Here is a 67,309-nt window from a genome sequence, read left to right as displayed (position 1 = left end):
GCCTTTCTGCAGCCAGCCCTCAAAGCAGCAGCAGCAGCCAGTAGCCACCTGGCTGGGCTGTGCCCACTGGCTCATCACCTCTGAGGGCCCAGACTCAGCACCAACCTCATCTTCTAAGTCTTAACCCCCATTTAGGCTCCTTGCCCATCCACCTCTAACAGCATTCTGCTGCTGATGGCCAGATGGAAGTGGTTTGAGTTTATACCTGCAAGGGAAGGGATACAAAACCTTCTTAGAGGCAACTGTGGAGTGGTGTCCCCATTGGAAACATCATCTCTCTTCCCTCTGGGGCAGTCCACAGCTGGCTCAAGGCACCAGGGTTAATGTCCTTTGTGAATACTTCTCCAGCCTAACAGATCTGGGCATGTTGCTATCACTCACACATACTTCAAACCCTTCCTCTTCATCCTGACAAGCTCTTGCCCTTAATAACTTCAGTGGGACTTTTGCCAGAGTAAAGGCTGTCAAGTCAGATTCTCACCTAAGTGAAAAGCAAAGCAGGGAGGGAAGTTCAAGGTGAAGGCTTTTTTCCTTGCTGCTTTTTATGGATGTTCAGAGCTGGAAACTGGGTTTTTTTTCCCCTTCTGATTATCTAAATGATGGATGAGTCAAATATCCTGAGAAATAGTTCCAGATCCAGACACAAATGACAGAGGATGAACTGAGCAAAGCCATCAGGGGCTGGGGAGAGGCAGAAAGAAGACTCAGAGAGCTGACAGGGGAAAAAGAGACTCTGGGAAGGAAGGAAGAGATTTCAGGGGCAAGCAGGGCTTGTGTACTTGATGCAGTTTACACAGAGTCTCTCCATGCTTTAATTAATGGCTATTTCAGCTCATTGCAATGACCTGAAGCTACCTCAGCCAACAGGTTGGTTGTGACCACAGTGCATTTGCTGGTAGTTCTTTAAGTTCTTTGCAAAAGCTCTTGCAGTGCCCAGTCTCCTGGGACACAGATGACCTCAGCCTTCTGTGAAAATGAGAGGGACATTTGCACACTCTCCCCATGGCACACAGCCTAGAAAACACAGGGCTGAGAGCCACAAAGCAAATAGAGATCCAGTTCGTGTTCTGAGACGTTCTCTGATTGCTGGAGACACTCCTGCTCTGGGGAGGGAAGAGGCTTGATGGATGGTTTGCAGGGTTTAGGGCAAGTGAAGCTGATAAGAAGCTCTTGTCAGGAGCCACAGGAGACAATGAGCAGCAGCAGCAGAAGATTTGAGCTGCTCTTAGCAACAGTTTTCCTGCCCCTTTTAAAAGTAGGCACAAGGTGCCATGGGATCCTCCCAGGCACAGCAACAGATCAGCCCTGGCCAGCTCAGCACCATGACAAGTTTGGCAGCTTAATACCTTCCTGAGGACTGGGGAATCTCTCCAGGCTCAACCTAACCTTGAGCCATTTGTTTTCTCCCAGTGTGCAGAGATTCTCCCTTTCCCCTGAGGAAAGAAGCGATGCCACCACCTGAAAACCTGCAGCACCTCTGGGCAGGTCCCTGAGCCTGTGGCCACAGCAGGGGCTGACTGCAGCAGCCAGAGGTTTGCCAATCAAAACAGCATCTCACCTGGTTTTGGAAGTGGGTGCAACCTGGATTTACTTCCCACAAGGCTGCAAAGGTGTTGCTTCCATTGGAAACTGTGTGATGCTGGTAAACACGAGGTGAGCCTGACTGAGATGCTGATTACACCTGAAACAAGCCCATAAATCCAACATCTCCCTTTGTTTGGTTTTGCAAATGCAGCCAAAGTTCTGTTATTATTTATTTAGATGCATCTGGGAGCTTGTAAATTTGCAACCATTTGCCAGCACAAATATTGTTCAAAAGCAGAGTTTCTTCCCTAGTCTGTAAATACCCTGCCTCTGGCCTTTGTGGGAGGGAAGAAAAAGAGATGTTTGGGCCAAAATGGGGAAGAATAAAAATCTATCAGCATTTTATAGAACTCGTCAAATACCATTTGAGTCTCGTTCTACAGAGCAACAGGACTTTCTGTTCTCCTCAGCAGCTGTGGGAAGGTCAATATCTCTCCTATAAAACCTTCAGCAGCAAGGGGTGTTTTGTTAATGGGTATTTCCACTTTCCATGGAAAGTCAATAGATACCCTCAGAGCAGTTCCTGAACAGAAAAAGGGAGTAAAAGGGAATTTTTGGGAGGCTAATCTTGCTTGCAGGATCACAGAGTGGTGGGGGCTGAAAGGGCCCTGCAGAGCTGCTCCAGCCCCAGCCCCTGCTCCAGCAGCTTCCCCTGGCTCAGGGGCACAGGAACGTGTCCAGGGGGGTTGGAAACCTCCTGAGAAGGAGCCTCCACACCCTCCCTGACACCCACCAGTGAGATATTTGTAGCTGTTAATGAGCTCTCCCCTCAGTCTCCTCCAGACTGAACAGCCCCAGGTCCCGCAGCCTTTCCTCACATGAAAGATGCTCCAGTGCCCTGATCATCTTGGTGGCCCTGCACTGGCCTCTCTCCAGCACTTCCCTGTCCCTCTGGAGCTGAGGAGCCCAGCACTGGCCACAGGACTCCAGATGAGGCCTCAGCAGGGCAGAGCAGAGGGGGAGCAGAACCTCCCTGGCCCTGCTGCCCACACTCTCTTGCTGCCCCCAGGCTGCCATTGGCTCTTGCCCACGAGGGCACGTTGCTGCTCATGGGCAGTTTATTATCACCCAGCAGTGCCAGGTCTCTCTCTGCAGAGCTGATCCCCAGCCTGAGGTTGTTCCTTTCTCCTTGTGTTTCAGTGGAACTGTTTGTGTTCCAGCTGATGTCCATCACCCCTTGTCCTGTCACTTCAGACAACAAAGTGTTGCCCCATCCTCTTTGCACACCCACCTCTTAAATACTTGTGCTAATGAGATTCTCCTCAGTCTTCTCTCTCTAGGCTTGGATGAACTGAAGCAGTCTAATTCCTTAAAGGCTGGATTCAGAAAGGTACAGAACCACTTCAGCAGCAGCAGGATCTGACCTTCCCTGGGAGACAGACAGAGCATGGAGCAGCCCCAGCTGCCTCACACAGGCCACAGCCAGCTCCTCACCCAGCCTCTGTTCTTGATGCTGACAGTCCCTGGGAGGAAAGAGAAATTCCTCCTCTTGGACAGTGTGGGAGCCTTGGCTCAGCAGCACTACTTAACACCTCACAGTCCCTCATGCCAGCTTGCCTCAGTTTCTTGGGCATCCCTGGAAAGAGGTGATGGAAGTGCCATGGAGACGTGCCAGCAAGCAGAGCCCTGTGCTCACAGCATCACCATCCAGGGCTCTTCAGGCAGAGCAGAGCTGGCATCATCTGGCACCTCCCTCTCCCCAGCTCCATGTCAAGAGCACGAAGATATCCCCATGCTGCACTTTTCTTATCAGGTCTGGAGGGAAAACCAACCCAGTCACATCCACAAGTGTGAGCCCCAGCAGTCCTGTACCCCCCAGCACCAGCACCAGCCTGGTCATGGGGGCAGATTAAACTGCCTCAACCAAGCTGCTTGATGCTGGAAACACCAGAGGGAAGAGTTTGCTTCCTCCCCACCAGCCCTTTAAGGTTTCACTGCTGCCACTGGGCTGGGTAATTTGCTTTAATAGTCTGGTTACACATGAGATTGCAAAGGAAGCACGTGAGTCAGGGCTTGGAGTCACATTCTCATTTTCCCCTCCTGGGCCTCTAATAAACTACAAAGAGACATGAAGAAAACACTGAGAGCTCTTTATCTGCTGTGATTGCAGCACTGGCACAGGGAGAGGCAGGAATGGATCCTGTGTGTCTGCAATACAAGGAACAAGGCAGCAGGGATGCTGAAGAGCTCAGGACATGGACAGCCTGGGTTGGGTGGTCACCAGTGGGCAGAAAGCAGCGTCTGAGGGTGGGTGAACACACCTTCTCCTGCTTCTCAGGAGACTTGCAGCCATGCCCATGCCTCATTCCCTGGGGAACCCAAGGGAGTTGTCATCTGTGCTTTGAGACCTCTCTCTCCATCACCCCTCAACACGTTCTGCTTCACTTGGGCCAGGTTAAATCTCAACATGCAGATGGAAGAGAAAAGGATCCAGGTCCTACCTCTGCCTACAAGGTCTCTGACTCTAACACCAGCTCAGCAGACAACTGCAGGGAAGGGCAAAAGCAAGCCTAGGGAACCACCAGGCAAATGTCCCCCCAAGGCAAAGAAATCAATGCAAAAACCAAGCAGAGGTTAAAAACACTCACATAAAGCTAATTACAGAAAGAGAGCTGAGCCTGGGGTGGATGAGAGCCCTTGGTGGAGGAAATGGCTCCACCAGGTAAATGGAGCAGTTGGCCTCAATGCTTTGGGTTATTTTTTCTCTCCATGTAGGTCAGATGCCTTCCCCAGGGGGTTTCTCTCAACCTCCCTCTCAGGGTCTCAATTACACACTCAGCACAGATTAACAGCAACAACACAGAATAGAATAGTTAGAGCAAAAGAAACCTCAGAGGAAGACACAGTGCACTTAGACCAGAACAAACAGCAAAGGGTTCATGGGCAAAGGAAAATCAATGTGGCTGGTATTTATGACACTTTATGCAGGGAGATGGGACTCAGCCAGAGCCCATTCAGAGTTCTGTTCCACTTGGGTTTTGCCATAAACAAAAATGAGTGCAGCTCTTCATTAGAGTTTTGTGCCCAGCACATTTGAAATGTGGTTAGGAAAATAGGGGGGGGAAAAAAAACCCCAAAGATACATAAAAGAAGTGAGAGAAATCTCCAGCTAATTGATAATTTCCTATCAGTTCTGTTCAGGCTTCTGCTGGATCTTCCAAAAGCAACCTCCCCTTTCATTTGGAATGGAGAGCTGCTGTTCAAACAGCCTTTTGATGCCACACATGAAGAGAAAACAACCAACCACGGGCAGAGAGGGGAAAGAGGAAGAAAAGAGAAGGCAAACAATGCAAGGATGTCAGAATCTAACACAACACAGCATCTCACACCAGGAGGCAAAGAGCAGCGGTGGCAACTGGCCCTCAGCACCAGTGGGAACCAGGCAGCAAAAGAAAGGGCAGAGGAAAAGCACATGGTGAGCAATCAGATCCTCCTGGCTTTCACCCACTTGCCCCCCAGCATCCTCACATGCCCAGGGATGCTCCTCACGTGTGCTCACATCCACTTGCAGGGACACAACCATGAGCCCCACGAGGCTCTGTGTGGCCCTTGAGCCTGTGCTGTGCTGCCTGGTGGGAAACACTTTCTCCCTTCATCTGCCTCATCCTGGCTTGCAGGCTCACTAGCACCTCTGGGGGGTGTGTTGGTGGCTGCAGTGACCCACAGAGCGTGTTCTCCCTGCTTAATCCCTCCTGCTGGGCTGCTGACTGTGTTTGGATGTGGTGGAGACCAGGTGCTTTGAGCTAGAGGCTCACATGTCTTTGCAAATGGAGACGTGGGGAGGCTTCAAAGCTCAATTAAGGTTCATGAGCCTCACTTCTAGGAGAGAGTTTTTCCAGCCCAGACCACGTGTTGCACAAGCCCAGCACCAAGTGAATCTGAGCTGTCTCCTCAAGCTCTTGGCTGTGTTCATCACTTGCTTCCAAGGGTGGATGAGATGACTTCTGACCTGGAGGAGACCTGAAGACAGGGCCCTGCTCTGCTTGCTCTCAGCTCTGCTGTGTCACCTTGAGCAATCACTATGGCCAGACACGTCCTTCTTCATATCAGATGTCTCATACAGGTGTCCTCATTAACCTCATTAACTAATGAGCCAAACTGATCACACATGTCTGCTGATGAGACTGACTCCCTTTGAGTCTTGGAGTGCAGCTATTGCTTCATCAGCCCCCAGTAATCCATCCAACAGGATCAAAAGCCTCTTTCCACCAGTTGCCAGCACAGAGGGGTAAAAGGAGACTGAGCTGGGCTCAGTGCTTGGGAAACTGCAAGGTGAGGTGCTGCAGGTGAGTTCAAAGCAACTATTCTCTGTCCTATGAAATTAGTGCCTTTCAGAGAGTGGGCACAGGCAGTTCTGGAGCATCCTTGCTTGGCCTCTTTCCCTGCTGCTGCAGTCACTTTGGGCTACTCTGGAGGAGCTGAGCCCTGATCCCTGGCAGACACAAAGCACAGCCAGGCAGAAATCTCCTGGTTTGGGGAAGAGGGAAACCTGTGGCTCAAGCTGTGGCTCTGCAGGAGCTGGAGAAAGCTGCAGCTTTCTGCAGCCACCTGGAGCTTAATTGCCACTTAAAGGAATTATCTTGTGCCTTTATCCCTAAGAAAAACAACTGTTTGTGCAGACAGACAGACAGACAGGGAAGCACATGGGAAAGTGCTGTGTGGATCTGCTTCCCCCCCTTTCCCTGTGCTCAAACTGAAAGCAAATAGAAACACGATTCAGAGCACAGCAGCAGGAGGGAGAAGAGCAGAGTGTGAGCCTCCAGAAGCTGCCCTGGGAGAGAACAGACACTTCCAAGCATCCCCTGGTCTTGTGTCCCTTCCCCAAGGCACACAGCCCTGATGGACTGGCCCTGTGTGTCCCCAAGGGCACCCTCCTTCTGCCATCTCCCAGGGGAGCTTTTGCTGCTTCTGTGATCAATGTTTGCAGGGGGTTCTCCCAGCATTTGTTAGCCCAATGCCTTCACTGGGATTCCATCAGGGAGACTATTTCTTCTCTCTCTTGTAAAGGAGGAAGAAAAAGAAGCAGCTCTTTTCTCTTTCATGTGTACCAGGAATAAGTCCTTGCTGGAATGAGCTGCTCACTGTGGGAGGAAGGCACTGCACTGGCAGGCTTCAAATCTGACAACTTACTATTCAACTACAAAGAAGTCACCTCCCCAGTGATGGTGGAGCCTTAGCAGCAGGAGACTCTTTTCTTCAACCATCCTTTCGCTGTGCTAAAAGCTTCAGAGGAAGTTGTAAGAAACCAGAACTGGGCAGATCTGGCCTCATGTACCCAGAGCTTAAACTAGCCCTGGCTTAAGCTCTGAATTGGGAGGGTTTTTTCAACCCACTTCATTGTCATGCAGTCCTGCCTCATAACACCATGCCCAGACTCCCTTCTGAACATCTCTCTGGCATTCAGGCCTCTACCACACTGCAGCAATCTGGAAGGATGCTCCACAGTAAGAACAGACTTCAGTGCTTAGGGCTAGACCAAGGCTCCAGTTACTCAGATTCCTTCTTCTCCTCCTCTTTTTCCTACTGTTAGTGTCTCATTAGTCTGTCAGTAGTTGTCCTTACTCACAGCTCCATCCCACATCTCCCTTCATGTCCCTGTGTCTCCTCCTTCACTCAAGCACCTCTATACACACCAATCCCTGCACATCACCTGATGCATTCTCAGTGTATGGCTTTCAAGCCCTTGCTTTTAGAAGCACTGAAATCCCCTAAAATACCTCCAGACTCTCTCCCATAGCACCAGATTCTACAGCTCACAATCAGGAGCTGTTGCCAAAGGCTTTGTATTTCACACCCTTGTGGTGCCTTTTTTCACAGTGGGATGTTTCAGCTCCAACCATCCAGCACTGGGAGGCAGAGGAGGCAGCTGCAGCCCCCCAGACTGTCAGCACACAAAGGGATTGACTGAAGGACTGGATCAGTGAGACATGTTCCAGACACTCAGATCCCAAATAGGTGGGATTGTTATTTTGGAAGAATCCAGGGGGTTTTAGGCAGTAACACATTTCCTGGAGTAACCAATTCCCTGGTCAAAGAACTTCTTACCTAAGAGTTCCTTCCTTTCATTTTCTTGACCCTCAGCTCATGTGTATCAGCATCTCTGCACAGAAGTCAGCAGAGATACATCTGTTCACTGTGAGCTGAAGGTCTGGTCCAAGCTTCAGTCTGCATCACAAACAAGTTTCAAAGAGGCTCCTGGCAAATGAAGAAGTCTTTTTGTGCTCTGAAATTTCCCAGGAATAAAACAAATGCACAGTCAAAACTATTCAAATGCCATTCCAGATCAGTCAGAGAATCTATTCATGCACTTCTTCAAGAGAAGGAGTTTGCTAATTGACTTTGGGCTGACAGGCTAACCTGTTCTAGTGCCTGATTTCTGACATGACTCAGGTCTGTGCTCACAAGAGACTCCATGCTCAAATGGGCAGGATTCTGCCCAACAGAGACAGGCTTTAATTGGAAGAGTGGCTTAATAAGAGTCTCATCAAGGTTGCCTCATCCCTTGAAGCCAGGTAACAGTCATACTCCAGTAAGTCAGGCACATACCCACCAAAAACCCCTCCAGTTTTCAGAATCCAAGCCCAGAATCAGGTGCAGGGTCTCACATCTAAACTGGCACAAAGCCATTCACTGGGGAAAGCTGCTCTGCAGTCACTCACTGGAGCTCTGCACAGCACAGGCCAGTCCCCAGCATTTATAGCTAAAGGCTGTAGCTACAAGCTCGGTTCTGATTCCCCACTGCACAGGCTGAACAGTAAATCACAATTATTCCCACTTTTCAGGTCCTGGCCTAAAGAGTTTTATTCCTATAAAAGCAAATAACTTCCCCCCTCCCCATCTCCTTGTACTGCTGGAGCAGAAAATGTCTCTGCAATTGCCATTCTCTCCTGACTCTCTGTTTGGTTGTCCTATTATACCCACCTCAATATAAGTTTTATTCTCCTGTGCATTAGGATCATTTCCAGGCAGTGAGTAAAAAGCAGAGCTGAGCCTCTCCAAGGAGCCTGGCAAATTGACTCCAGCTGGTTCCCTAGGATGACACATCCTCTGCAGTCCAGTGCAGCCCATGAGTGGGATTGGAACCCACTTGTCCTTTTGGCTTTCTCTTTGTTTCCAAGTTTGCACAGGCCAGCTTCACCCCCAGGGATGAAACAAGCCTGTGGTACGTGGCAAACAGTTACAGAGGCTGTGAGCAATGGGTAAGATGGAGCTTTTGTTTGGGTATCAGCAATGCAACTGTCAGGTGCATCCTAGCTGCAGGCATTCATTCCAGGTGATGCTGAAGAGAACAGAGGCAAGAGAGCAAGACATTGCCTGCCACATAGAGGCTGCAGGGCCAGCAATGGGAAAGCTCTCACAGGTTAAACACAGCTGACCTGCAGGAATAAGCCCAAGCAGGAGTAAGCCATAATAATCCCAGCTCTTTGAAAGCCTGTGTTTCATTAGAGACACTTCAATAGCTTTATCAAATCAGGGAAGTATTTATTATAACGATTTACAGATGGGAACATAAAGAGCCTGAGAGGTGGTGGCTGGCACCTGCAGGAGCTGGGGGAGATCCACGTGTGCTTTGTTGCCAGCCAGCAGCAAAGGGTGGTTGTGCACATCTCAGGCTGAGTCTCCACACATCAAACCAACCAGAGGGGCCAGCTGTGGAAATCTTGCCCAGTTAACTTCCTTGAGGATCCCACAGGAAAGCAGTGGTAGAGAAGTAGAAGCAGGGCTTGCTGACCACACCACTTCTCCCAGGAGCCTGCCTGTGGTACTCAGCTGCCAGGCTCCAGGCAGTCCCTTGGCAGAAGAGTGTGCAGCCAGCCAGTGATCCAGCTGCCAGAAAGCTCTCCACCTTTGAAACACTCTCCAGAGCTGTTCTTACCACGTTTGCCTGGTTAGCAACAAGGCTTGTATTTGAATGATGGCTTTGCCCCTCCCTGCATCCCATTGACTTGGGGCTTTAGTTTGTGTGTGTGTGTGTGTCTTCTCCTCCTCTTGTTTTCATTAAGATGCATTTTACTAAATACCCAGAGAGAAACATGAACACAGATGAAAATCTGAGTGGTGTGAAGAAGCTGGGGTAACAGATTCACAGGAAGGAGCTGACATGGGATGTGCATTGAGCTGTTCCAGTGGCTTTCACCCAGGGAGACAAAGTTGCTGCCCAGAGTGCCCACAAAGAGTGCCCCAGGAGCAAGGGGCTCCCACAGAGAAATAAAGAGGAGCAGGAGCAGTAACTGGCCTGGGGGCACAGAGCATGACATGCTTTCATGTTGGATCCATTAGGGAGGGTTATGGCTCTGCTCTGACCCCCTGACTGAGCACAGCAAGAGTGGATGTGTGATACTTTTGCTTATCTACTGAAAGGTCTCCAGTGCATCCTAGGAAATAGCTGGCCCTGACCACTGCTGGGAAGGCAAGGAATTGGGCAGACTTTGGGGAAATCAGAGTAGTTGTTGCTGAGGTTTGTCCTCCTGTGAGCTCAGACCTACTGCTCCAGGTTGTGAACACAGAGGGACAGAAGCAAGTTTAAGCGGTTCCAAAACAAAGCTGAGCACTTGAGGTTCATCATTTAGATGCTGGAAGTGCTAGGGAAGGCAGGGCTCATTTGTTGATGCCTGTTTGCAGGGGCTTATTTGTTTGAAAAGGCTCATCAGCTATGAGGATGCAGAGGCAATTGCTTAAAGGTAAAGAAAAAGGAAGAAATGGTTCAAAGCCATTCAGATGAGGTAGCCTGGCTGGTGTTTTGATGTCAGTATGCAGCCAACTGACAAATGCTGAGCCACAGTCTGGTGTAAATCCAGATGAATTCCATTAGGACCAACAGACTTGCTTCCAATTCACTCTGGTGTAACACAGAGCATGATATTTCCCTTTAGATTTCCATTAGATTTGTTTCCTGTTTTCCATAACTCAGCCCATTCCCATTGTGTACAGAGGCAGCCTGGGCCAGAGCTTGATCTCATTTGCATTGGATGAAAACAGTTGTTTCCAATGGAGCCACACTGGGTTTTTAATTGCATAAATGAGCAGCATCTATTCTGTTCCAAGTGAGACTTTCCCAGGGCAGTGCTATGTGAGAACACCCTTCCTGTGGTGATCAGGTGCTTTGCCATCCATTTCCATGGAGAATTTGCTTCTAAAGCCTGGGCTGGAGCCCTGAGCTTGGCAGCTGCTGCTTTGTCCCTCTTTCCTTCAGAAGGTGAGCTGACAAGCCAACACCTCCACCATCCCATGACCTGACAGACAAACACCATTCATTGGCTGAGAAAGAAGTCAGGAACAGAAACAGCTCAGCTTTGCCAACACAAGTCTTCCTCAAAAGATGTATTGGCCCTGATCTGTGCTCATTTATCACACACAATAAATAACCCAAGTTCTCCACCTTGCCTTTTGCTTCCTACAGACCTTCCTCCTTTGAGGCCCTTCCCAGTCCCCTTGTTCAGTGCAATGGGAAGGGTGAGGAGCAATGCAATGGTTCCCTGGCTGCCTTGGTGGCCACACTGCCAGTGATAGATTGGGTTATTACTAATAACTAATAAGAGAGTTATTCCCAGCAACATGTGTAATCAAATGGATTTACTCCTCCCCATTGAAGCTGTTTATTTCACTGCTAGTGGGAAAATAAGGCCATTTAAAGTCATTTATTGTAGTTGCAAAGGCTTTTCTGAGTAGATATACAAGCTGTGTTGCCATAGCTTCTAGGGAGGGCTTTGAACTCAGCTCATCCATCTGACTTCACAACCTCTCGTTCCTGTTCCTCGCTGGCCTCTAGAAACCATCAATTGCATGGGCTCTGAGCAGACATTGCTCTTCCTCTGGATCTCCCAGGCACTGCATGAGCTCAGGTAACCCTTAACTGGCCTCCTGCCTGCCAGCTGTAAGGCTGCAAGCGTGGCAATTCCACCTCAGCTCTCCAAGATGAGTTTTGCTAGGGAAAAAAAATGCAGCTTGAATCTTTGTTCCCCAGAGGCTGGGGAAATGCAGAGCTGCCAGGCAGCAAAAGCAGCCACAGCAGCAGCACATCCCCTTGTGCCAGTCTGGCTTTCCACTTGAAATGAAGACATACCTCTGCCATTTGCATTTGCAGGACTCCTTCGTGTTTAATTCCACAGGAGCTTCGGTTTCCTTCACAAACTGAAGCATTTGGCTTCATTGACAACATTTAGCAGCGAACATGGGAAGGCAAAGATGACAAGAACCACCCCAAGGCCCCCAGTGCCACCACCACCAGCCTCACAGAGCTGTCAGCATTAGCAGCAGTTGTGTGGCAGATTGAAACTGCAGCATCTCTCAGCACATCAGCTCAGGCCTGGGAGGAGAGAGCCTGGGAACTCCCCCATGGCTTTGGCCTGCAGCAGAGAAAACAGAGGCTTGACAACAAAAAACCCAACAAGGCAATCATCACATTTGCAGTGTAGGTGGCAATCTGTGAGGTTTGTACACACACACACACACACACACACCATCCAGGCCCAGGAGTGCCTGAAGGCAGCCTTCCACTGAGCAGCTCAGCATCTCCTGCCTACAGAACACAAAGGCACACCAGGTTCTCTTCTGTCTGATGCTTCTCAGCCAGCAGCAGCTGAGCAGGACCCATCCTGAGGTAACAAAGGCTGACACAAGTACTGGTGTGTGATTTTGTTCCCCCCACCATGCAATTTGCATGACAACACGATCCTAATTGTCCCTTTTAGCAGGCAAACAGCAATCTGATACAGATTAGGATGCTGAGGTAAAGCAGCAATGCCACAGAAGAGGTGCTGCCAGCCAAGGACAGCCTTTCTGTCTCCTGGGGGCTTGACACCAGCTGACTGAGCAACTGGGCAGCACTGCCTGCAGTTAATGGGAGCTCAAAGCCAGGGCAGGGGGAGTCTACTTCACCAAAGTGCCATAAAGCCTTTTGTGGGGCTTCCTGACAGCCCTGGGTCAATGTCATCCTAAAAGCACCTTTGAGGTGACACCATGCCACTGTCCCTGCTGCAGGGACACAGCACAGGGCCAGTATGGCACTGAGGGCACTGAGAGGGAGCATGGGCACAGCTGCCAGGAGGAAGGAGCCTCTGGGAAGCACCACTGGTCCCACCATGCTGCTGGGAGGCAAGGAGGCACATTGGGCTCCAGCAGCACAGCTGAGGCAGCACACCAGAGCCACCACTGGGACACAGCCCCAGAAAGCAGCCTCTGGCCCTGAAAACAAATCCATGTGGCTGAAAACCAGCAACACCTGGAAGGAAGGAAGGAAACTCCACGAGGGAATGCCACAGAGCCCACCTGAGTCAGAGAAGCCAAGGTGGCCCAGCTGCCCTGTGCCAATGGGCCCCTGCAAGGAGATGTGCAGCTGCCAGGGACTGGAGAGCAAGTGCAAGTGCTTCTGGGGGAGGGAAGTCCACAATGAAGCAGCTCAGAGGAGATGTGACACAGCAGCCTGCTCAGGACCCTGAGAGCTCAGCCAGCACAGCCATGGTGTTGCATTCTCCTGTAGATGAAGGAACCAGCAGTGTATTCCCAGGGCTGCTGGTGCAGATTCATTGGTTAGAAGGCAGGGCAGGAACCTCAATGAGGCAGGTGAATGAAAGCCAGACTTCCCAGGCTGCATCTGTTCCTCTGTTCCTCCATTCCCTCTGGGTACAACACTGAGGTAACTTTAAAAAGTAAATGTAGTGATGAAGAAAGCTGCCAGGCTGAAGGTCCTTAACTGAAGCACTTGATGCATCCACCACCCAGGAGAGACACAGAGGAGCTGCTGAAACGTGCCCCAGCCTGAGCTGCTCACTGAAGCCCAGAAGCTGGCAGAGGTGACCTGCCTGGGCTTGTCTTCTGCTCATGAAGCTCAGGATCAAGGAGCTGGCTGGGAAGGCCTGGCTGTGGCTCTGAGGGGAATGCAGCAGGGAACAGCAGTGCTTTTGGTGATGCTGTCTGTGATGCCCCAGGATTGCACAGGTACAGATCCCACCCCTGGTGCAGAATGTGCCATTGCAAAGGTCTCCACCTTGCCATATGCCCAGGCTGGCACACAGACGGGTGCTTCACACCTTCCAGCTTTGGTGCTTGGTCTTGTCCACACCTGTGTTCACAGAGAACAAAGGAAACACCCATGTCAGAGCAGCTCTTCCCTGGTATTTGGACACAGCCTCATACTCTGCAGCCTGGCTGGTTTGTGAGGAAGGAGAGACAGGACATTGCAAACAAGAGACCTCTGCCCATCTGGACCCCTGAACTCCTTCTTGAGCAGACTCAGGTAAAGCCCAAATGTCTAAACTACAATGTAAAAAGTAGCTGTCACCTCCTGTGTGAGCAGCTGGGTGGTGTGATCCCAGCACTTAGCAAGCATCAAGGGTGCCTGACACCTGAGGAAGAGGCAGCGTGGGGAGGACGGACAGGAGAAGAGTAGAAGAGGTTGTCCCACTGCTTTCCCAGCCACCTCAGCACTGGAGGGCTGCAGAGTCCTGTCTGCCAAGCACTGAAAAAAATCTCATGCAGGAGAACAACAAACAACATAAAGAGAGAAAGCACTCAGCTCTTGCTCCTCAGAGCATTGTCTCTTTTCTCATGTGTCTTCCATTGGATTGTGGCAGAGAGGGGAGAAAACAGAAATACCTCAAACAGATCCAGTTAGTTTCATGTCCTTTGATGCTGGACCTGTGGCTCTTTCCAGGTGCTTTGCTGCCTTTTCTTTTCCTTCCCTTCATTTTTCCATGTGACAGGATTCATCCCTTGAAGGACAGCAACCAAAGCAGCTCCCCCTGCTCTGGAGAAAGTGCCCCTGCACTTCGAATAAAAGATTGTCAGGCAGATTTAAAGTGTCAGTCAAAGCCTATCTCTGAAAATAAACCCCCCCCCCATTAGCCCAGGCAGCTCCCCACACCACCACAGCTGATTTACTCGTTCCAGAGATCCCCCTGAGCTGCACAAACCCTTCCAGAGATGATCAGAGCTGCCAGCTACAGGCACGAGGTGTCAGATACTGCACTTAACTCAGGTCAGCTTGCCTTTTGCAGAACAAAAGACACTGGTTATTAGGTCCAGAGAAGTAAATACAGAGCTACCAGGATGTGTGAGGCAAACAGGAGCTTATAGCAGGAGAGGGACATAGATTTAGGACTCTATTGCAGAGTGTGTCCCACCCTCAGTGGACACCTCCACTCTGATATTAGCATCACTTCAGTGGTCATTCATGGCTGCACCCAGCACTGGGTGAGGTACCTTCCAAGCACTCAGGAAAGTACTGGCCCTGCTCCAAGAAACTCATTCTTCCAGGCCAGGCAGATGTGCAGAGGCACTGTGTGGTCAAGGGGCAGAAATTCTGAGCCAACAGCAGCAGCACACTGCCCTGTGCACCCAGCTCCCTGGCACAGGCACATTCCTCCTTCCCATGCTCAGTCCCATCCCACTCTTTGTCCATCTCAGTGGCTTGGACTGAAGGATCTTCAGCTGTGACCATGTTCATGCCTTTTGTCTGGCTTGGAATCTCTTTCTGCACAAAGCCCAAGGAAGTAGCTGGGGAAGTGTTTTTGTTCCCAGAGGGGAAAAAACAACCCATGGGAAATGAGAAACTGCTCCTCACAGCATTTCTTGGGGAAAAGGAGAATGCAGTGTTTCCTCCTTGCCACTGAAGTGTTCAGAAAGGCCCATTTTTCACTTGAAAAACAGCAAATGCAGGTTTGGGGGGTTTGGTGAGTTTGCAGTCATTGACATTTTCTGGGGAAAGTACTGTGGTGGTCAAAGAAAGCTCCTGAAAAGAAGCTTGAACCTAAGAAATCAAGTTGCTCTGTGGGCAGGGGAACTGGGGAAACCTGTTCTCCTTCTCATTTGAGTATTACAGCTGCTTTTTTGTGTTGCCTTTCTGGGTGCTCCCAGCTCACTGTAATATCCCCAGGGCATCCTTACCCCCTCCAGACCTCTCCAGCACAGTCCTCAGCTCTCCCAGCAGCTTCTTGCTTTGCAGACAAGGGGCAGCAAGTGCAGGAGGTGGTTTGAAGCTAGGCAGGGACTGATTGACCAGCCAGGATCTAAATGCCAGCTGGTTACCTGGCTGCTGCATCTCAAAATAGAGAGCAAGAGGTGTAATTACCCTTTCTTCAGTGGGATATTAACTGAAATGTCTCTCTTCTACCCAGCTGCTGGTTTTCATGAAAATTGCAGGGATCTTGGGGCTGTGAGACCTCTCTCTTTCCATCAAACTGGGCTGAATCAGGTCAGCTGGTTCAGATGTTACTGGAGAGGGGGGACCAGCACACAAATGGATGAACAGCACAAGGAGGCTCATTGCCTTAAAAACCCTGCCTCAAAAACCAGGCAGTTTTGGTGTAACAATGGATCCCTGATGTCAGGTGAGGTAGCCTCTGTAACAATAGCCAACCAGCTTCTGTCCTTGGGATATATAAAGGCTGTCAAGCTCCAGGACTGTCTGTGCTGCACTCACTGCTCCCTTGCTGTACAGAGCCTTCAACCTAGAAATCAGAGCCCTGCTGTACAGGAGCTGCTCAGGAGTCCAGACAGTCCCTGAGTCACAGCTGGATGGACAAAGAGTGGGGAAAAAGGGGAGAATCGATTATCTCAGACTTACAGGTAGGAAAACAAAGGCCAAGATCAGCAACTTACTGAGGAATCCTGTCAGATGCAGGCTCAGATGTCCAAGGTGCCCAGCTCAGGCCCTCAGCAAAGTCCCTCTCAGCTCCTTCTCAGCTCCCCAGCCCAGCAGAAGTCCCCTGTTCGTGGGCATTTCGCTCTGATTCACTGTCCTCAGGAGCTGAGTCAGTGTCAGCCACACTTCTCCTCTGGCAGCTGAGACCACATGGCACTGTGCTGATGAGGAAACCTTATTTGTTGTTTTGTTTGGGTTAATTATTCATGGGCACCGTGCTGAAAACACTCAGAGCTGCTTTCTGAACGGTCCTTGAGCTGGCAGGCAGGGAGGGACTTACCCAAGGCTGGTGGCTGGGTTGCTGTTCCACAGCCAGGCTCTTTGCCATCTGCTTCCCTTCAGCCCTTGTCACACTCCCCATCTCTCATGGCTTTGGCTGTGCTCTTTGGCATTACCTGAATAAGAAAGAGGCAAAGACTTGGAGCACTGTACACATACAGTCACAAATGGCATTTGACCAAGGAGGCACTGACCCTGGAGTGGAGAGAATATAAACCTGGTGCTCTGACTGGTTTTCTTCAGCCACACTCCATGGCTGAGGATAAGCCACTTGCAAGGGGTTACATCTGTTTATCCTTCTGCAAAAGATCCCTCCACACTCCTTCAGATGACCTGCAGCTGTCTGGAAGCCTTTTGCCCATAAGCAAGGCTCTCCCTCTCTAGTGCTCCTGGAAATCAATTCTTCACCTTGGAACAAGGGCAGCCTGTAGCTTCAGGACCACTTTGAGGATGTTTGCAGTGAGACAAGGCTTGGATTACTCTAAACACACTCCCATGAATTAGCACTTAGCAGTGAAGTGGCTTTCTGGGGTTATGGTTCCACGAACACTTTCTGAGTGGTACAGACCCCAGACAGAAGAAGACTTAAGCTTAGCACAAGTAGAATTCCTTTCTTAGCTGCTTTTCTGAAGACCCTGGGTCCCCAGAAGTGAGGGGTACTTCTCCAGGGCCAGCATGTGCTTAGAGAGCTCATTGTCACACCTTGGACTGCAACCAAGATACTCATGGCCCTTAGGCAGCAGCTCTGCCAGGCAGCCACCCCACCCAGCCCAGCCACCAAGTGCAGGGCTGAGGCTTTTGACTCCTGTAAATTGCTTTTGCAATTATATGCAGCCAAGGAACTGAGTCTGTGCTGCAAACACTTCATCAGGACCTAAAGAAGTTCAAAGCTGATGGGTTGGGTTTTTGTGGTGGGTCCCAGCAAAGGGACATGACAGGTGGATTTGGGCTGGTTGAAGAGGGTTCATGTTCCAGCACTTGCTTCCTCACCTGACATTTCAGGGGACTCTAATAGCCAGGGATTTGCCTTTAGCCCAGGCTGTAGCACATCTGCCCCATGAAACACTGGGACACAGGAGAGGGTATTTATCCCAACTGGGCAAAATCCTCACCTGGTATCAACCAGCACAGCTCCAGGGAAGTGCAGGAACCTGTGCCACATCCCACCAGAAAAGAACCTAGTTTAGACTAGACTTTCATTAACTCTTTGTCTAAAGCCAAGACAGACACCCCCATGGGACACAGCAGCTCAGTTCATCTACTGCAATCCCATGCAGCTGCACAGGGGAGGAACTCAGCTCTTGTGGCTCATGTGCTCCCTCTGCTTTTGTTCACTGAGTGTCTTAAGTAACTGAGCTAAATCCAGGGTCATTTTCTGGCCTGTACACTGTAAGAAGTCAGCAGAGGAAGCCACATCAATGCTTCTGGAACTTAAAACCTATTTAACTGATTTGGAGGAGTTTACACCAGCAGAGAGCTCGGGCCATGAGTAACAGCCACAAACACCTTCAGCTGAGAGATGGACAAGTCAGTCCCCTACCTGGCTGTTGCCTCAGTAACACATCTCTGAGAAGATGTTTTTTAAGCCACTGCTATTTATCCAGTAGATGGAAGCAGGCCTGGGAAGGCCATACCAGGTTAACATATGTCTAAGCATGTGCTGAAGAACTTAATTAGTTCTCCCTGAGAAGAGAGACTCCCAGTGCTATGTAAAGGATCATTATCCCACCCTGAGATGCCTTGGAGCCTGCTGCTAGGCCTAAGCTTAACAGGGCAAGACTGTAGTAGCTGGATGAGAGCAAAAAGTCCCCCCTCCATGCTGAGGAGTAATTGCTGAGCAACCCCAGGAGCTGGAAGGTCAGCACAAGGAGCAGTCATCACAAAATCAGGCTGGAACCCAGCGTAGGGGGTGTAGTGCACGTCTGGGCTTAGTCTCAGCTTCCCATGCAGGGTCAAACTGTGCAGATCCCATTCTTTTTCTGGTTTCTGTTTCTAGAGATCCAACACCATCTGCTGTGCTTGCTGGCTGCTTCTCAGGCAGTTCCAGTGAGAAGGGGTGACAGGATCGTGGAGGAATGTGAGTCTGGAGTGAGCCACTGCTGAGTGTCTACGTGGAGCATCCTTCCTTGTGCCGTCACAGGAGGCAAATGTAGGCAGGAGTTTCTCAGCATCTCCTAAACTGGACCTTCTGCAAGTGGCTCAGTCATAGTTTTCTTGCCAAGATTCAGTCATAGTTTTCATTTATGAGGCAAAAAAAAAAAGATCAGAGACTGTAAACTGAATGCCAGTAAGAGAATGAGGCAGGTTCCCCAGAGGTGGGTGGTTTTGTTCTTCTGCCAGGAGGCAGCTCCTTGAGTGGGATGAACCTTTGGAAAATGGGCTGAACAGCTTCTGAAGGATGAAACAGGGTCCCAAGCATGCTCAGCACTGGCACTCACCAGGATGGACTGCAGATGAGGGACAATCTTGGACATACTTCTTTTGACCTAAGTGGCTTACATACCATGTGGGACCTTGGTCTGCACTTTGAGCTGTCAGGAGTTGTTCCTAGATGAGTTGTTATGGTAACTGAGCTAATGCCCTGAGATAAATGTCTTCAGGTGGCTGCAGGCCAGCAAATCAACACCAATAGATTCCAGATAATAGACTTTTTGCTAAACTCAATGCCAGCATCTACTTTATTTAACCTATTCACCAATGACTTACTGACCTCCATTCTCCAGGCAGGCTACATGTGATGACAACAGCTGCTTGGCCTCAGTGAACCTTGCCTTCCAGAAGACTGAGGGGATCCCATATGCTGTGTCTGAGTCTCTGACAGTGAATTAAATGTGCCTGGGACTTTCTTCTGCACTGGGAGGACAACTGGCAATTTGTAGCCTCCAAACCTGTGTGGTCACATGCAGACAGTCCCTGGCCCGTGCCACCTCCTGAAATGCATCTGGACGAGGCCAAAACTGCAGTGCAATGCTCCCAATGTTGTATAAAAGCAGTCCAGGCACTGTTGTTTGTCAGTACAGACCTTGTCTGACTGACTTCTAGAGGTGCCTGCATAGGAAAGGAGCCTGAAACCAAGTGCAAGTTCTAGAGCAATGTGCTTGTGCTTATACCGAGTCCTGATCCAGCTGCAGCTGCACACCCTTGGGAATGGTCAGGGACAGGCACCCAGCACATCCAGGAATCACCCACTCCTATCTTCTGTTTGAAATAGCTCATGAGTTAAGTGGTGAATTCACCAGTTTAAAACAATATCCCTCCACCTAACACACACAGCCAGCAGCTCAGCAGCGAGGAGCAGTGAATGCCACGGGCCCCCTCTCACTGCACCCTGAGACGCCTCTTTGGCTGGTGCTGCACAACACGCAGCAGGCAGAGCATCTGGGCAGCTTCCCCCAGCAGACAAGCACCCAGTAAGAGTCCTGCCAGTTTCAGGAACTCCCACATAACCACCAGACCAGCTGAGCAGCTCCCTGGCTCTGGGGCCCTGCACCGCCTCCAGAGCCAGCCCAACAGGTTCTGCCATGGCGTGGTCCACGGTGCCAGGACTGAGGAGGCCTGGGGCGTGTGGGACAGCCTCTGCGTGCCTGTGTGGATGCTCTGGCATCTGTGCTGCGTGGCTGCACTTCTCATGTCGAGGCTCCTTGGTGGTCTCATGTTGGGCACCAATGGTTTGAACACCCCAGGCTGGCCCAAGGCCACCGAGCTGGGGTAGGGGGGGAGGTTTCCTCTGTCTTCATTCCCATTTCAAGCCTTGCTTTGCTTGTTTTACCCACTTGCAAACCATGTGGTTGTGATGTGTAGCTCTCTAGGGCAGAAAGTGGTTTTCAGCACGTTCTCTGCTGAGCTTCTACTGCAACAGGATTGCAATCCCAGGCAGTGCAGCAGTGATGTGACGAGCAAGCTCTGCACAAGGGAGAACTGTATCCTCAGGGGATGTGATAGTGCCAGCTCTGGCCTGTCCCTGTGTGTTCCCAGGGTGAGAGCTCATGTTGACTGAGCTCCAAAATGACCTGTCTCAAACTTTGCAACACTAAGGTCCAAATAAGAGTTGAGCATTAGCTGGGATGCTGAATCTCTTTCCTGCCAAGCAGCAGCCTTAAGTGAATTTTTATGACTAAGTTATAAACCCCAGAAAACACGAGCAAGGAGTGGAAATGCTGACTTGGCCTTTGCTAAATGCCAATTATCTACAAAGGCATTAAGGGGGGGGAGTGGGGTGGGGGGTGAAAAATAGGGTCATTTTCATGTTTTCTCTGGTTCAAAGTAAACTGTCCCATGAGCCCCTGGTAGGAACACACAGCATACAGAGTGACCATTAATATTTATAGGCACGACACTGTGCTGCAGACCTTGGCAATCACAGCAGCTCCACTTCTGGAATTAATACAGATCTGCTTGGCTGGCATCTCAATACCAAAGAGTAAGCAGGAGACACCCAAGATTTTCAGGGAGAACTGAAGAAGCAGATGCTGACCTTTGATGGAGAGGGTCCATACTTCATAGAGTCGGTGAAGTACTAAAACCAACTCTTAAATCCTCAGGGCAGCTGGCCAAACCCAGCACCAATTCTCTATTCCTCTCCACTCCTGTGTCTCCTGGACAGTCCCAGCACTGCATAAGCAACTCTCCTTTTATTCCTCAAGGTTGCACACTGTTGTCCAGCTGATACAGACCAGCACATCTCCACAGACACTGCTGCAGGAATGTGGATTTATAATGCCTAAACATCTGGCTGAAACACCTTCAGGCTCAAAATGGTGCTGTAATGCAGCACCCACCTTCTCCCATGCAGCATTTCCTACCTCTCAGCTCAAGTGATAGAGCCCTCTGAAAACCAGCCCTCTGCCTGCTGAGGATCTGGCAAGGTGCTGAGTCACAGAGGCTGCCCTCAGCCCAGGACTATGTACCAAGCAGGGTGATGAATGCCAAGCCACACACAGGCATGTCTCAGGAATATCTATGGGGACCAAGCTACAATGATAGCTCAGTCACCCTCGTGAGCCTTTGGAGAAGAGTATCCCCAGCATCTTGGCACTTGCCACTCATGCCACACAGAATGCTTTGGAAGTGGCTGAGGTTGACTCAACCCAATAATCCTTCATGTCCAAGAAGTCAAGGAGAGCCCAACCAGCCCCCACAATGCACCCAGCCCTGGGAAAGGGCAAGAAAGATTAGCCAGCAGTGCTTGTTTAGGAGCCTGGAAGCTTTTGATGACATTCCAGGAGAAAAGTATTAGAAATCCCATTAGAAATGTCCCTTTTTCATGTACTCACTGAAACTGAGACCTGGAGCAACAGGGCCTACATGCTCAGAGATGGCTAATGCCTTCAGGTGGGCACCCTGAGCTCAGCACAGCAGGGACAGGATCTCCTGGTGACATTTGCATTGCTGCAGTGCCACCCTGGCTTTTGCAGCCTGTGGGAAGGTGCAGAGCAAGTTGTGCAAATCAGGCATCTGTCAAAGGAGTGTCAGTGTGTGCACTCCATCCACTGAGACCCTCCAAATCCTTTTTCACTCTTGAAAACTCAGGCTGTACACTTTAGGAAAATAAACACTGGAAACAACAAGGAACAGAAATGCTCCTGCCATTAAAACAAGGTGAAGAGGAGGAGCTGAGCCAAGTTAATCAGAGAGCTGAAATGAGATGTAGGAGAAAGGGGCTGTAGGTGACTTGGGCTTTGCTGTTAGCTGAGTGATGTGAAATCTCTTGTGTCTGGCTGAGCTCTGAAAGGAAATGCTTTATTAAATCTTCTTTGTGAGATATTTCAAGCTGCCTCTGGACTGGAAAATGGGACCATTCCAGTATGTGGCACATAGGCACTGAAGCCTTTAGTGCAGGTTTTTCTGCACTAAAACTCTGATCAGCATAGACACATAACTCAGAGGGCTCAGGCTTTAGAAAGCTGAATGAGACACAATACAAGCCCTGCTCTGCTGTGTACCTCTCCTACCTACCATCCCCAACATGCTTCACAGAACTAATCATGCTAGCAGCAACAACCAGGCCTTAGGAAGGACAGCACAGGTGGGCATAAATTCACCCCACTGAATCTAAACTATGCTGTGGGCCAGTGGGTCTCAGCTCCATTATCTCAGCTTTCATCCCCACTGGAACATGAGTTGCCCTGATTCCTCTCCTTTGCACTGGCTGTCCTGGACTCCCTGTTCTCACCCTGCTTTCTGCTGCAGCCTCTTGCATTCTCTGTCCAGCACTCTGCACTCTGCTGTAAGCTGGCAGCTCACAACCCTTCTCTGTCAGAGCAGGGCTGCACTACCCCCAATTACTTGCAGAGCCCACCTACTAAAAAGAAATGGAGAAAGCCAGGCACAACAAGAAAGAACAAGGACAACAAGAAAGAACAAGGACAAGGCTCCCAGAGCACCCCCCATGCAGCACAACCTCTCCTGAACTTCTGCACGTCTTGTCTCTCCCTCTGTTTGGCCACAGAGTCAGGAGACCTGATCAGAGACAGGACAGGCAGCATCAACCAGATTTCCTCCTCCTCCTACTCCCTTCTTGCACACTCCAGCATGTCTGGATACGAAGAGCTCTGGATCTCAGTCAGCCTGCTGGAAATGGCAGTTTGAAGTTCCTGATCTGCTCTCTGCAAACCCCAAAAGGAAAAGCAGCCCAAGGGGCTGAGGCCCACAGAGCATTCCCCTCCCTCACACCTCCCCCACTGCAGAGCAGCTCCTCACCTACCTTTTATTGCTGACAAGAAGCAGGACAGAGCCATTCTGGATATTGGCTTCTTTGAGAGTCTCGTGCTCCTCGAGCTGCCTGGAGTTGTAATAAAATGTCTTCTTCCAGGAGGTGACACCCTCCCGTACCAAGTGAGCCCGCAGGTCCATCACTGTGTCTCTGGGCTTCACTGTCAGGGGCATCATCAGGTCCTCCTCAGCCAGGTGCACCTTGATGTGGTACCTCTTCCAGCGAGACAGGCTCCTTCGCAGCGTGTCCATCCCTTCCAGCTGCCCAAGGCCAGTGTGGCACAGAGGAACATCCAGCTGGGAGGTGGCTAGAGCAGGGATGTGGCTCTGCAGAGGCTCTGTCTGCCTCTGAACAACTTCAAATGTCCTGACAAACCTGTTCCTCCCAGTTGCCACGCTGCATGCTTCACATTCCAGGGAAGAGCTCACCTGGCTCTGAGAGCCTGCTGACTGGGAAACAGCTCCATGAGTCATTTCCACACACCCCTAAATCCCACAGCAATTACCACTCTGTCTTCACAGACTGCTCTTCATTCCACTGGCTCTCAGAGGACTTTGAAGCCAGATGTCCACAGCCATTAGAAACGTGGGTGCATGTGAGGAATGAATGGGTTCAGTAGCTTCATGTCTCCTACTCCAAAAAGCTGCCAGAGCTGGGGTAGATGAGTTCAACAAAGCAGGAGCTGAGGAACCTCACAGCTGTTTAATGTGGCCATTTGAAGGAAGAAGAGATCTCCACATAGTGGAGATGCCTCACAGGGTGGGGGTGAGCCAGGACACCCTGAAGATGACACAGAGCCTGGCTGGTGTGAGCACCCCTCAGTAGTGCACAGGAGATCTGTGTAGTTATGGTGCAAACAGGCTGAGACCCTCCAGAAGGTGCAGGATTCATGCAATGCTTGTCATACTGTCAGATATATTAACTCACAAGTGCTCCTGGCTGCTTCATCACCTTGATTTCCTCTTCCTTTCAGATCCCTGCCTAATTGAAGGGCTGATCATATCCTGCTCCAGCACGTGAGGGAGGACAGCACCACGGGGCTGCAGGTACAGCCACGCAAACAGGTGACAGCACAGGCCTCAGAACACCCAGAGGAACAAGCAACACTTTGGTAAATACAAGGACACCTCCAAAGTGAAGGAAGCAGTGCCACAGGAGCTGCCTGTAATGGAATGATCCTGCAGGCTGCAGGCTCTGGCAGCCACAGGCTGATGCTTCAGAGCAAACACCATCAAGATAAGGAAGTCATTATGGGGGTTTTTTTTCTCTTTCTCAAAAAGATCAAGTCTCCTCTTATCTTGTAGGTAATTTCCTGCAGCCCATAGTACAGGAATTAATTCCCTTGTCCGTTCTTCTCAACACAGACCAGTATTTTCAGACTGAAGTACTGCAAGATAGTTGACTTCAGAGTGTGCTCTTCACTAAAAAGGGGCTGCTCTTGACCATGAGATAACAGAACAAGCTGTCAGATTTTCAGATATGGCAGCAGCCAGCTCCCATTGAGAACACCAGAGGTATCCTCTCTGCCACTGAGTAACAAGGAGGTTTCCACCCTGCCTGCACACCTCCCATCTTTTTCCCTCCCCAGCACATTCTGTCTCTGCTGAGAACAGCAGCAAAGATCTTCAGTTACACCACGGGCAATGGAGACTTCCCTGGGCACTTGGGGAGAACTGAAGCTTCTGCTGGCAAGATTTGCTTTGCAGGTTCAGGCACTGTAAAGGTGTGATTGTTTTGGTGGGGACTGGGATTCCTGTGTCCTCACTCTGCCACTGAGTTGCTGCAAAGGCTTGAGGTGAGTCATGTCATGCCTTGGTGGTTCTGTTTGCTGATGCCACGGCAGCTTCACGATGTGACTCGTGTCCATGAATTGCCTTGTGGTAAACAGGAAGAAGCTTTTAGCAAAGTCATGGTCTGGAAGCACCTGGAAATGGCTGGATCCACAGATACATGGTGAATCTCGAAGACAGGGTCTAACCACCCCTGTTAGAGAAGGAGAAACTGAGGCACAGAGTGGTGCACAACGGTTATAACCCAAAAGAAGTCAAAGATTAGGCTCTCCTCCCATAGGTAGGCACCTCAGTGAAGGTCCTCAGACACCTACAGAAACTTCCCAGTCTGGTGTGTCCTTCTCCATTGGGGTGACATTCACCTGCAGAGACAAAATGCATCCCTGGTGTAGAGCCAGAGCCTCGGGGGCAAAGCAAGGTTCTGATCCAATTGCCACTGCCATCAAGGGCAGAGCCTCACTGACAGCAGCCAGAACTGGATCAGGCCCCAGACACACCAATGGCTGATGGCTCTGGCCAACAGGATCTGCTCAGTGAGTGCCAAGGGAAGCATAAGGCATTCTCATTTCAGCAGAGCCCGTCTGGTGTCAGTGAGTCCATCAGCTCCATCCTTCCCGCATACGTGACAGCCTGACAGCTGCCAAATACCTCCCTCAGACACCTTTCAGACGGCTCCTGGTTATTTTTAGGACAGCTCTTTCCAGCCCAGACTCAGATGTGTATCATTACACAGAAAAGGGGGAGATGATGGCAGGAAGAAAACACACAGCTATTATTTTTACTCCTTTGCCTATGACGTGGTTGCAAACTTTCCTCACACCTGCCCATATTGGGACCCTTCATTTTATGAGAAGAGATTATATTGTAGCCTATGAAAGCCAGGATAAGGAGAAGCAGAGCAGTGAAGTCAGCTTATGAAATATTGAAGCAGTGAAACCCTCCCTGGAACACGTGAATGTCTAATGCCAGCTCCAATTAATTCTGAATTTTTCATTAAAGCATGATTAAAAGCAGGAGGACAGCAGAAATAAGGGAAATTGACTTGGGCAGTATATTAAGCACCTTAGTTTTGCTGGAGGATGTTTTATTATCTGTCCAGAGCAATTCTTTTACCAGCTCCTGATGGTTTGTGGCTTAAGCAGAGGCACGGGATAAAGTTCGAGATGGTCTTTCCCCAAAGTTGTTTTAATCTCTGTCCCCTGCCCTGCACTTTGCAGCCTGCTTGGGTGATGTCTGTGGCGTGTCACACCTAGAGGACAAGACATGGAGTCAGAGTTCTATGAATCTGTGAGAATGTGTCACTCTGGCATTGTTTACAAATCAAATAAAAGCTTATTGACTTAAGCTTTTCCCCATATTGAGGGCAAACAGAAGGCGAGCAAACATGCAGAGGAACCTTCATTAAGAAAGCCTGAAATGCAATTTAAAACCCAGGTGAGAGATGATTTTCTCTTCAGAGGGGGGAGAAATAAAGCAACAGCATTTAGGACATGGTGTATCTCCTACTCTCACAACTCCCTTGCTCCATTGACTAGGGCAAAAGAGAAACACCTGCCAAATCAGGTCATTCATTAAGATGGCTCAAGCTGACCAAGATGATCCTGGGCCTTAAAATGTCAGAATCGAGAGCCTCCTCTCTTAGGTGGGGCATTGGTTTGTTGATCAATAGCTGTGTTTTGCTGCTGGCTGTGCTGCTCCCCTTGCAGAGGACAACAGGGGAGAGGTGGGCTATTGCTCTATAAGGAAATGAAGGTTTCTTTATTGCAATCACAGGGAAATTACAACATCTGGGGATAATTTGAACCCGATTCCCCTGGCAGAACCTGTAGGTCTTTGGGGAAATCACTCTCCTAGTGCTGATCTCTCCAGCGAGGAAGATGCTTTGCTGTCTCCTGAAGCTCTCTGGTCCCAGGACTTGTGGTAAGTAATGCTGAACACTAAGGACTTTCTTCTGGTATTTGTTTGGGAGCAGACCCAGGAGGGATGAAGCAAGAGATGCCTCTCTCAGGTTGATCTGCAATGCTGAGTACCACAGAGAGACTTTGTGTTAGACTCCCCTAAACCCCAGTTCTGCTGATGGGCATATTCTCTCCCTGTGAAGTGCCAGTGCAAGGGGACAGCTGCAGTGTTGGGAGCTCTGGGTGCTGGGCAGCATGGGGCTGGGAAAGGTTTGCTCCCAGGCAGGATGTGTGAGGCTTGAAATGTCCAGTCCAACATGCAGCCTGCCACCTAATTCATTCAGTGCCCCCAATATCTCAGGTGATGGGGTAGCTGAAGGTGTATTTATATTCCTGAAGCACCCAGAGGCCCCAGGTAGAGCTGTAACCACTGTGAGCTGAGTAAGGCTTCTCCTGTCACCCAGTGCTTTCCTCCTCCTGAGATGTGCTTTGTTATAAAATGACTGGGCTCACTTTATATGGCAAGTTCCATCTATGCCAAATGAACAAAGAGCTAATAAATGATTAATAAATGCTTTGAGAAATGGGTAATTAAATGCAACAGCTTTTTAGAGTCCAAAGGATAAGCATAAAAATATGTAAGCCCAAGTGATAACACTTTCTCCTGATATAACTTATCTCCAGCATACTGCTCACATCTGCAGGAGTGCTTAGGAATGCTATTAACTTCTGGTGCACTAGGAATAAAGAGAGCCTTTCTGTGATAGAGGAGCACTTCTCCTGGGGATTAGGGCAGAATCTTCATTGTTTAGACCATTTAAAATCCAGAAAAACTGGAAAGTGCTTATGCTGCCATATAGGGGAAGTGTGAGCAATGAAGGGAGGTGACAGTCCCTGCACTGACCCTGTGCTGTCATCTGCCTGCCAAGCTAGAGAGTCCTATGCTCCCAGGCTAAATGGCCTCTCTGTTCCACTGCTTACCCAGGCACAATCTGCCATCCTCACCTGGCACAGGGGAAGATGTCCTTGTCATCCTGCCCTGCTCTGGGCCACACAAACAGGGAGATTGGTCCTGATTTCATTTTTTTTGGTACAAATGGTGATTTCTGCCACTAATGCAGCTGAAGTTACTGAGTCAACCAGATCCTGCTGCAGTATCTGAATCAGGCTCCATAAGGCTCTACAACTTCCCTGGCTTACCACCCAGCATCAGTATCACGTCCCTGGGAGCTGGTGGATTCTATTTGGCATTGAACTTTCAACACCCTGCAGGGGAAAAAACAAGCTATGTCTATTGAACTTTGAAGGAGCAAACCTCCCTGGTTTTGGAACATAAATGAACCCACAAGTCTTCTGAGTGAGAGCTGGGTGTGAGATGGTGACATTTTCTGTTGGAAAGGGAAACGTGAAGGGGAAAAAAAACCCACCCCAGTAACGCACATGTGAAATGAACCAGTCAAGGGCAGACAATGGGGAGAAGCTGACAAATGGATATGGAGGAAAGCACTTTGCAGTGGTAGTTATTTCTCACTGCAGTTCTTTGTAATGTCCCAGATGGGAGATTCATGACCCTAGGAAGAAGTTTGTATCTTCCAGGGTTTGGCTTGTGGCAGCCCATGACTCACTTGCCTGCTCGGTTTGGCAATAAGCTGAGCAACAAGCAAGACAGCAAAATGCTTGTGGAAATGGCAAAGCAACAGACAAATGAATTTCTGGAAGAGAGAAAAGAATAAGCCTCTGTGCACAAAGGAGGGCCCTAGATTGAGAGAGGAGTGAGTGCTCATGCCACTGAGGACTCCAGAGGAGCTGGCATCCCAGCTCCATTTGTTTGCAGGTGAAACAAATTCAGGATGCCTCAGTCTTAAAAGGTGAGGTAGGCAGAAACAGAAGATCTGAGGCTCCAACCAGCTATTCCACCAGCAGCAAGATGCTTTTCCAAGGGCTCAGGGAAGAAAGAGGATTTGAAGATCTACATTGCCATCTAATGGCAAGGAAGAGCTCAAAGCTGTCAATGAGCGATAACAGCAAGGTAAGTAGGGATATAAAGTGTCTGCTTCTCCCAGACAGTGAAATGGGACATGGTGTGAGTGCCAGCTAGCTCCTGAGTAATAGTAAATGAGTAGGGATTGAGAGCACAGAAAATGTTGAGGCTTGTCAGACTTCAGGCCACAGGTCTGATGACCCCCCCAGTTTGTTAGAATGCCTGCTGCAACATGCCAAAGAAAGGAGCACACTCTCAAACAATCCAACTTCATTTCCTTCTGGTATCCTAAGCCAATGAAAGCCAGAGACTGTGGGAGTGACAGGAGTCCCATTACTGAGGGACCTGAGTGAATTTTTCAGGTATTTCTCAATTCATGAAGCAGGGAGAGGAAGAAAGGAATGTACCTGCCCAAAGGGCTACACAGGGGTGACATGTTCCTTTCTAAATGTGGCTCTGAGTCATGCTACAGAGTTGATTAGAAACATTTTCTTCCTACAGTAGAAACACAAAGGCAGAAGAATCTTGTTCAGTGTTCATTTCCGCAGCCCCAATTCTGAGCCTGCACAAGCCTGAGGCAGGAGTGGGGCCGGTGAGCTGGCTGGAATGCCTCTTCTGTTCCTCTCAATAATCAAAACTTATGAAGAGGCTATCAGAGCAGTCATAGGAACAGCTCAAAATACATGCCTCAGGCTAGATGCAGCTGTAGTCCCAGGGGGAGGCACGTGTGGTCCTGCATCTGCCTCCATCACACAAGTTCCTACATGTCAGGTCAGCTGGGGATAACACAGTCCTTCCCCCTTCACTTTCCTCCCCCAGTTGATGTGTCTCTAAAGCTGCACTCCAAAACCTGCTCTCTCTTAAAAAGCTACAAACAGGGCCTGTGGCACATCCACCCCTCAATGGTGTGCAGGACCACAGGGTGAAAGGAGTACACCTCTGTGCAGTCTGGTCTGGAGGCAGGATGCCACTGCCAAGCCCATCACTAAACCACATCCCTCAGCACTTCATCTATGCATCTTTTAAGTATCTCCAGGGACCACCTCTCCACCTCTCTGGGTAGCTTGTGCCAGTGTTTAACAACCCTTTCAGTGAAGAAGTTCCTCCTAATCTCCAATCTAAACCTCCTCTGTTGCAACTTTAGACCTTTTCCTCTTGTCCTGTCACTTGTTACTTGGGAGAAGAGACTGAACTCCATCTCCTTTCAAGAAGTTGTAGAGAGTGATCATGTCTCAGCCTCTTCTTCTCCAGGATAAATAACCCCAGCTCCCTCAGCCACTCCTCAGCACTGGTCTGTGAGCACCAGCGGTGACCCTAACTCAACACCCAGGCTTCCACCATCAGCTGAAATCCCTGCAGGTGCCCTCAGCCAGGGCTGAGCCAGCAAACTCACAGAGGGGAAATGCAAGCTATGATGGTGATCAATATGGTTTATTAGTTTTTAATGCCATTTCTGCAGGTTCAGCACTGCTGCTAATTTAGCACCTCGTCCTACCACCTAAATCTGTTCTCAGGCCCAGGACCTGCGTGGTTTTTGTCTTTCAGTGCTCCAATCATCAGAACTGGACAAAAAAGTGCTTGTGGGGCCAGCTTGTTGCTGCAGTACCCGTGGGCCAGAGGAGGGGAGGCCAACATGACAATTTCTGAGGGGAAAAAACACAATTAATGATGCATGCTGTGTACAGTGGGTCAGGAAGAGCCGGCACCGGCTTCCCAGTGAACGCTCCATTTACAGCAGTTAAAAACTCCTAGCGTTGTTTTGTGTACATATATGGAGGAAAAGAAAACGCAAGTGGTGAACTCGGCGTTATTTCACCGCAGTTGATGAAGGACGGAGCCGCCGACTCCCTGAGGGGCCGACGCCATGGGGCGGCCGCGCACAGCCCTCTGGGAAGTGTAGTCCTCGGGTGTGCCGCCATCTTGGCGCCGCCACAGCGCGGCCCCGCGGGGTGCTGCCCGGCAGCCATCTTGGGCTGGCGGCGGCGGCGAGGCGCGTTTGAGCGGGCCGCGGGTGGGGAGCGCAGGGCCTGGGTTTGGCGGCGCTGTGAGCACCGGGTTTGCTTTTAGTCGAAGCAGTAGTAAAGTAAACAAGTCGTTTGGCAAGTGCACCGACAGGCTTGGTGGTGCTTTGGGGATGGTTTGTGGGGCTCTGGCTTTGCTGATGGGCGTTGTGCTGGTGTGGGGTTTGTGTCCGTTTTGCTGTCGTGTTTAGCAAAATAAAGGCAGTTTTTCTTTAGAAGTCTGTCACAAGGAATCACTGAATGGTGAGGGTGAGAAGGGTCCTGCAGAGCTGCTCCAGCCCCAGCCCCTGCTCCAGCAGCTTCCCCTGGCTCAGGGGGCACAGGAACGTGTCCAGGTGGGGTTGGAAACCTGAGCAGGAGCCTCCACACCCTCCCTGGGCCAGGGCTCCCTCCCCTCAGCACCAAAGGAGCTGCCTTTGAGCCTGAACTAAATCTAAATCTGCCTTCTCTTCTGTGTTACACCATTACAGATCACAGCCAGTTCCTTTAGCTTATGCTCACAGCAGAAAAACCCCAACCTGCTGCCTCATAACGTACCTTTTTATATCATAAATGTTGCTACCCTTTAAATGTAGACTATTTTTTAAATTTTTGATTTATTTTGGAGTAATCCAGAAAGATTCTTCCCTTCATTAATCTTACACCATTATTATATGAAGCCAGGCCATCCCTATAGATCTGTTGGGCTGTTTAATTGCTGTGCAAACACAGAGGGGTGCTAATCAGCTTGCTTTCAAGCATGTGTTCACATGTCAACACTTTTGCTTCTGTCAGAAGCTTAAAAATGGAAACAGTTTTCTCTTTAAGAAAACAGGACCCAAATAAGGAGATGATGGAGTGGTGAAGATTCCTCTAGTGAGTCTGTTCCAGCTCATTCCTTAGAAAGGCTGTGTATGAGAGATCAGAGAAGAGGCCAACAGATCTGGGTTTTGTCCAGGGGTCTCTGGGTTTAAAGCTCTCTACAACCCACTTGAGTTCATTTTCCCTGTGGCTGGGCTAGGTGTAACTTTTTTTCTCTGCCCAGGCTGTTAAAAAATCTAAAACTTTTGGGAATTCTTTCAGTAGTGTGCCAGGCACAACCCATCCTTCAGCAAACATGGAGGCTATCAAGAAAAAGATGCAGATGTTGAAGTTGGACAAGGAGAACGCGATTGACAGAGCAGAGCAGGCTGAAACGGATAAGAAGGCAGCCGAGGACAAATGCAAACAGGTAAGTAGAAATAAAACCACTGGCTGTGTGTAAGCTGGGGAAAGGAGTGTAGGGCAATACTGTGTTGCAACTTTCTGATGCAGAAAGCAGAATAATTGGAAGTTGGGGTTTCTGTTAATCATCTTTTGAGGTCTTTTGCTTTCTAGTGGTGGTACGTTCGTACAGCCAGAGCTGGGCATTGACTTCTCAACCATCTGAGTCTTTGCAGAAGTAGCACTATGTACAGATTAAGAGTGCTTTGTCTATGTTTTCTTGACTCTTACATAATTGCCTTTGTTGTCTTGTCCTTGTGATTCCATGGAAAAGGCCTTACATACTCAGAATCGAAGTTGTGTCCCTTGAACACCTGTAGGGCTGCTGTTAATGCCTCCAGCTACACCTAAACATTAATCTGAGACTCTTCTTGAAGTGAATTAATAACATTCACTTAACTAGTCCTTGGGATACAGCCCTGGAGAGGTACCAGCTGTGACTTTACAGTAGATACATTGGGGTTTCCTTTTGTTAGGAATAACCAGAAAGATTGGCATTTCAATGGAGGTATTTTTACTTTCAGTGATACCATTTCCACTTTCTTTTGCATTTTCAATGTTCTTTATTGTGTCTAAATGATATTTGAGCTCTAATGTTTTCAGAACACTTGCAAGTTGACCACACTCAAGTTTCTTACAGCGTTTCTCATGAAATCAGCATGGCTTTTCCTTTTCCATTCTCTAAATGTGCCTGTTCTGCTACATCTTCCAGACTGCTACAATCCACTAACATCCATGTGGCCCAGATATTTCTTAAGTTCAAGTTTAGGTTGGGATCCTGGGTGACTTTACTGAACTTTCAACAGATCATCTGTTTAGCTAAAGCAACAGGGGGGAAAAAGAGTTTCCAAAAGGGAGAGCTGCTGCTGCCTTCCCCCTGCACGAGGAAAAGGACCTCTGTCCCTTGTGACATTACAGTGAGCTTCTACAAGCTGCACACCTTGTGCAGGTAGTCCCTTTTTCTTTCCCAGCTTCAGAGGTGTTGCTCAGATGCTGTTCTGCCCCAGTTTCCCAGAGGATCTGTGTGTGCCGTCACAGCCGCAGCAGATCGTTACTCGGAGTGGTTAATGGTGATCAGATGCTCACCCATCCTGAGTTCTCAAAGGTGATTTCCCACAGAGTGATAAACACTACACTTGTGGGGATTTTCAAGTATCTATATGAGGGTAATTGCCAATAAAAAGCTAAAAGAGGAGAATAAATCTTAGGTCTTACATCTCATTTCTGAATTGTCTCCATTTTTTTAGCTCTTTTTTTTTCCCCAGTACTCAAGCAGTGACTTTAATGTCATACACAAAGTAAGCATCACCTCCTTCCTCCTGCTCACTGCTTCTCTGCTGAAGCATCCCAGCCAAGCTTATTCAGTTCCCTTCACACTCTCTGGTTACTCTGAGTCAAAGTATATCAACACAACAACGCTCAAGAATAGCACACTACCAAAAATGCTCTTAAAATCTGTCTTTGGAGATAGAATGAAGACAGTCAGGGCACTGAAACACAAACTGTTCTGAGTGAACTATTTTGATAGACTAAATTTATGCAAAGGCAGAGCTAAATGGTTAAATCAGTTTCTCTACAGAACTGTTTTGTGTTGCAAATGAAAGGATGGAGCAGATGGATTTGCAGGCTCACCCTTATCAGCAGCAAGCCTCCTGATAATGGAAATTCTTCAGGGAGCACGAGACAGTTTGTCATTAAACAGTCTCCCAGCAGGTTATAAATAGTGCCATCCCAGTGTGCAATATGGATTTATATGGTATGGAGGAGAGAGTCTGAACCTCATGGTGGGACGGAGCATACGTTTTTGGCCCACAGATAGAGAGTAATTCAGGTTGGAAGGGACATGGGGTCCCCCCTCCCACTCTCTGCAGGTGCTGTCACAGGCCAGGCCTGTCCCCTCCTCCTTCCCCAGGTTTGTGTCTGGAACAACAGACAAAAGATGATTGGGGAACAACCACTTGCCACTTGTTTTGTAAACGAGTAAATCAGCAGGTAATAGTGTTAGAACAAACACAGGGATGCAGTTTTAAAACATGATGCTGTAGATTGAACTGCTGCAAGGTGTTGTGGAGCCCAAAATACAGCCCAAAACAGAAATGAGGTGAAAAAGGGCTAATACTTAGTTATGCATTAAACCAGGCCCAGTGTGGGGGATGCCAGGGCACGTTGTTTGAAGGGTGAGTTGTTTTTAATGCTCTTTCCATGGTGCTGCTACCCATCATCCCCAGGCTACTCGCTCCAGCAGAACTTTGATCTGGTCTTTTGTGACTCTTAGGTTAAAACCAATAGTTAAGAAAGGTTTTAACCATATTAAACTGTAACTGACAGTACCTCAGAGTGCTCACTTTGGGTTTGTTTTCCTCTCTTGAAAGGTGGAGGATGAGCTGGTAGCTCTGCAGAAGAAGTTGAAAGGAACTGAAGATGAGCTGGATAAGTACTCAGAGGCTCTCAAAGACGCCCAGGAAAAGCTAGAGCAGGCTGAGAAGAAGGCCACTGATGTACGTATTTGCCTGTAACTCTGCTGTGTGTGGTTTGCTCTGTGTTTTTAGTACACTTGACAATCAGAACCACTGAGAGTTCTTGTGTTGCAGTGCTTCAGAGGGGGACAGGAGCAGCAGCTGTGTTTTGGCTATGTAAGGCTCCTGTCAGCTCTGCCAAAATGAGCTCGGGGTGGCTGTTTGGCTGACCCAGCACCCAAAGGGGAAGCACTGTGCCCACCACCAGGTTCTGAACGGGGTGAGGGGGAAGTGTTTGTGTGCAGGAATTGTTTAGGAAAGGGGAAATCTCCTGATGTAAACAAAACGAGACACTGCCGAGGAGGAAGAATGCAGTTTGGCATCAGCCACACAGCAGCCTTAAAACCCCACACCAGCTCCCAGCCACGCACCTCATAGGATTAGCTCCCCTCTCTTCCTCATGGGCCCAGACACAGCAGGAACAAACCCGAGGGCAGGACGTGGCAGTAGTTTGCTGCACCCCACCTCTGGGGTGGCTCTTGGGAGCCCAGGGGTACAGCAACCGGGCCGTTTGCGCGGTGGGTTTGTATCGCGGAGCGGGCCGGGGGATGGATGGATGGAGGGAGGGATGGATGGATGGATGGAGGGAGGGATGGAGGGATGGGGCGGGGGCCGGGCCGCGGCTGTCCCGGCGCTGCTCGCGCCGTGCGACGTCAGCACCCTCCACCTCCAGGCGCGTGACGTCACGGGCCCATTGAAAGGCGCGGGGCCGCGCGCGCCACGTGCAGCCCCTCCGCGCCCTGCCCGCAGCCCGCGCCGCGCCCATGGCCGCGCCGAGCTCCCTGGAAGCCGTCAAGAGGAAGATCCAATGCCTGCAGCAACAGGCGGATGAGGCGGAGGATCGCGCACAGGTCCTCCAGCGGGAGCTGGACCTGGAACGGGACCTGCGGGAGAAAGTGAGACCGCCCGGGCTGCCTGTTCGCCTCTCTCGGTCGCTCTCTTCCCGGGCTGCCCTGCTCCTTCCTTCCTGTCTCTGGCTCTCTCTCGCCGGGGCCTGCCTGGCTCTCCCCTGTTCGGCTGCCTTCATTCCTGAGCTGTCCCCTCCTCGCTGCTCGGCCCCGCAGCTCCCTGCGGAAAGCGCCGGCGCTGCCGCAGCGCCTCGCCCGCACCGTCCTACGGGAGCGCCGGGCGCGGCGCCGGCTCGTCCCAGGCGCCCGCTGCTTACCGCGCTTTGGGGCCGTTCCCTTCGGAAAAGGGGGGAAAAAACCGCTCCGATCGGCATCAGGGAGCGGTTACGAGTTTAGTAGGAAATGGCTGTTTAATTAGGGAAAAGCTCTGCATGACAACGAGCGGGGAGTTCCCGCCTGTCGGCGCCGCACCGCTGGCTCCAGCACAGCTGGGAGATGTCCGAACTGCTGGAAAATAACTTTCCCTCCTGGTTTTCACAGAGAGAAATGAGAACTCTCCACTAGTGTGAGGCTCTCCCGGGGCCGGACAGCTGGTTTCACTTAGATTTCTGTGTGATCAGCCTTCCCGGCATCTTCCTGCTATTTTATCACATGTCAGCGAGTTAGTTTTACCGTATAAGGACTGCGGGCTGCTTCTGGGAGAGGTGGAGCCAGACGAACTCCAGCTTCCCAGTGGCCCCGCTCTCCAGAGCTTTGGAATCTTGCTTAATTAAAATATGACTTAAAAGTGTCCAGCCTAGTGGAAGGAGCTGGAGGTTGGCACAGAACTGATGCCAGTTTTCTACATGATGCCTCTTGTGTGAATGGAAAAAGTTGAACACGTAACACTGGGTAGAAAACAAATGAAATGCCAGCTAATGTCTGACTACAGTAACCCTCGGGTCAGCTTCCATTTGGATCAGTCACTGAAATCCTTTCCAAGATGGTACAACTACAAATGGCAGCCACTTCCTCCACCTTAGGAGGAGTGGTCAGGAACCAAATTTGAGGAGCTGCTGCAAAACAAATACTCTTTTTTTTTCCAAAGTGTTTAACATAAAGCATCAACCAGTTGCCCTTCCAGGATCAGTAGCCCATAAAAAGTGTTTTCAGGGAAAAAAAGCTGATAAAAAGTTAATCTCATGTATGGCACTCACACCCAGATTTGGGGATAAGTGCACCAACGTGGCAGTTTATTAAAGCAGGGTTTTCTTCTCCTTCAAAGAAGCAATTAAAAGAGCCATATCTTAATAAACACAATGTCTTTGGGGACACCCATTCGTCCATGTTGTGTTTATGTGAACGTTCCTCCCAACCCATCTATTATCTAGTCCTGTTTTCAAACATTAATAGTCTTTGCAGTTCCTGTGCACTTCACTCAGTCACATACAAACAGAGCTTATCATGAAGAAATGCCTTCAGCCTAAGTCCTGAAGTGCCACAGGAAGCGATGACAAAGGAAGTTGAATGTATTTTAAGAACATATCTAATTTTGCCCTATTTGTGTTACAAAGAAGTCTGACTCCTGTGCTGCAGCCAGCTGTATCTGCCTCGCTGGCCACATAAAGATGATGGAGTGTTTACAGGCTGGGGAGCCTGTAGTGGGTAATGAAATGGCTTGAACTTGGGCGGTGTTCTGTGACAGGATGTTGCTACAATTGTGATGAAACCAGGAACAGAGAAATCAACTGTGAAGTATGGAAACAGTTTGGGGTTTAACTCTGGGATCCTAAGGGTAGATCCAGCCCTGTGAAACGATCTTAAAATAGTTCTCAGTGTGCAATTGGAATCAAATCCTTTGTTGCATGGCAGGAATGATAAGAGCCATTAAAAAAAGAAAGCAGCACACACTCCCTACCTTGACATTCCTGAGATGCCAGCATTGAAGCAAACAAAAAGCAGAGGCAGAAGGGTTCCTAGAGCTTCCCTGCATGTGCTGAGGAGAGGCCTTGGCAGTTTTAAGGGAAAATGATTGGTTTTGATGTCGTTTGTCGGTCAGCAAGTGGCTTGTAGGTAACCTTGGTTGTATTTCACCCAGGCTGAAGGTGAGGTGGCAGCTCTGAACAGACGGATCCAGCTCGTGGAGGAGGAGCTGGATCGTGCCCAGGAACGGCTGGCCACGGCCTTGCAGAAACTGGAGGAGGCCGAGAAAGCAGCGGATGAGAGCGAGAGGTGTGTTTCCTCCTCTGTTTTGTTACAAAGAACTCAATATACAGGGGTAAAATCTCCCTGTATCATTTAGTGTCTGCATGTGCTAATGGGGAGGTCACAGGTCAGACACTGTGAGCCTTTTTATAAGCTTGAACGGGTCATTCTGGAGCCTTGAGGAACACAATAACCAGAGTGAGCCGCTTTTTGGTGACAGATGCTGAATTCCACTTTGAGACCTTTGAGATAAAAGTGCTGAAATGCTTCTACATTTAATACACTTTGCTGGGACTTTTGCAGAGGAATGAAGGTGATTGAGAACAGAGCAATGAAAGATGAAGAGAAAATGGAGATTCAGGAAATGCAGCTGAAGGAGGCGAAGCATATTGCTGAGGAAGCTGACCGCAAATATGAAGAGGTAAAAGGGCCAAGGAAAGGATTAAACACATGGCAGAGAGTGAACAACTTGGTTCCTCTTCAGTTCAGTCATTTCTATGCTTTTCACTGGGTGGTGGTTTGACTCTGGAACGTTCCCAAGAAGCGGTTTTAATAGTGACTTTGCAGCATCTTTCAGGTTAAAACCACTGCAAAACCTGACTGAGCTGGGGAAAAAGTCTGTGCATGTATGTGTTAATCTAATGCCAGTCAGAAGGAAAGCACACATGTAGTGCTCAGAAACACACAGGACATTTACAGAATGGCCTGATGCAGTTATTGTCTCTTTACAGGTTGCTCGAAAACTGGTTATTTTGGAGGGTGAACTGGAAAGAGCTGAAGAGCGTGCAGAGGTGTCTGAAGTGTGAGTAGCTTCATACCCACAGAAGCAGTGGGTACAGGGAAGGCCAAAGCACTATGGCATTAGGCAGCCATGGAGTAGATGTAGAAAAGCTCTTTTTTACCCTATATACCCAATTCCTTTCAGACTTTATAATTACTCCATCCCTTCTCTTTTTAGACTTCCTGAAAATTAAGTCCTAACAGGGACAGTAATAACTGACACTTTATTGTTTTCCTTCAGTAAATGCAGCGACCTTGAGGAGGAGTTAAAGAATGTCACTAACAACCTGAAGTCTTTGGAAGCTCAGTCGGAAAAGGTTAGTCCTTTTTGAAAATGGAGGCTGGGGGAAAAGTCAAACCTTGTCAATAAAATTCAGAGAAAAGAAAGGAAGTGAGAGGGTTTAGCTGATGGATTGTTTACAGAGCCCACTGCTAGTGCTGAATCAGTTCTGCCCAGACCCAAGTCAGTAATGCGGTAATTATCTGCCACACGGCATCCAGCCAGGCCCTAAATCTCTTTCCCACAGTAACATGCTGCTGACTGCCCTCAATTTTCTGATCTTTCTCTAATTTTTGCCCTCTATTGAATAAAGACAATCAGCTCCCCATTTCATTACACTGTTGGCTGGTCCCAATGGATACAGAAGCTTCATGTTCTCTTGCACATTCAGCTGGTTTGGTGCTACACAAGGGAGTGAGCTGAAGGTGCAAGATGACACATGAAGGAACTTGGACATTCTCAGTATTACAGTGAAGGTTTCTGAGCCAGTCTGAAGTGACCTGTACAGAAAGGGCGTTAGCAGCTGTTGTAGAAGTGGTTATAAACAGGTGAAGGTTTCATAAACGTTTCTTCTTGTTGCAACAATTTCCCTTCAAGAGCGTTTCTTGTTTTCATAGTACTCGGAAAAAGAAGATAAATACGAAGAGGAAATCAAGATTCTCTCTGACAAGCTTAAAGAAGTAAGTTTGTCCATTCCCAAACTGTATTTTGGGAGCATTTGTTTAGCAGCATCCAATTTCTCTTTCATGTTTTGTTTCATAGGCTGAAACTCGTGCTGAATTTGCAGAGAGAACAGTTGCCAAACTGGAAAAGTCTATCGATGACCTGGAAGGTAGGAAATGGCTCAAGTTTCATCTAAAAGGGGTCCATTTCAAAGCAGGAAACAGAATTCTAGGAAGAGGGTATTAGATTTGATTGGGGAAGGACTCATCAGGCAGTGTCTGCACTCACTGGCAGTGTCTGTCCTGCCTGGAGGACATTCTCCTGGAAGAGGTTCTGTTTCAAAGAGTTGGTAACAATAAGCTGCTCTTGGCCAACTCACAGACACGTGGACTCAAGGGCTCTTTCTGTTAATAACGAGGTCACAACCCTACTGCAAAAGTAATTGTGAGAGATGAAAATACCACGTAGGTGAAGCTTCTGACCTGGCAGCCTTGTGGGGTTTTTTGCTTTCATGCTGATACTTGATTACGCCTCTCTTTTCTTTGTTTTCTCCCTTGCTGCTTTGCCTGCTGCCTCCTGCCTGTCTCCTACCTGTGCAACCTCTTCTCTGGACTGTTTCTCTGCATGTCTTGCTGAAACGTGCCTCTGCCCATGTGCCCGCTAGACGAGCTCTACGCTCAGAAGCTGAAGTACAAAGCCATCAGCGAGGAGCTTGACCATGCTCTCAATGACATGACCTCTCTGTGAGCTGCACCTGTGGGGCTGCTCTGACCCCCTGCATTTCTTAAGCTTTTCTCGCCTATAGTACCTGTCACTCCTGGGCAACTTCCACAGCGATCCTTCTCTCCCCTCTGTGCCAACCAAGCTCAATAAAAACAAGATACCTCTACTTTTCAGCTTTTGGGGTTTATTTCCTCGTAACTCAACTAAAATACATCAGTAGTGACACCAAAAATAGGTTCAGGTGCCCTCATCTAGATGGGTCAGCACCCAATACATGGGCAAACACCTGGATTCTGGTGTTCCAGAGGACATGTGTGGCAGCAAAAAGCTTTGAACACCTCTGGTGTGTGCTTGTGCTCCATCTGGCTGGCCAAAAACTCAGGACAATGAAAACACTGAAGGAAATGTCCTGCAAATCTCACATCAAATCAAAACCCAAGTGCAACACCTTGCACACATGTCCAGAAACCTCACTGAATGACACCAATTGCCAGAAAAGTGCCCCATTTTGTGTGCACGGTTGTTGTCTTGAAGGTAAGCAAGCAGGGGGGAGGGTTCTAAAGAGAAAATGATGTAAAATAGTGTGGTTTACATCTCGGGTTTTTTTCATCCTCTCTAGAAAAACTGGCTCAAGCGAAGGAGGAGAACTTGGGGCTGCACCAGACACTGGACCAGACGCTCAACGAGCTCAACTGTATATGACACGGCGGCCAACAAGCAAACTGCACCCTCTCTGCCAGCACTCCCCGGTCTTTCCTCTGCCTCTCTCTCTCTGTCCCAGAACAAAACAATAAGTTATGAACAGTGGGGGCAGCCGCCGGGCCCTGGGTCCCCCCCCCGGGCTCTGGGTCCCTCCCGGGCTCTGGGTCCCTCCCGGGCTCTGGGTTCCCCCCGGGCTCTGGGTCCCCTCCCCGGGCTCTGGGTCCCCCCCCCGGGCTCTGGGTCCCCCGTGTCCCGCCACGGCTGCGGCTCGATCCCGGCGCCACGTCCCCCGCTGTCGTCCCCGCGGTTGCCGTCAGCGCGGCCGCCGCTTTTCCTCGCGGTCGAGCGGCTATTTTTTTATATATATGTATATCTATATATCTCTCTCCGAACCCCGTCGGGAGCGGTCCCGAGCCGCGGCGCTGCCCGCGCGGTGCCGCCTCGCCCCGCCGTTTCACATTAAACGTTTCTCTTTTCCCCTCCCGGTACCGACGGCTCCTCCCGTTGTTTTCGTGGCGTTGGCGTTCGGGTGACGTCACGCGCCCGCGCGCCGCACCGGGCCCGCCCGTAGCGGGAAAGGAAGCGGCGCCGGGCCGGGCACGCGCAGCGCGGCCAAGCTGACCAATCGGCTGCCGCTGACACGGCGGGGAGGGGAGGGGCGGGAACCGCCAGCCAATGGCGCGGCCGCGTCTGCGTGACGCGCGCTCGGCTCAGCCAATGAGCGCGCGGCGGGCGCTGAGGGGCGGCGGGCGCGGCCCGTGAGGGGTTGGGGGGGGGGCGGGTGCCCGCGAACATGGCGAAGACGTACGATTATCTGTTCAAGCTGCTGCTCATCGGCGACTCGGGCGTGGGGAAGACGTGCGCGCTCTTCCGCTTCTCCGAGGACGCCTTCAACGCCACCTTCATTTCCACCATCGGTGAGAGGGGCCGGGGCCCGCGGGCCGCCGGGTGCGCGCTGCGCGCCGGGCCTGGAGGAGGCTCGTTCGCGCGGAGCAGTTGCGCTGCGGCCGCTGCTTCGCCGGGTCCCGGCCGCGGGAGCGCAGCCGAGTGGGTTCGATGGCTCCGGTGGCTGTTGAGTCCGTCAGGGGCGGCCCGGGCCGTCGGCCTCGGCTCGGCTGCCGTCGCTCGTAAAGGGCTGTTACTGATTTACTCGCTGTCCCCGCGGTGAGGCGGCGCTGGCAGCGGCTCCGGGCGCTCGGGGCTTCGCTGCCGGCTGTGAGCTGCCTTTGTGAGCTCGCTGGTGTGTTGGTTAGCGGGGGGAGGATGCTCTGCTGGCGCTTCTCCCGAGAGCGTGAGAATCCCAGCACTGAAACCAGAGGGAAAAGTGTTAATTTGATCTTCGGCAGAAGCTCGGAGTGATTTAGTTGCTTCTCTTTTCAGGTATTGATTTTAAAATTAGAACCATAGAGCTAGATGGCAAGAGAATCAAACTACAGATCTGGTAAGTTTTCTTCTAAAGCTGGTGCCTGCTAACCCGGGGGGTCTGTGCAGTGCAGGGTGGGGATGTTGTCATCGGGTTCTTATTCCAGTTGAGCTCTTGCAATGTCTTAGAAACTAAAAGACCTAAAGACTGGTTCAGATTAGATTAGTTAAAACTTTGGGTGACTTTGCCTGGAGCATGAGGCCATTGATTGTTTGCTGTCAGCACCATGTGCTCTCTCTTCCAGGGACACGGCAGGGCAGGAGCGGTTCCGAACCATCACAACCGCCTACTACAGGGGAGCAATGGTAGGAACAACATACTGAGCATTGTGCTGAGCGTAAACCTGGGGTCAGTGGTCACACTTAAGTCAGCTGGGGTTAGTGTGGGATGTGCACAAGGGTTTTTCCTCTAGCTCAATATTCCCAGCAGTGCTCCTGTTCCGAGCGGTGCTGGGACACTTGAGCTCCTAGAGGCAGCTTTCCTCCATGACTCAGTCTATAAATATGTGTCCTGCACACCTTATCTGGGCACCAACTGTGATTAAATGTTGTGTGGGACTATGAACCAGACATTTTAAAAATAGTCCTTGTGAAGTTGCTCCTTTCTGCTGCAGACAAGCGTTTTAACTCTTGCTGAAACTGCTGCTCACTGAAACAATTTCCCTGTCAACCCCCAGGGCATTATGTTAGTCTATGACATCACCAATGAGAAGTCTTTTGAAAACATTCGGAACTGGGTCAGGAACATCGAAGAGGTAATTTCTCTGTTTACTTATTGAATGTTAAAGATGCTCTTTCTTCCTTCAAAAAACCTCCAGAAGTATTCAGTTTCCTTTGAAACTGCTGAAAAGGGCTTGAAAAATGAATCTGGAATGTCCTAGCTGTTTGCTGTGGTGGCATGTGAGAACTTGCTGTGGGACTGCAGACCCTCAAGTGATGAGGAGACTTTTGGGGGACCTTTGAGGGACCTTTATGCTGATGTTTTCCTGCCACGACAAGTGATCCACGAGCTGTTGTGGTGCAGGATGTGCTGGGCTGTTGGAGCCTGCAGTGAGCTGCTGGGCTGGGGCTTGGAGAGCCCTTGAACCTGTGGGAGGTGCTCAACTCCGTGTCAGGTACTTGATGTGTGCTTTGTCTTTTTGACACCATCTGTCTAAAAGCACACAGACCAAAGGCCTTTCTCTGATCTGTTTCTATCTCAGCACGCCTCTCCAGATGTTGAAAAAATGATCCTTGGGAACAAATGTGATGCAAATGACAAAAGACAAGTTTCTAGAGAGCAAGGGGAGAAGGTGAGTGCCACAGCTTTGAGGTGTTTCCATGTAGGCTTTTCAGAGTGTAACATTTGCATGTGTTACTATGTGTAGGGCTCTGTGGTACCTGGGTGGTGCCTCTAAGCACTGACCGTTTCCCAAGCTGCAACTGCAGTACCTTTCTCCACTCTGACGCAAAGATGAGCCTGTGTTAACAGTTCTTGTTGAGTATCTGGTCAAGATGTGTTAGGTGCAAAGCATTTGCACTTAGTGAGAGGAAAGAAAAGTGTGCTGGAGCTTGACATTTAGAAGATGTCTCTGTTTTTTGGCTGAAAGCTGCTGAAACAGGTAGAGGAGGTTGTCTTTTCTGGCACTGAGTGTTACTTAGTCAAGGTAGCAAAGGTGCTTCCATGCACTGCAGGTCTTGTTACAAGACTGACAAGGTATGCAAGGAAAAAAAGCGACCAAGGAGCAGATTAAAATGTATATGGGGTGTTAAACAGCAGAACAAAGCCCTGTCAGAACCAAAGCTGATAGGAATAAGATTTACTTCCTGATTTCTGCAGATGGTTCTGCTTGGGTAAATCCCGAGGCTGCTGTGGCTGATGCCAGGATGGGCAGAGCCTGTGTGGTGGGCTGTGTTTTAGAGCTGTTCCTGCAAATACCCAGCTAACATAAAACCTACTTCTCTTCAGCTTGCAGCAAGTTTTGGAATTAAATTCATGGAGACCAGTGCAAAAGCAAATATAAACATAGAGAATGTGAGTACTGCAACCTTCCTCTTCGATTCATTGTCTTATTTATTCTGATGCTGAGCCTTGTTGTTAGGTACTGCAGAGGGTTTCCATGTTCTGTAACCATCTATGCTAATTGATTTACATTTATCTTGGTGCCTAGAGCATAACATGAGGGTGACACAGCAAACTGCACGAGGGCAGCACATTTAAAAGCTCTGTCTTTGCATCCAGTGGTGTGACTGATAAAGGGTGACAGTTTGCCACTCCAGCTCCAGTGTGCCCTGCCGTGGTGGTGGCTGCCACTATGGGTTTTAGGCTCAGAACAGAGGTAGTGGAGCTAGAAAAGGAGCATTAAAACCTGGAAGGGTGGAAAAACACTCTGACAACTTGACGTTCTTCAGGAGGTCAGTGTGTGAAGAACCTCGGGAAGACAGGTTATTGCTAAGCAAGAACATTGGAATACCTTTTATTTACCATGTAACAGGGAACTGTTTTCCTTGTCACAGGCATTTTTCACTCTTGCAAGAGATATTAAAGCAAAAATGGACAAGAAGTTGGTGAGTAACTGGTATTTTGTCCACGTTGTATTTAAGTAAGACCAAAAACCCAACCAAAAGCCAAGCCAAAAGCCAAAGAGCCCGTCCTGTTTCACACTGAAGCTTAGAGAGATTTGATTCCAGTTGTGTCAAGCTACACTGTGACCTTGGCTTATAAACAGCTGCCTCTGCATTTTGGGAGTTGGCTGCAATGGCTGAGATTTGCTAAATAAAATCATCTTTCCTTTGTTTTATTGAAAGCCAAGTGAGTGGTAAAGCAGTTCAGTTACAGTTCTTGCTGTCTGAAAAATGGAGTCCTATCAATGAGACATCCAGGAGCCCACTTCATGCTTAGGCTGGTCTCCAAGCTGGTGTCTTTAAAAACAGGTAAAGAACTAAACATCTGCAAAAGCATCCTGAGAAATGGTTATGTTAGCTTTGGTACAAGTCAACATTCATCATATCCCTTTGGTCCTCACAACAGGAAGCTAATGAGGATGCCAGAGATGTTTCAGCAAGCAACATCTGTGGGGTGGCTTGCTTTTTGTTACCTTGGCTGTCTTGGAGTTGATAGAAGAAGGGGTGCAGTGTGTGTTAGTCAAGGCCTAGAGTGGCTCATGCAGTTCTGTGCCTTCCTGCAGTGGCTGGTGTAAGGTCTGAGTCGTCTCATGGGTTCAGTGGTGGTTTTGACTCCTCTTGGGTTCAGCACTGGGGTTTTTTTTGTATGGCAGGCTTCAATCAACACAATGACCAGATGAAGTGCAGATGCTGGAAGCTATTAAGTATAAATAAGTAACTTAATATTCTTTGTGCCTTCAGGAAGGCAATAGCCCACAAGGCAGCAACCAGGGAGTCAAAATCACCCCAGACCAGCAAAAGAAAAGCAGCTTTTTCCGATGTGTTCTTCTGTGAGGGACACGGCCTTACCCCGAGCGTCCGCTCACTGGACTGTGCCTGTTGGGAGTGAGATTTCCTCTGGCTGTGGACTCACCTTGTCACTTTGTGACCACCTGAATAAGAAATTGTTTATTTTAGTAACTGTCTGACTCTTCAGTTTCTGGAGGTGCCACAGGTTTCTGTGTCAGGTTGCCTCTGGGCACGCGCCTTGTCTGGCAGAGGGAGCGCGGGCCGGCCGTGGCCCGTGGCAGAGCACCTTTGCTGTGACAGGCTTTGACCTTTCTGTTCACATCTGTAACGTTTCCAAATTAGAAAGATTTAAGTTATGATCAAAAGAAGCAAGTGAAATGCCAATGTTGAAGTGCAGGCAGGTGTACGAGCTACATGTGCACATCTGTGTCTATAGATGCGCATAGAGCAGTTGCAACACGACGTCAGCTAAATGCACTTAGGCAAGCAGTGCTGGCTTCTGCCTTCTCCAGAGGAAGCTTTCTGCATCTCCACTTCTTTGCTACTACAGAGAAAATCCTTTATCTGCCTATTATTCAGTTGTATTCTTCTAGACAATCCACAAGTACAATTGAAGTGTAAAAGACAAAAAAAATCCTCCTTAAAGGAATCTCTATTTTTTTAAGAAACCAAAGTGTGCTGTAAATACAGTGGATCCTGACCATCAGGAAGGACTTGATCTGTGTTAGACTTGAGGAATTAAGTACTCCAAATGTTTAGGGGAGATGATAAGCTCCAGTGAGTCCTGTGCAAATGATGTGTTGTCTGCTCTCAGACAAGTGGTGTTCAGGTAGGGACCCTTCCTCAGATCTCTAACGTTAGAGTGGGCAGCTGCTGCTTTTCCAGCTGCAAACTCCAGATCTGGCTTGATGTAGTAGCTAGTTCTGAATGGTGACAAGAAAATGTCTTGCACTGCTTCCAGTTGTGTGTTCTCATGCACACCTGCTCACATATGCAAATAAATGTTGCACATACCAACACCTTCTGAAAAACAAACCTTTTTTTAACTGAGATTTGCCTCGCTGCTGTGTGCTGAGCGTTTCAGGTTCCAAGCAGCAGCAAAGCTGTTCATAGTGTGCATCAATGCAAATATTTAGTCCTCAGTGGAAATATTCTATATATTTATTCCTGTAAACACAGTCTATTACATTCCTATGCAGCCAAGTGAAGCTCCCAGGTAGCTGCTTGCTCTCACTTCACAGGCTGTAAGCCTGACTCTTAGGTAGACTGACAAAGGAGCCAGTAAGAGCCATCTACTTGCAAATCTGCTGTCAAGTGATTGGGATTGTGGTGTGTTTGATTCAAATGGACATATCAGCACTGTCCTGCAACTCACTGGAATTGTTAACATGCTTTGTTTACATTGACAACTGCACTTAAGGGTAAAATTAAAGCTGATTTTGAAGTTAATGAGTTCACTCACTGCTTTTGTCTTCTTCAGGTTTGTGGTATTTTATTCTGGCCTCCAGGTAGCACTCAGGAGTGTTACTGCAGTTAAAGATCTATCAGATTCATAATGAAGTTTATCAAAATGCATTTTATATGCTCCCAACCTTCATTATTCTTTTTGAACAGCCAGCAGATTACAATGGCCTCTGTTCATTATGAAAACCATACACAAAGCTTTCCTCTAACCAGAACCTTATGGTGGGTTTATGGTCTGTTTCCTTGTGGCTTTTCAGCATGAGGCCTTGGTGAGAGAGCACCATAGTGCAGATGTATAAAATCATGTTAAAGCTACTGAAGACCCTTCTAGTCAGTGTATGCCTCAAAGCACAGTTAGTTCAGAGCCATAGGTCGGACAAGCAACACTTCTGTCTTGAGATAAGGATGCTTTTGAAGAAAGACTTTGTATATGCCTCAAGAAACTACTGGGGCAGGGTTGGGAGGTGATAAGGTACAGTGTCATTTGTTGTTTTCCTACACACAACTGACTTAATGATTAGGTTTTGACTTAGCAGTAAATATGGATTGTCTTGCATCCATTCTTCTTCTTTAAGACAGCCAGGTGTTGCAGCCAGGCTTCCTTCCAAAGTGACTGGAAGAACAAGTCATTAGTCTTAAGTTGATAGCACGGGCTGTCCACCATGATGCTGGGTATTGCCTGACAACAGTGACTCATCTTGAGAGGAGGAAACAAACCACATTCACTTACAAGTGGATGAAACTTGAATTTTGGCTTTTACTCCTCATGTTCTAAACCTGGAGGTCTTGTTCATTCAAACTGATCTCTGCATGTGAAGACCTTTTGTTTAAACTCCCTCTGTTTTGTTGCACATGTTTATGCACCTAATTTATAGCACCATTTCCTTTCACCAAACGATTTCACTCTGTGAACAGCTCCATTATTGCCCAGTCTCAGGAAGTTTTATACAGTTACTGTGACTACAGTCATCACTGTGCAGACTTTACACAGAGATTAAAGCAGTGTAGGCAGTGTGAAACCTAAAAGGCACACAGTAAGAGAGGAAAAGGTTAAAGACACTGCAATTGCAGGTATGCTTGGCTTTGTGTCACTCAATACAGATCTTGGAGAAGTACAGAATAGTTGATGTTTCCATCACAGAATTGAATTACTTTGTCTTTTGAGTTGGAATGTTGTGGGAAACACCATGCTCAAAAGAGGTACCACGTAACTACAGGTGGCAATGTGTGTCTGAGCTTCCTTTGAGGAGGAAAAACTCTTGAAATTGGATATCAAATTCACAAAACTGAGGAATTTAAGTAAGTTAGATCCAAAAAAACCCAACCATGTGCTTACTACACATTCCCAGTGTCTAAATGCCACTGTCAGGTGATTGATAACATTTGCTTTGTAGAGAAACAAACCCCCTTTTGAGCATGTTCTCAAATACCTTTATTTAATGAGTATCATGGAATTCTGTGGTTGACCTTATTTTTGAGGCTGGTTGCAATATCTCAGAGAGGCTTCACCCTTTCAGGTGCAGACCTGTCAGTAGCCCATCTGTCAATGAATGGTGGAACTGCTGTTTTAACCCTTTGCCATTTTAACACTCGTGTTGTCTAGATCTGTGCTGACAGGCACATCCAATGCTCCTTGGCATCAGACTTTTCAGCCTCAGATTTATAAATCCTATGGATTATTCTAAGTCTCTTTACTGCTGCTGAAAATGGTTTGGTCTCTCCTGTCATGTGAGATGCTAATCATCTCACAACTGTCAAGGGTTTTATTGTTGTGGTGGCAGTGTCTTTGGCTGATGATTGTGGTCAAAAGCTACTGTGATTTCTTGTTCTCTTGGACTTGAAACGGCTGGTGTTTGTGCTGGAGAGGACATGGACAAACAGCTGCCCAGGGGATGCTCTCCATTTGTACTATAGAAGTTTGTAGGGGTTGGGAAAGGACAACAACTACCTTCTGTCTTCATTTCTAGATGAAACAAAGACCTGTTTGATTGAACTTCGATGCTAACACTCAGTCTGGTTATTTCAGGCTGCCTTATTCTCTTCCAGTGATGGTTGGAGGTTTTGTTTCTGTAGCAAAGCCAAGCTCAGCGGGCTGGTCTCCAGCCATTCTGCTGAAGTCACATGCTCTACGTTGAGTGTGAGTTGAGACTTCAGACTTGGTTCTGAAGGGAACTTGATGCATCCCAATATTTTTTTAAAAAGAACTGTAAATGGTGTTTTTAGAGTGAGCACCTTTGGCTGCCACCCTTCCCACATGACAACTGCTTTCTTAAACACTTGTCATTGATTTCCATGTTTGTATTGAGGAGACAGCTGTGGTTTATTACAGTATGTATGTTTTTACTCTCTTGTACAGGACCCTGAGCACTGCATAAATAAACTTCTTATGAAAAGTGAATTTTACTAACTCCGTTTGTTCAGTCTTGTTCATCATTTGTGTGGAAAACAGGGTATTTCTGAGAATGGAAAGGAGGGACAGGAACCCAGGGTCAGCCTTATTGGCCTTTAAAGGACAAATTCTGAAATGAAGAGCTCTTCTCTATGTTCTTAGAACCTGTAATTGTTCCTCTCATTTTGCTCTCTCGTGGACAGTGACCTCAAGTGAAGTGATTGTTGGTGAAGGCTGAAGAGGCACTGCTGTCTGCATGTTTCTGTAGATTCAGATTCGAATGTGAAAGGTGCTAAAAAGAAAAGGAAGCCGTGGTCACTTAACCCATCCCTCTGTTCAAAAGATTCTTCACTACAGTTAATCCTAGGACTGAATTTTCCCAGTCTTTGAGGTGGGCAGCTCCACTAGAAGCTGTCAGGAAAGAGTGATGACCTGAGGAGATGTAAAACACACACTTCAGAGACTTCTGTAAAAAGACCCTCAAACCCAAAGAGCAATTTAATGTTAGAAATTAACAGCAGCTATTACCTGAGGAAATCTGGAGCTCGTGTTATCATATGCTGAAAGTCTTCCAAAGACAACTTGCCATCATTGTCTGCATCAGCTTCATAAATCACCTTCTCACAGACAAGGCTGACTTCTTCTGGGGTGAGTTCATTTCGGGTTAATTTGTTCACAGTTTTCTCTAGGTCTGATTTGCATATGTAATCATCATTGTTAAAATCTGGCACAAGGAAACAAAATGAGTCCCAAGTGGCAAAAGTCTGTGATTCTAAGTCAGCATTTCCCATGCTTGGCTGCCAACACCTAATAGGAAGGGTTTGGTTCCCAGGGCAGAATGTATTTGTGTAAGTAGAACTTTCCAATCAGAAGTGAAATTGCCTGTAGTGGCTGCTAGAGAAATTCAATAACTGCATCAAAATCCTAGAAAACTTTCTCATACATAAAGTTAATGATTGTAAAGAGCTAAATGACTAAGCACAGCCTAGCCATAACTCAAGAATTCTAGCAACTTACACCAGAACTAAATACCCGAACTAGTGTGAAGTTGAAGGAAGAGAAGGGGCTGTTCAGTTTCCAGGGGAGGGGATTCACTTTTTTAACATCTTTGCTGGCTCATGTCCGGTTTAAATCACAGAAAACAAAGAGATTTTTGTTTGTTTGCTTGCTCCATTGTTTGGCTTTAGCTGATCCTGAAGAAAGCAACTGAAAATGGTACCGTAAAAGTAAATCTTTACATTTGTCCTTGGAGGAAAATGCTGGCAGTGTGTTTCCCTGCCTCCCACCTCCCCCCAGCACAACCACCCCACAGATTTATGGGCAGTCAAATCCCTCTTGCTGCACTTTTGTGAGCAGCCCCTCAGACAGAAGTATTTCTTCAGTGCTTATCAGCTCTTGAAAACTGCAGCTATTTTCAGGTTGTAAATTTTCTAGTAAATCCTAATCCCAAATAAATAAGAGACAAAAAAGATAAAGAGGACCAGAAGTTTCTAGGAGAGAGAACAGGCATCTGCATGCCAAGAAAAGAAAGGCAGGATTAAAAACATACCCAGGAATCGTTATGGTGACGAAAGGAATGTTTTGCATCCCTACGTGAAGCTTCAAGTTTCCCCAAGTTTCACTGGTTTTTAAGCTTGTCTCACTCACCATAAATTTTAAAAGCATAATAAGCTTTCAGGTCTCTGGGAGCCATTTCACTCAGCACTGAAAACATGTCCAAAAAATCATCTAAAGTCATATTGCCATGTCCATCCTCAGAGAAAACCTCAGCGATGCGCTGGCGGAAGGGGTTGTCCTGGGAACGAGAGAGGGGAGCACGGCCAGGTCAGCTCTGCTTGCATTTACTTGGGTGCAGATAAAACAACTGGGGCAAGATCATTTCTGTTGTAACCCTTTTTGGCAAATACCCCTGTTTCTACTATTACATTCTTATCTAATGCTCTGTCAGCCGTGGACACAGCTGTTGCCTCCTTTAACCTTTGCACAACTCCAGGGTGTGTGCAGGAAATCACTAGAAACTTCCAGAAAGACTTTTGCCTTGGCTAGCCAACATTTATTTGCATTTCAGCCTCCCAGCAATTAGCACTGGATGAATTATTTAAAGAGGGCCCTGTCACTCGACTCTGTTTGGGTTCCCTGCTCTGTACCTTCAGCTCTGGCATGCTGCCAATGAGTTCATAGGGAAGTGTCACGTCTGGTTTGTCTGTGTAGTCGAGTGGAACTAGCTGTGGGGCTAGATCACGGTATCTGTGAAACAGTCTGAAAGAGAAAGAAAGGCTTGTTTAGGGAGGAAGTTCTTTAGACCCCTGAGAACAATGTGTTTGTCTTTCCCATTCCATTCCTTACACTTTGCATCTTTTACCAGATGGGTGATATCAGTCAGTAAATAACATTTAGTATCCTCTGTAGTGTGGAAGAGATGGTATTACAAAGCACAACCTAGTGTAACTGCTGGAAAACCTTTGTGCTTCCAGAATGAGCTGGTAAAAATGCTTACACAGGCCAGATGCTATGTATCTGAAAATAGGTTTTTCCCAAGTTTCAGATCATTGGTATTCAAGCATGGAGGGTAGTTCTCATGTATATGTTCATGATCATAAGGCATAAGACTTTCAACCTAAGGTCAACCTCATTGGTCTACAAACAAGCAAAAAACTCGTGGCAAAGGAAAAAGGGATCAGTTTTCCAAGTCCACAATGAATGTGACCAAAAAGAATGGGCTTCAGCTGGAGCATGACAGATTCAGTTTAAATGTCAGAATAAAACCCTGAATGCTTAAAGCCAGGGGCAGGAAGAAAGGTCTGGGAACAAACTCTAGCAGGCTTTTATCCATCCCAAGTATCTTCCTGGTTTTTCTGTAGAACTCAGGTTTCAAGAGGAAGTGCATAGTAAGTTGAATGCATGCACCACTTTTCAGCATGGCATTTGCTCCAGCTCTGCTACAGCAGGATCCCATTCACAGCTGCTATCAACAAAACAATAGCACAGAATGATAAAAGGGATCCTTATCAATAATAAATGTCTTATTCTTGGCACAGTTATGGTTCTGGCCTCTCCTTGCTGTGTGGAAAGGAGGCAGATTTAGATTTTAGTTCTTACAGAACTGGTCCTATGTTCTCCTGCATGGAGTTCATCCACAGGCACCAAGGTTCTACAGAGGGACACTGGCTCAGTACAGAATTGTCACTTGTGCTCTGCCCTTCACAGAAATTAGCAAAAACATGTGTGATGATGTCTTGAAAGATGCAGCAACTGAACACTTCCCTTTCTGTTAATAGCCCCAAAGGGCAGGAAAAACAAGTGCAACTTCAATGTGATGTGTGTTACTGTCTGGGTAAGTGTTTTTGAGAAGAGGAGAACACATTCAGGTTTTTCAAGTGAAGACCCTCAGTCCTGCATGAGCAGAATGCTGGACCTGTCTTCATCAGATCCCTTGGCCAGAGATTCGATGGAGTGTTCAATAAGGCACGTCCAGGCTTTGTGAAAAATGCACCTTAAAGTGCCATTTTAATTATTTACAGTGAGATGTGAAGGAAATTTGAGGAAAAATTGACACAATTGTTCAGGTTTTCATAAACCAGGCAAGGTATTCCAAAGAGAAACAGCAGACTCTAAAGCATCTGTCATAAAGCAAGGTGAGTAGAAGATAGATAGATGGCACTGGCACTAAAACAGAACCTGTTACATTTATTTCTGATGAATAAAGAGAAACTGATTCCTTGATACAAACTTCAGACCTCTGGCACAGTTTAGGATGGGTAACATAGGGCTTGTACATGAAAAGAGCATCCAGAAAAATCCCCAGTTGCCCAGAGATATTGCTTTCCACTTCTGTAAGCCCACCCTTAAACTGTTTTTGTAAACACCTCACCCTACATGTGACCTGTCTTTATAGCAGTCTCTGTCCTTTAACCACAAAATGCACGTGGAAAACTCACCTCAGAATTTCCTTCCTTGTAAAGAATGTGCAGTCCTATGAAATAAGAAAGGATATAACATGTAATGAGCTTTCAGAGTGCATTGATCCAAACTTTCCCCCTACAGTGACTTAAATGAAGTTATATTGTAATATATGTGGCCAAGCATTAACTCTGTTTCTTCTTGGCATATAATTAGGAATATTTTGTAACCCTTTTCCCAAAATCTTTGCTGTAATTTAATACTTAATACTTTTTTAAAGAGACTGTTTTAACAAGCCCTCACCATTATCCAACATCCTGTCCAAACAGCCACTTAGTTTGTTTTATACCTGGTAGGCATCCAGTTGCTCTGGAGTGAAAACAGTTTGCTTGTTGCCCATTTCTGGCTCTGAACGCTGCTGCTTGTCCCATCATTCCTCCCCCAAAAGCACCTTTTATAGGAGGTCTGGATATTCAGTTTTTAAAAGCTGCAACAATGAGGTTCAGGTGTAACAGGATCAAGTAACCAGCCTCCCTGCTCCATGAGTGCAAAGTATCATCATAGGAGCATTGCATCAAATCTTTAGTCTGCATCACTCATCTGTCTCCTGTGTGCATAACAAAGACTCAGGTTACAGTATTTAGCCAAACAGCTAATAGCTGCTTGTTTGTGTCTTTGAGGGAGGAGATAGACGTGAGCTGAAACGAGTCTGTGATTCTATAAGTCGGTAACAGTGGCTGTAACCCCTTGTCCTTTCCTTCCCACCCATGCCAAGGGTAGTTTGTACTGGAGGTAGCATCTCTAAAGCCTGCTCACTCCCTTTTCTGTGTTACCTGGTAACACACATCACTACTGGTTCCCAGTGCCACCAAAGAGATGTGTGAGTGCACAGTCTATAGCATGGAGCCATTTTGGCTGGGAGAGACCTTTATGATCGAGTCCAGCCTCTGCCCCAGCTCTATCACCCTCAGTGCAACATCCAACTGTCTCTTAAACACTTCCAGGGATGGTGACTCCAGCACTTCCCTGGGCAGCCCGTTCCAGTGTCTGACAACCCTTCCAGGCAAGAAACTCCTCCAGGCAAGAAACCCCTCCTCACATCCAGCCTCAGCCTCCCCGGCGCAACTTGAGGCCGATTCCTCTCGTTCTCTTGCTTGTTACTGGGGAGAACAGACCAACCCCACCTCACTACAGCTGCCTTTCACGTAGAGACGCTGTAGAGAGCGAGCAGGTCTCCCCTGAGCCTCGTTTTCTCCAGGCTCAACAGCCCCAGATCCCACAGCCCCCATGTGCGAGCACACAGCCCGTGTGTGTGCGCAGCAATGTGGCGCTACAAACCGTGTGAAATACAAACAACGGCGGCAGGAGGCGCAGCCGACCTCGCAGCCCCTTCTTTATCGAGCCCGGGCCGTCCCGGTTGCCCTCAGCCGGGGCTCCGGGCGCGTCTTTCCCCTCACGGCGCAGAGGCCGCGCGGTTGCCGCGGGAGCAGCCGCCAGGGGGCGCCAGGCCGCGGCCGGGCTGGGCGGGAGGCGGCCGCGGGGGCGCGATGGCGGATTACGAGGCGGTGCAGCGCGGGCCGCTGAGGCTGAAGGGCAGCGGCGCGGCCCTGAGCGCCGGCAAACGGTGAGGGGAAGGGGGCTGGGGGCTGCGGGACGGCCCCGAGAGCCCGCAGACGGGGAGGGGAAGGGGGCTGGGGGCTGCGGGACGGCCCCGAGAGCCCGCAGACGGGGAGGGGAAGGGGGCTGAGGGCTGCGGGACGGCCCTGAGCGCCGGCAAACGGTGAGGGGAAGGGGGCTGGGGGCTGCGGGACGGCCCTGAGAGCCCGCAGACGGGGAGGGAGGCGGGGAGAGGGCTGTGGGACGGCCCTGAGAGCCCGCAGACGGTGAGGGGAAGGGGGCTGGGGGCTGCGGGACGGCCCCGAGAGCCCGCAGACGGGGAGGGAAGCGGGGAGAGGGCTGTGGGACGGCCCTGAGAGCCCGCAGACGGTGAGGGGAAGGGGGCTGGGGGCTGCGGGACGGCCCTGAGAGCCCGCAGACGGAGAGGTAAGCGGGGAGAGGGCTGTGGGACACACCGGGGCTGGGGGCTGAGCGCTGGGCGCCCGCAGGAAGAAGAAGAAGGCGAAGGACAAAGCGCAGCTGGTGGAGCAGATGGTGAGCAGCAAGAAGCAGGAGGAGGAGAAGAAGCGAGGGTTGGACAAGAGGACTCCGGCGCAGGTGGCCTACGAGAAGATGCAGGAGAAGCGGGTGAGGCTTGAAAGACCCCTCAGGCGCGGCCCCCGAGGGGCTGCGAGTGCTGCGAGTAACCAGCTCCTCTTGTGCCTTCCCACAGCAAATGGAGAGGATCCTGAAGAAAGCGTCTAAAACCCACAAGCAGCGAGTGGAGGTGAGTGAAGTGATCCCCCTCTGCCCTGCCCTGCCCTGCTCAGGCCTCTCTGGAGCCCAGTGGCCAGGGCTGGGCTGCCCAGCTCAGGAGGGACAGGGAACTGCTGCAGAGAGGCCAGGGCAGGGACACCGAGATGCTGAGGGAATGGAACGTGTGTGTGAGGAGGAAAGGCTGAGACCTGGGGCTGCTCAGCTGGAGAGGAGAAGCCTGAGCTCAGGGGCACCTCAGCAACACATAAAAGTACCTAAAGGGTGGGTGTCAGAAGGATGAGGTGACACTTTGTTGTGTGGTGCCCAGTGACAGGACAAAAGGTAATGGGCACAGACTGGAACACAAAAAGTTCCACTTGAACACAAGGAGCAAGTCCTTTGGTGCTGAGTGAGGGAGCCCTGGCCCAGGCTGCCCAGGGAGGGTGTGGAGGCTCCTCAGGAGGTTTCCAACCTCACCTGGACACGTTCCTGTGCCCCCTGAGCCAGGGGAACCTGCTGGAGCAGGGGCTGGGGCTGCAGCAGCTCTGCAGGACCTTCCAGCCCCCATCACTCTGATTTATCCAGGCTGGCCTGTGTTTATCTGCACACAAACCTGCTGGGCTGGAGGAGCTGTTGGGCCTTTGTGAACCCCAGAGGCTGGGAGGTGGAGGGTCCTGTGGTTGAACAGTGGTGATGTCAGCCCCAAATGTTAACTGTTTCCTCTCTCTTTCTCTCCCCTAGGACTTCAACAGGCACTTGGATACCCTCACTGAGCATTATGACATTCCTAAAGTCAGCTGGACTAAATGAATGGACTGTGGGGGTCAGGGGGTGTGTTTTGTTGTACAGAGTTGCTATGTAAATCCATGTATTCTCCCTATTGAATGTTTACTTTATCTTCTAAACGTTTCTGGCTTCCTACTGTCTTTATTTCATTGGGGATTTTAAATCCAAATACTCCACAAAGCCTCCTCCTGGCTGCTGAGCTCTGATTGCTGTGGGTGCAGTGCTTTTGGAGGGCTTCAAGTGAGATTCAGGCCAAAACCAATCGCTGGGAGCCAGGTGGGGACAAACATTCCTTTATTTGATACTGACAGTTGTCTCTTTAGGAGGTAACCAGTGTGACAGCCTCCCACAGCCTCAGCTTCCCTTCCAAAAGGCAGAGGAGTGGTAGTTTCTGTTCTTCCAGAGGTGGGGGGTCTGATGTAACTTGGTGTAAGTTCTTATTTAAATACTGCTTTTTCAGCCGTTTTGTGTCCTGGCTCTTAGCTGTAAAACCAGGGTTAGCACCAGTGTGTGGAGCTTTGGAAGGGCCTCCCTTGCCTTTTCCTTCTGCACTCACTCTGGGCTGAGCTGCTTCAGCTCCTCACGTGCCAAATCTCGCTCTGCAACCCCAAATCATCCCTCTGCTGGCACAGCCACCGCCCGGGACTCCCCCCTCAGCCTGGCCAAGCCTCTCCCGTCAGCTGCAGCCCCTCGTCCCGCCTCTTTTCAGCGCTTTGGGACTTTTTCCCAGTGGGAAAACAAAACACACACACACACACCCCCCCGGACTATTTAACGACCGCACTTGGCGGATGGCGCTATCCTACACTGCGCGTATCCCTCCGCGAGCAGCAGCCGGGTCTCGTTTGCCGGCGTCACTTCCTGCCGGAAGCGGAAGGCGGAGCGGCTGCGGCCGGGCGGCCCGGGCGGGAGGCGGCGGGGCGATGTCGGCCAGTGCCGTCTACGTGCTGGACCTGAAGGGCAAGGTGAGGCCCAGGCCGCGGCGGAGCCGCCCTCACCCCAGCCCCTGACGGGTCCCGCCGTGCTGGGCTCAGCGGAAGCCGCAGTGCGCTGCCCGGCAGCTGCCCGCAGCCAGCCGCGGTGTCACAGGGCACTGTGGGCCCTGGGCTGGGCCGTGCCTCCTGGGCATCCCGCCGGCGGGAATCCGCCCCCGCCCTAACTGAGGGTCGTTTGTCTGGGGGGGGCTGTGTGTTGCCCCCTCGTAGCAGCCGTTGTTGGGAGTGGGCAGCAGTAGGTGCTGGTAACTGCGAAATGCCTTAATTTGCAGTGAGAGAGGGATTTGCCTGCGAATCAGCGCGGGGTTTTGGCGCTGGGGGCTGCGTTTGTCATATGCAGAGACGCTAAGGTGGAGCTTGGTGACTTTTAGTTTCTTTTCACAATGATGGCCAATGATAGGACAAGGGGCAATGGGCACAAGCTGGAACAGAAGAGGTTCCAAAGCAACACAAGGAAGAATTCCTTCCCTCTTGAGGTGAGGGAGCACTGGCAGGGGCTGCCCAGATGGGCTGTGGAGGCTCCTTCTCTGGAGACATTCCAACCCAGCTGGATGAGTCCCTGTGTGCCCTGCTCTAGGTGGCCCTGCTCTGGCAGGGGGGTTGCACTGGATGAGCTTTTGAGGTCTCTTCCAACCCTTGAGAGTCTGTGAGTCTGTGGTAACATTGTCTCGTAAAAGAGAAAAACTTGTGAGGCTTTTGTTGCTCTGCTTGTAGGTTCTCATCTGCAGGAACTACAGGGGAGATGTGGACATGTCAGAGGTGGAGCATTTTATGCCAATCCTTATGGAAAAGGAAGAAGAGGGGACACTGTCTCCCATCCTGGCCCACGGAGGAGTTCGGTTTATGTGGATTAAACATAACAACCTGTATCGTATCCTTTGGACTGCAAACAGCTCCTGGATGCTCATGGCATAGAGTCACAGAGAACTGGGGTGGAAAAGGCCTGTTGCTGGAGTCTCAGCCCTCCCCTCACACTGCCAAGTCCACCCCTGGCCCTCAGCACCTCAGCTATGCCCAGTGCTGCAGGGTTGTTTTCTAGCTAGAGAAAGGCTGAAGTGACCTGAGGAGCCTCTGCTGAACAAAGCCCTTTTCTCCTGACCTAGTGTGATGTGCTCTAACAGCACAGGGTGTATTCAGTTTACTCTAATGAATAATTTCCTGAATGTTTTATCTTTATCTGGAGAATCTTGGAGCATCTTCCTCATGAGGAAAGGCTGTGGGACCTGGGGCTCTTCAGTCTGGAGGAGGCTGAGGGGGGATCTTATTCATAGATCTCATTTATTCTCACTTAGGGAGAGGTTTGGGGAGAGGTGACAGTGTGTGCATCTTCCTCAACATCCCCTATCAGTTGTTGCAACCTCAAAGAAAAATGCCTGTGTGTCCCTGGTGTTTTCCTTTCTGTATAAAGTAGTTCAAGTGAGTATGAGACCTCAAAAGTCACCTCCATCAGTGCACACCTGCAGGGAAATAGAAGTGTGTAGAGCTCTGAGGTTTTCACAGGAGCAAACAATAGCTTTTTGTACTTTATTTTGTAGAACTGTGTCCCTAACCACTAATAATGGGATTGATATTTTGTAGCTGAGTAGGCAAAGGATGGCCCAGGATGCTGTAAGTAACTGCACAAGGCCTGAGAACACAGAGGACAATTGTGAACTTGCTGCATGAGTAGTGCCATCACATGTAGCTTCCATGGTTTGGTTCATCTCTACTTGGCATGAAAAATATTCTCTCCAGGATGAATATTTTTCGTCCTAGAGCCCCTTCTAGGATTCTCTAGCTCTGTCTTTGAATTGAGGTGGGCTTCCTGAGGCTGCTGATTCTGTCTGGGAGTGATGAGGCTTTGGTTTGGGGCTTCTGAAAAAACGATGATTGGTTTTGTAGGTGCAAGAATAGGCTGTGAATGTGCTGTGCTTGCTGAGGTAATGTCCTCCTTCTTCTCCTCCCTCCTGTCCTTCTGTTTCAGGTTTTTTCAGAGTATTTCAAGGAGCTGGAAGAGGAGAGCATTAGGGATAATTTTGTTATTATTTATGAGTTGTTAGATGAGCTTATGGACTTTGGTTATCCACAAACCACTGATAGTAAAATCTTACAAGAGTAAGTATCCCTCTGCATTGCTCAGTGACAAACTCCTTGGGAAGTTTTGAGCATTCTCCCACACACAAGCAAATGTTTGGGCTTGGCCTAGTTACAAGGAACATTAACTGTCCTTTTTGTTCCCTGCCACTGACGTGGCTGTGAAGGTACATCACTCAGGAAGGGCACAAACTTGAAACTGGAGCTCCACGTCCACCTGCCACTGTTACAAATGCTGTCTCGTGGAGGTCAGAAGGGATTAAGTACAGGAAAAATGAAGTGTTCCTGGATGTTATAGAGTCTGTTAACCTTTTGGTGAGTACCTTTTACTTCAGCTTTTGTGTCCAGTTCTGGGCCCCTCAGTTCAAGGACAGGGAGCTGCTGTAGAGAGTTCAGTGCAGGGCCACAGAGATGCTGGAGTGAAGCATCTGCCTTGTGCTGAAAGGCTGAGGGAGCTGGGGCTCTGCAGCTTGGAGAAAAGGAAACTGAGGAGTGACCTCATGAATGTTCACAAATCCATAAGAGTGGATGTGAGGAGGCTGGAGCCAGGCTGTGCTCAGGGATGGCCAATGATAGGACAATGGGCAATGGGGACAAGCTGGAACAGAAGAGGTTCCAAAGCAACACAAGGAAGAATTTCCTCCCTGTTGAGGTGAGGGAGCACTGGCAGGGGCTGCCCAGATGTGCCGTGGAGGCTCCTGCTCTGGAGACTTTCAGACCCAGCTGGATGAGTCCCTGTGTGCCCTGCTCTGGGTGGTGCTGCTCTGGCAGGGGGTTGCACTGGATGGTCTTTTGAGGTCCCTTCCAGCCCCTGAGATTCTGTGAGTCTGTGTAATAAGAAGCGTTGCAAAGGTCTGAAAACCTTGAAGGGTGTAAGAAAAAGCCAGTGAGTGTGGTTAGTGTGCTGTGATGCTCAAAACAGTGTCAGTCCTTAGGAGTGGATGCCCAGGAGGACAGCCCTTAGACAAATGGTGCTTTACCTGGGGTCTGTTGCCCACTTCTGCTGCGTCCTTTCCTCCTCCCTCTCTGCTCATCCCTCATTCCCCTCCACTGCATGAACTCCTCAGAAGGACATCCAAGAGGGACGTGGGGCTGGGCTGGGAGAGGTGTCTGGTGTCACAGTGTGTCGTGGCAGAGCAGTCTGAGCTTTGCTTTGGTTCTGGCCCAGGTCAGTGCCAACGGGAACGTGCTACGCAGCGAGATCGTGGGCTCCATTAAGATGCGGGTGTTCCTGTCCGGGATGCCCGAGCTGCGCCTCGGCCTCAACGACAAAGTGCTGTTTGATAACACAGGCCGTGAGTATTTCAGAGATGCCTCAGTCACCTGCACATCTTCAGGTGCTGCCTGTGTTTTTCTCTCATGGTCCTGCTCTGGTTTTTGCTCTGTTTCTAGTAGGCAGAATGAACTGTTCTTACTTTCCTCTCCAAGTTGAGTGCTGGTGTCTGTTTTGCCATTGGCAGTGGGCCTCTCCCTGCCCTTGTCTCCATCCACAAGGTCTTTGGTTGTCTTTTTTTCCTCCCCTCTTGCTGGGGCCTCCACCATCCTAAGAAAGGGGAGGGGTGAGCAAGAGGATGTGTGGTGCTTTGTTGCTGACTGAGCCTGAACCAAGACAGTCCTTGGTTGGACTCAATGATCTTAAAGGTCTTTTCCAACCATGATGAGTCTGTTTTCTGATTCCCTAATGGCTCCCATGACTTCTTACAGGAGCCTCCTTTACAGCCCCTTCCCTGTGACCAGAAACAGCTCCACTCAAACCCACAACTCACACAGTAACCATCTCAGCTTCCTCACAGCCCCAGAACCCCACAGGAAGCCTTGGTGACAAGAGAGGAATGTCAGCAGGCAGCTGCTTTGCTGTGCAACTGCTTGTGGGGAGGCTTCAGGTGTCAGTTTGTGTAGCACCTTGAAATGTGTCTTTTCTGCAAGGTGGCAAAAGCAAATCTGTGGAGCTGGAAGATGTGAAGTTCCACCAGTGTGTTCGTCTGTCCCGCTTCGAGAACGACAGAACCATCTCATTCATCCCCCCTGACGGAGAGTTTGAGCTCATGTCCTATCGTCTCAATACCCATGTAAGTCTGGATGTGTGCATGCTGTCAGTGTGATAATGTTTGGCACTGGAAGCAACACTGAGCAATGGCTTGCCATCAATCACAGCATCCCTGAGTGCTGGGGGCTGGAAGGGCTCTGCAGAGCTGCCCCAGCCACTGCTAAAGCGGGTTCAGGGGGCACAGGAACGTGTCCAGGTAGGGTTGGAAACCTCCTGAGAAGGAGCCTCCACACCCTCCCTGGGCAGCCTGGGCCAGGGCTCCCTCACCTCAGCACTGAGAGAGCTTTTCTTTATGTTTCAAGGGAACTCTTTGTGTTGCAGCTTCTTTCCATCACCCCTTATGACACTATGACAGTGTGAATGGTTGGACTTGATGATCTTGAAGCTCTTTTCCAACCATAATGATTCTGTTCTAGGCTGAGCCCTAAAAATAACCCTTAACTCAACCAGCTGCACTTAGAATAAAAAACTAATGCCAGTCTCTTCACTTGTTGTCTCCTGTCACAGCTGCATGTTACAAACCTTCTCTGTGTTGAGTGCTTCCTTTATTGGAAAGCTGTCTGATCTAGGTGGAGCTGCTTTAGCAGGGGGGTTGTACTAGATGATCTCTAAAGATCCCTTCCAACCCCTACCACTCTGTCTATGATAGTTCAGCCCCTGGTATGTTAAGTTACCAGATACTTTGGGATGCAGGTGTTTGTTAGGGATTAGCCTGAGACATATCTCTCAAAGCCTGTCATTCCTGTGACAAGTGATGGTTCTGTCAAAGCTCCCTCATTTGTATTAACTGCTTGGGCTGTTGGAGGGAAACCACCATTGGTCATTTTGAACAGCTGAGTTCACATGTTGGCTGCAGCTTTATGGAGAAGCCACGTTGTAATGACATGATCAAGTGTTGGGGTGGTTTTTTTCCCCTCCATCAGGTAAAACCACTGATCTGGATTGAGTCTGTGATTGAGAAACACTCCCACAGCCGCATCGAGTACATGATCAAGGTGAGAACACCTGGAAGGATTTATGGCTCCTTGTACTCACTTGTTTTCAAAGCTTGAGTGGGTGCATTTTGGTGGGAGGATCTGCTATTTCTGTGTCACTTGCATCTCTCTTGAAAGAAACTATATTTGTAAGTTGTGCTCTCTGTGCCACAGTTCTGGCTCTCAGTGTGACTGGGGTGGAGGAGGGGGAGTGTGTGTCTCAGCTCTCTGAACTCACCACCATCATGGAAATATTTAGAGGCCTCTGATTTCTCTGTTTTCCTCAGGCAAAAAGTCAATTTAAGAGAAGATCAACTGCCAACAACGTGGAGATTCACATCCCAGTTCCCAACGATGCAGACTCACCCAAGTTCAAAACCACTGTTGGGAGTGTCAAGTGGGTTCCAGAGAACAGTGAGATTGTCTGGTCCATTAAGTCTTTTCCAGTAAGTGTTCTTTTTTAGTCTTATCACCTGAGAGTGTGATAATTATTCACATGGATATTTGATGAATGTTCAGGCTTCCTAAAGCAAGTGCTCACAGTAGTTGCTGGCCTTAATTTGATCTACATCCTCAAAAGGAAATAACAGTGTTTAAACAAAAACCAAGTGTCCATGTTGTAGCCCTGGAGAGAAGCTGAAGTGATCAGCAGCTTGACATGAACTAAACCACTTGTATTGCTGCAAGGTCATCCATGGGGGTGTTTATCTCTTTTGGGCAGGGTGGCAAAGAATACCTGATGAGAGCTCACTTTGGACTTCCAAGTGTTGAAGCTGAAGATAAGGAAGGAAAACCTCCCATTAGTGTGAAGTTTGAGATTCCATATTTCACCACCTCAGGAATCCAGGTTAGTGGCTGGAAACTCAGACACTGATAAGCTCAGGTGCTGGGCTCAGCCTGCAAGAGTTCCTCATCATCTCAATGATTCCTGCTACAATATTATCCATAAAACATACTCTTAAGCCCTAAAGAAACTCTCTCTCTCTTGCTAAATTCTGCTTGGGTGACAGGGGAGACTTTCTTTCTTGACCTCTCTTCCTTTCTAGGTTCGTTACTTGAAGATAATTGAGAAGAGTGGTTACCAGGCTCTGCCCTGGGTCCGGTACATCACCCAGAATGGGGGTAAGTGGAAGGCAATAGGCTGAACACGTCTCCAGTTTGGGGATATTTTCTCCACCATGTACCTACAAATTGAAACACACAAACCCCAGTTTGCTGGGATTGTGGAGGCTCCTCTGGAGGGATTCAAAACCCACCTGGACACGTTCCTGTGGGACCTGATCTAGGTGGGAGCTGCTTTGGCTGGGGGTTTGGACTGGATGAGCTCTAAAGCTCCCTTCCAACCCCCACCATTCTGTCATTCTGTATGGTTTAGATACTTGTTGGATTAAAGTAGGCTGCTTTTGCCAGTTACCTTTTGTGGGGTCTGAAGGAAAAGACCCAGGGGGTTGGTTCAGTTGGTGCTGTTCAAGGATTTGGTGGTGAAGCTGGGACTCAGTGAGATGTAAAGTGTAAATTTAATCAGAAATTGCCCCCAGGCACCTTAAAGCTGGCAGAATTATGTACTAAGTGACACTAGATCACTTGCAAGTGAAAATGGTGGAGTTTTGGGGGAGTTTTTTTGTGTTTTATTGGGTTTGGGTGATTAACTTTCTACCTGGCTTGGAAGCACAACTGCCTGCAGTTACCCCCATCACATCAGGGCTCACTTTTGTGATGGAGCTGGGTTTATTTCATATCCCTTCATCCCAAACTGCTGATCTGCTTCACTCCTTTGAGTGAGATGACTTCCCAAGGTTGGCTTTTGAGTGGTTTTTTTCTCCCCTTTACAGACTACCAGCTTCGAACGCAGTAAAACCCCTCCCAGGCACCACAGACCACGAAACTTCAGGCCTAGAATTTGTTTGCAGGAGCTTCTGTGGTACTGAGAGCTCTGAATGTCATTGCCAAGGGTCCTGTTTCTGCAATCTTGGATTGGCAGGAGAAAGAATGGGAAAAAAATGTACTGTTTTCAATAAGGTGTTTGAACATTGGAACCATTAGTATTGATTGTGTGAATATTTATTTCATCCCTAGGACATGCTGATCTTGCTGCTAAATGCTCATGACAGTAGAGTAGCATTTACCTTGAGGAGCCAGGAGTACAGAATGAACCTTGAGAATGTCTTGTCAATGCCTTGTCTGTTTCCATTCACAACGTTTCTGGTGTTTTAGGAGCTCTGGAGACGTTGGCAGAGTTAATGCTACGAGTTAGGGAGATGATTGTGCAATGAAAGGCCTGCTGAACGCTTAGCTCTAGTTAGCCCAAGGTATTTATTGTCTTTATTTTCTGGGCATATGGGTGCCTTAACTCATTCAAAGCTCTGTTAACTTATAAACACTCACAGAAGATGAGTTAAAACCATCTTGGGGTCCAAAAACACCGTTTGCTCTTCTTTGCTTGGTTTCAGACTGATGAATCTGACAGAATCACTTCAAGTGAAGGGGTTGCAAACCAAACCAAATGGGGGGGTTGTTAGAGACTGAGAACAAGAGATGCCAGAAGGAAATGTCTGTGGGGAACATCTCTGTGGATTTATGATGGGTGCTGGCACAGTTCAGCTGCAATGCAGACTGAAGAGATTCACCCCTGGGACAGTCCTAGGGCATGGGAACCCTCTGCCAATCCACTAGGATTTGCCTTTTCGAGATCTCTGCTCATAAAACAAGTTCAAAACACTTGAGATGGAGGCACAAGGCCCAAGATTAGTTACTTCTAAAAAGAACAAAACCATTTAGTAGGAAAATTGAGGGGTTTGTTATTATTGTGCCAGATAATAGTGATAAACTCCACAAACTCCAGCTTCTTCCTGAAGGTTGATTCTTGTTTGTGAAGAGGCTGATAAAAACGCAGTTGCCATCTTTCTTGCAGCTTGCCTCCCTCTGAATTTAGGGCAAACATTTCCCTTTTTTGCTACAGACTGTAGAAGTGTTTAGCCTGGTTTTTTTTGCCCTGGGGGATGGGGGGAATGCTTGCTTTCTCATTCCTTCCATTTGTAAGCAGCTCTTGTTAGTTCAGCTTCAAGGTGCTGTGTTTTGTTACATGCCATTCCATTGTTTTTCCTGGGAAGCTCAAGGCTGGCATGGATGTACATAGCTATTTTGTTTTCCAGGCACATTTTGACAGCCATCAGTATTTTCTCTAAGCAGCTTTTAGAATGTTGTGGTTTGAATTTAGTGCTTCTGGCAGATACTAAACTTAAACCAGTGAGATCTAAACAGATGTGTGCAGCTGTGACGGTGCCCAAGCTTCTCCACACCACTCTGGGACAGCCCCTCACTCTCCCTTGAGCCTCAGAGGAGGTTTGTCATTGTCCTCACTAAATCCTTGTAGACCATATTTGTAGATGCACCTGGTATTACAGCACTGGTAGCTCAACAATCAACTCATTCCCCCCAAGATGCAGCTTCTGACGTGCTCTGCAGGTGGCTGGGCAGTACCCAGGCAGCAGCTTGGGCAGTGGTAGGTGTGGACATGAATATTCTGGGGTAAAGTTACTGTATTTGTCACCCAAACAAGCTTGGTGTTGCAATGAAGTCATCTTGTTCAGGATTTAGGTCCCACTGCTCCTTTTTCCCTCAAACACTTCATGACTGGACTAAACATTTTTATATTAAAGCTGTAACTGGCTGACAAATCCCCTTCTGCTGCTGACTCTGTTCTTCTACGTGGTTGCTTTAACTATTTGCCTGTAAGATGTGACTTAGTATCTTTGCTTCCCTGCTGAAGGTTGTATCTTGCTGACCAAAACCAGCGCTTTCTCCTATTTTGTCCCAACTTGACTCTGTTCTGATGCTGAGGCATCAGCCATTCTTGTCCAGGAGGAAATAAAGGGCAAAAAGTCCTCTCTGCAGCAGGTGCTCCTGCTCTTGTTTCAGTTTATTCTACAGCAAGTTGGAGGCTCTGATCTTGGGAACACCCTCAGCTGCTCCATTACCAGCCTGGAGAAGGGGAACCGAACTTCACAGAAGCTGAAAGCTTTCAGATTCATTTGTTTACCAAATAGTTTCTCTCCTGTAACTTCTTCTCATTATTTCTAATAACTTTCTGTTGCTTTCTGCAGAGTTCTCCCATGCACCACACAACCCCTGCTCAGCAGCACCCTCAGCTTAGCCAAAACAAACCCCCAGCCCCTGACCTCTTCACCTAATCACCACAGTCTGGGGCCTGGCTGTCCCTGGCCATAAAGGCAGCAGCAAAGAGGAGGAGAGGTTGTTACTCCAGCACCAACTTTTGGCCAAGGAGTAGGAAGTTCTGTTCTTAGAGCAGCTGCTCAGTCTTTGCTGCTTTGCTGCCTTGTGTTCTCTGCCTGATGTGGAGAAATGTAAATGCTGTTCTGGCACAGTGTGAGAGGCAGTGTCTCATGCAAATGGCCTTTTGAAAGTGTTTCATAGAATTCAGGTGAGCAGGAAAGCATCTCACCTGTGGCTTCTCAGCTGTGCCACCTGGGGTTTGGAGCATTTTAGGTGCTTGTTTAGGTGCCCCTGAGAACACACCTCTGCCTGACTAACGGTGTGTGAGTGTTCTCTGCAGCCTCGGGGTTTGCTCTGCAAGCTGAAGTATGTTTCCCCTTACTCTGCCCTTAACGTGGACTTGCTGGCTCAGGGTATTCCAGCAGCAGGAGCCGTTC

At 49.0% G+C, this 67,309-nt stretch overlaps 6 protein-coding genes across 13 annotated transcripts; 4 read left to right on the top strand and 2 right to left on the bottom strand.

Moving 5' to 3' along the window:
- Positions 1-23,203: 23,203 nt before the first annotated feature.
- On the bottom strand, positions 23,204-23,467 carry TINCR (TINCR ubiquitin domain containing). The gene has a single exon (XM_062015278.1). It carries the CDS (start codon positions 23,465-23,467, stop codon positions 23,204-23,206), a length of 264 nt encoding a protein of 87 aa, XP_061871262.1.
- Positions 23,468-31,986: 8,519 nt separating this feature from the next.
- TPM4 (tropomyosin 4) lies at positions 31,987-41,332 on the top strand. Of its 4 annotated transcripts, none has more exons than XM_062015266.1 (9): positions 31,987-32,116; positions 34,521-34,646; positions 37,590-37,723; positions 38,000-38,117; positions 38,428-38,498; positions 38,718-38,793; positions 39,374-39,436; positions 39,519-39,588; positions 40,084-40,287. In XM_062015266.1, exons 1-9 carry the CDS (start codon positions 32,003-32,005, stop codon positions 40,164-40,166), a joined length of 855 nt encoding a protein of 284 aa, XP_061871250.1. In that variant the 5' UTR covers positions 31,987-32,002; the 3' UTR covers positions 40,167-40,287. The 4 variants fall into 4 exon arrangements, with proteins under 4 accessions (XP_061871250.1, XP_061871249.1, XP_061871251.1 ...); XM_062015265.1 differs by lacking the exon at positions 40,084-40,287 and adding an exon at positions 40,762-41,332 and having other exon boundaries at positions 31,988-32,116; XM_062015267.1 differs by lacking the exons at positions 31,987-32,116; positions 34,521-34,646 and adding an exon at positions 35,353-35,560 and having other exon boundaries at positions 40,084-40,272.
- Positions 41,333-41,620: 288 nt separating this feature from the next.
- RAB8A (RAB8A, member RAS oncogene family) lies at positions 41,621-50,236 on the top strand. Of its 5 annotated transcripts, XR_009820423.1 has the most exons (9): positions 41,621-41,761; positions 42,225-42,285; positions 42,512-42,572; positions 42,944-43,021; positions 43,469-43,558; positions 44,215-44,280; positions 44,763-44,813; positions 45,054-45,179; positions 45,612-45,688. XR_009820423.1 is itself a non-coding variant. In XM_062015270.1 (8 exons), the coding sequence occupies exons 1-8, from the start codon at positions 41,638-41,640 to the stop codon at positions 49,716-49,718; spliced, it is 534 nt and encodes a 177-aa protein (XP_061871254.1). In that variant the 5' UTR covers positions 41,621-41,637; the 3' UTR covers positions 49,719-50,236. The 5 variants fall into 5 exon arrangements, 4 of the variants coding, with proteins under 4 accessions (XP_061871254.1, XP_061871252.1, XP_061871253.1 ...); XM_062015270.1 differs by lacking the exons at positions 45,054-45,179; positions 45,612-45,688 and adding an exon at positions 49,716-50,236; XM_062015268.1 differs by lacking the exon at positions 45,054-45,179 and having other exon boundaries at positions 45,612-49,521.
- On the bottom strand, positions 49,783-53,812 carry CIB3 (calcium and integrin binding family member 3). Its single transcript, XM_010200111.2, has 6 exons — positions 53,762-53,812; positions 53,451-53,485; positions 51,660-51,771; positions 51,160-51,307; positions 50,041-50,236; positions 49,783-49,804 (listed from the first exon to the last, which is right to left on the bottom strand). Exons 1-6 carry the CDS (start codon positions 53,810-53,812, stop codon positions 49,783-49,785), a joined length of 564 nt encoding a protein of 187 aa, XP_010198413.1.
- Positions 53,813-54,911: 1,099 nt separating this feature from the next.
- Positions 54,912-56,669, top strand: FAM32A (family with sequence similarity 32 member A). Its single transcript, XM_062015272.1, has 4 exons — positions 54,912-55,036; positions 55,518-55,656; positions 55,742-55,795; positions 56,506-56,669. Exons 1-4 carry the CDS (start codon positions 54,960-54,962, stop codon positions 56,572-56,574), a joined length of 339 nt encoding a protein of 112 aa, XP_061871256.1. The 5' UTR covers positions 54,912-54,959; the 3' UTR covers positions 56,575-56,669.
- Positions 56,670-57,422: 753 nt separating this feature from the next.
- Positions 57,423-66,532, top strand: AP1M1 (adaptor related protein complex 1 subunit mu 1). Its single transcript, XM_062015247.1, has 12 exons — positions 57,423-57,515; positions 58,260-58,416; positions 58,894-58,961; positions 59,509-59,639; positions 59,786-59,933; positions 60,787-60,913; positions 61,545-61,687; positions 62,589-62,660; positions 62,927-63,085; positions 63,361-63,486; positions 63,686-63,761; positions 64,472-66,532. Exons 1-12 carry the CDS (start codon positions 57,474-57,476, stop codon positions 64,492-64,494), a joined length of 1,272 nt encoding a protein of 423 aa, XP_061871231.1. The 5' UTR covers positions 57,423-57,473; the 3' UTR covers positions 64,495-66,532.
- Positions 66,533-67,309: the final 777 nt, after the last annotated feature.

Source organism: Colius striatus, chromosome 25 (genome assembly GCF_028858725.1).
Source record: "Colius striatus isolate bColStr4 chromosome 25, bColStr4.1.hap1, whole genome shotgun sequence".
Classification (NCBI taxonomy): Eukaryota; Metazoa; Chordata; class Aves; order Coliiformes; family Coliidae; genus Colius; species Colius striatus.
Note: the sequence above shows the minus strand (reverse complement) of the source record. Positions and strands in the feature narration are given on the sequence as shown.

Bases quoted from the DNA above. Each gene is read 5' to 3' on its own strand.
- TINCR (XM_062015278.1), bottom strand. From the start codon at position 23,467: ATGGACACGCTGCGAAGGAGCCTGTCTCGCTGGAAGAGGTACCACATC.
- TPM4 (XM_062015265.1), top strand. From the start codon at position 32,003: ATGGAGGCTATCAAGAAAAAGATGCAGATGTTGAAGTTGGACAAGGAG. The intron at 34,647-37,589 runs GTACGTATTTGC...TATTTCACCCAG, and splicing joins CTGAGAAGAAGGCCACTGAT to GCTGAAGGTGAGGTGGCAGC. The intron at 37,724-37,999 runs GTGTGTTTCCTC...GGACTTTTGCAG, and splicing joins GCAGCGGATGAGAGCGAGAG to AGGAATGAAGGTGATTGAGA.
- RAB8A (XM_062015268.1), top strand. From the start codon at position 41,638: ATGGCGAAGACGTACGATTATCTGTTCAAGCTGCTGCTCATCGGCGAC. The intron at 42,286-42,511 runs GTAAGTTTTCTT...TCTCTCTTCCAG, and splicing joins AGAATCAAACTACAGATCTG to GGACACGGCAGGGCAGGAGC. The intron at 42,573-42,943 runs GTAGGAACAACA...GTCAACCCCCAG, and splicing joins CCTACTACAGGGGAGCAATG to GGCATTATGTTAGTCTATGA.
- CIB3 (XM_010200111.2), bottom strand. From the start codon at position 53,812: ATGGGCAACAAGCAAACTGTTTTCACTCCAGAGCAACTGGATGCCTAC. The intron at 53,486-53,761 runs GTATAAAACAAA...CTTATTTCATAG, and splicing joins AGCAACTGGATGCCTACCAG to GACTGCACATTCTTTACAAG. The intron at 49,805-50,040 runs GTAATAGCTGCT...TTTTCTTTTTAG, and splicing joins CGAGCTCCAGATTTCCTCAG to CACCTTTCACATTCGAATCT.
- FAM32A (XM_062015272.1), top strand. From the start codon at position 54,960: ATGGCGGATTACGAGGCGGTGCAGCGCGGGCCGCTGAGGCTGAAGGGC. The intron at 55,657-55,741 runs GTGAGGCTTGAA...GCCTTCCCACAG, and splicing joins AGAAGATGCAGGAGAAGCGG to CAAATGGAGAGGATCCTGAA. The intron at 55,796-56,505 runs GTGAGTGAAGTG...TCTCTCCCCTAG, and splicing joins CCCACAAGCAGCGAGTGGAG to GACTTCAACAGGCACTTGGA.
- AP1M1 (XM_062015247.1), top strand. From the start codon at position 57,474: ATGTCGGCCAGTGCCGTCTACGTGCTGGACCTGAAGGGCAAG. The intron at 59,640-59,785 runs GTAAGTATCCCT...GTGGCTGTGAAG, and splicing joins GATAGTAAAATCTTACAAGA to GTACATCACTCAGGAAGGGC. The intron at 63,086-63,360 runs GTAAGTGTTCTT...TCTTTTGGGCAG, and splicing joins GGTCCATTAAGTCTTTTCCA to GGTGGCAAAGAATACCTGAT.